Source organism: Rhinolophus ferrumequinum, chromosome 2 (genome assembly GCF_004115265.2).
Source record: "Rhinolophus ferrumequinum isolate MPI-CBG mRhiFer1 chromosome 2, mRhiFer1_v1.p, whole genome shotgun sequence".
Lineage (NCBI taxonomy): Eukaryota > Metazoa > Chordata > Mammalia > Chiroptera > Rhinolophidae > Rhinolophus > Rhinolophus ferrumequinum.
In genome coordinates this window covers 7,775,175-7,847,263 of record NC_046285.1, presented here as the reverse complement: position 1 = coordinate 7,847,263, position 72,089 = coordinate 7,775,175, and the positions used below count along the sequence as shown (strand labels likewise).

Below are 72,089 nucleotides of genomic sequence, written 5' to 3'. Positions count from 1 at the left end.
GGCATGCCAAGGCCACATGCTGCTTGTTTGGGATTTGTGAACCTTTGAGAGATTTTAGAACAGGCCTTGGTATGAGCCAGGACAGGCCATTTGTATGAGAAAGCCACTGGAAGCAGCTTGGGTGGGCCTGTAAGTTGGGTGGGGTGAGGTCTCAGGGCTCTACTTCCACCAGAGTGGAGCCATTGTGTTAGCCAGGTTGATGGAGAGTCGTATATGTCAGCTGCCTAAGTCTGCACTCTGGAGTGGGGTGGGCTCAACAAAGAAATTATGGTTCCCACCAGTTCTTCCGTCTGGAAGAAAGCTGCCCCTCCATCCGTTGCCTGAAGCCAGAAAATTCAGTTCCTCCCTGTATGTCCCTGGCGCCCCTCTATCTGCCACCCCAGTGCTGGAGCCCAGAGAGAGTAAGTCTGTCAGCTAGTAAGTCCATATGTGAGCCCTTTAAGAAAAATGCCTGGGACCCCAGCCGCTCTCTGTCTTACTCAGCCACAATCTCCTCTGGTTTTCACAGCCAGAAGTTATGGGGACTTCTCTTCCCAGCACTGGGACCCTTAGCTGGGCAGCCTGCTATGGGGCTGGGACCCCTTGCTCCTCAGCAGGTACCTCTGCAGCTGAGATACTCCTCTCGAGTTTTAACCACCACACGTGGGTTTGAGTACAAGCCTATTCAGTATCTCCACTTCTCCCACCAGTCTCCACGTGGCTTCTTCTGTATGTCCTTACTTGTAGGACTTCTGTTCAGCTGGACTTCAGGTGATTCTCAGATTTGTTATTTTAAGTCTTCCTAATTGAGACTCATGTTCACAGCAGCTCCCTCCACAAAGAAGGGCAGATGACAAAATCTCTTTGGAGGTTTGTGGGTATATAGGTGTGGCAGGAGTGAGGGATGATTTTTGCTGAATGTCCTCTATGCATCAAGCACATTAAATAATCACACAGGTCTCATTTTGTAACATGAAATTGTATGTTTGGAAAGCATATCAAACCTCACAATTATAGTTAAAATTCTTAATTTTAGTTTCTCAGCTCTGACTGCTGGTTGCTTGTAGTAAAATGACAGAATAGGAAGCCATGGGGACTTTCTTATAGATCAATAGAAAGATGTAGTTATAGGATCTTTGAGCTGATAGGGACTTTAGAGCGCATCTAATCCAATCCCTTAATCTTATGGAGGAGGAAACCGAGTCTCAAGGAGGTTAAGCAATTTGCTCACAGTTCCACAGTCATTAAGTTGTGGGTTCATGGTACTTCTGGACCATTTCCATGAATTCCGTGTTACTTCTGTGGTATGCAGATAGGCTTTCTTAGGGCTGGTATCTTTGCATGAGGTAGATACTCTTATTTGGTTTTATTTTGTTTTTAGGTATCCACCTTTTCTTTCAGTGCCACCTTGTTCCATTTCCTCTGTTCACATCTGGATCTTTCCAAGTATCTTGCTGTAGCTGTGCTGGGCTTAGGGATTCTGGAAAACTAAATCAGAAGTTTGACATTATGAGGCGCAAGTGAAAGTAAATTAGGTCTTATTGAAATGTACACCAGGAAGCTCACCCACAAAATTCATGGAAAGACTAAGCCTGAACATAAAAGTCTTCCCATGTGTTTCACAATGCATTCTTTTGTGCCTGCATTACCTGTTAAATTTTTATAAGCATTTTTATTCAAGCCAGAGCTAGAAGAATGAAAAGTTTATGGAAGGATCAAAGCATTTATTCCTCAATTTCCTTGAGCTGTAGTATGAATCTCTTGACACTGGTGAATCTGTTCATAGAAACATGTGTTTGTGAGAGAAAAAGAAATCACCCAGTATATAGTCAGTGAAACACTCATTCTTTGTGTGTGTATGTGTGTGTGTGTGCCAGGGGATGATAAATTATTATTTCTACAAACTCATTTTCTTTGGGCTGACTATGGGATATTACTCAATAAGCTACCTTGAATTCATTATGAAAATTTCTCCTGGGTTCTTTAACAACTATGTTTTGTAATTTTTACTTCAATAACTATACATATGGAAGATATCTTAAGATAGCTCCTTAAGATATTTGTTACGATACATGAAAACCTCCCTGGATTACACCTTCCATTTTCATAAAGTTCTTTTCTCGATGATAGCTATACTCATAGGTGTGTTTGTGCTGTTATAAGGTTATGTGTTTCTACTTTTATATTATATAATAGGAGGGCTACCCTCTAAAACGTGTATGGGTATATTTAGAGCTGGTTTTGGTTGACATAAATTAATTAGAATTGTAAATTATTACATAACTTCCATTTTTCATTGGGAGCTGTAGTTAAAATGCTGTCACTGGCTAATTACCAGGCTCAATTCTGCCTTGTCAGTGAGGCTAGTCCATAAAGAACTTGATGCTTTCATTCCTGAAACAAACAAAAACAGCTTTGGAACTGTCAAGAAATAACAGCAGCTCTTGAAGGCTAATCATTACCAGCTTTTGTCATGTGGTTGTAATTGTTGCATGAATTCTGCTTCAATCAGAGAAAAATATGCTTAAGTGCCAGTAAAAGTTTTTACACTGCTTTGAAATTTTGCAATTTATGGCTTTGTGCAGATCTGCCTGTGTTACTAGGCAACACCGTATGTGTCATTCTCTCAAATTATTCCTTAATCCCCAGCATTGCTACGAACTCTAGCTAAAAAACATCACCACCAACAACAAAACCATAATAAACTTTTATAACATGGGGTTAAGTCTGAGGACAAAAGTGAAATGGAAGTTGAGATACTGAAAAGAAGAGAAATATAAAATACACTGGATGGAAAACAATAGGAATATTTAGAGTTTAATGATATTCACCTCAGCGGTGGGGGGAAGTGGTCCCAAGTAGATTTAATGATCATGTAGTTTTCTGATTGACCATTACGCAGGCCAGGTTTTTGGCAGTTAAGCAATCATATTTGTGATGCTGTTTCTAATTAAGATATTCAATGGCCAGGGAAGTGTGGTATTGTTGCTTGCTTGCTGTGCATCATATGCATTTGAGAGACGATAAAGCCTGAAAGAGATATAAAGGCTTTCTCTCTCCATCCTTAAATACTGCCTGAGATTGTGCATTGCTGCACAGACCAAGTCTTAGAATCTATTATACGTGAAGTCTGAGCATTGTCACTTAACAGGCAAGAAATTGCAGCTTGTTCCTTAAAGCAATACCAAATTAAATGGCAAGGTCATAGTCATAGTCACTTCAGAGAGGTCTGATGACTCAGAACGGTATTAGAGAAACCCTGGAATCAGAGTGGGAGCAGCCGTAGCAACCTTGGTTTGTGGTTGGGAAGTGCTTTCTGGTTTGAATGCTTTTAGTGTTTTAGTTTCTTTTATTATTGTTCTCAAGCAGCCTAAATGGTATTTCACAGTCACCATGTCAAAAGTAACAGAAGTCAAGTTTCGAGCAGAAGCTCTCCTAGGTTCATTGTAGTACAACTCTCGTATAGGAAGTGCTTCCTAAGTGGCATGTGGCTTACATACATAAGAAGTGGGAATTTCCGTTCACACTCCGGCTGAACTTTGACCTTCTGACTGGATCCCCACCTTGAACTTTGAGAAGCATGGCTAAAGCAGGGTTGGGTTCAGCCCTGCCACAGGCCCTTTGCTTTGCAGACTCTGTGTCTCTGGAGCTGGGGGTCGTGACTCCTGGGGGCAAGTGGAAGGCCTCACTGAAGAGCTAACAAGGACAGACTGCTACTGAGCTGGGTTCTGCTTATTAGAGCAGCTCCCCACGGAACTACTACTACGCTTTTTCCTAATTACCTGCTTCCCCTTCTCCTCTTTCCCAGATCCCCTGGGGTGTGACTTGTCATTTTCTCTAATTGCCTTTTCTTATTATCAGGGTTGACCTATGGTGTGATTTTTAAGAGTCCTCAAAACATCTTCTGCTCCAAAGTTCTCTGCCCTCTGTCTGATATTTAGGACTTGATATTCCACTTCTGAAGTTCCTTCCTTGGGAAGCATTGTCCTGTGTTAAAGCAGAAAGCCCTCAGGACAGCTCAGGCCACCTGCCAGGGCCTTGGTGTCATCGTCTGTAAAGTGAGACAGTTGCAGAAGATCATGTCCGGTGACGTTTTCTTCCCTAAAATTGATAACACATGATACTTTATTAGAACCTCCTGAAGGAACTGAAACCCACCTACATAAGGGGCAGAAGGAGAAAAATGTATACAACCAAGGAATTTGGGAAGTAAGAGATTAGCCAAGAAGGTTGTGAAAAGAACATACAGTTCAAGGGAACAAAAATTAATATTTAACTTCAGTAAAAGTAATCACCTGCCACGAGTACTTTTTTAAATGTGAGGTGATATTAACAACATCAATACTTTTTATGCTTCCATGTGGCAAATGGAGAAAATGATTACTTGGAATGTGTACTTCTAAGTATTAGTTAAATCATGATTTGTATTTTAAAATAAAAATAATCTTGTTTCAAAATTTTTAAATAACCAGAATATGAGAACTTCTTAAAAACTAAGTCCAATGATGTATTAAATAGATATAAGGGGAAAAACGTTGAGAAAGTGTTTCCACTTAAAAATTCATTGGATGAACCCCAAGAGTGTGCCTTTGTGAGTGGATGTCCACATAGCTCATGGGGCCCTTCCATACACAAAGCACTGGGTAGTCCCCGGCAAGTAGGGACAGCAGGAAGTGACATATCAGATTTACAGCAAAACATGAGGATTGATGGGGCATGAATCCTGAATAAATCAAATTCTGAGACCTTCCATTCCATGAGAAATTTTTCTGCTTTCCACCACTAGGACTGGTACCACTGTTCGAGAGCCACTGGACTGTCAGTAACAGGGTGAACGATTCTTTATCTCAGTAGTGTGTGCACTGGAATTTCTCTAAGGAAATACCCCGGCAATCTGCTTGGGGGAGAAGATGAGTCTCTGCCGCAGGTATGGTTGATATGCAGCAGCGGGGGAAGCTCATGAGATAAATGGCCAGGCTGTTGTATGTGAGAAAATAAGAGAAATTGGGTTTGCTTCCCCAAGGGAGGTGGTGATCAAAGAGGAAAGGGTGCAGAGAAGGAAAGAGATTATGTGTGAGATGGAGTGAAAGTGGGGACTGCGTGCAGTCTAGGGAGAAATGTCTAGGGATGGAGGACTTCTTGAATCAAGAATATCCCTTCATGCCTATGAATGTGGTGTGTGTGTGTGTGTGTGTGTGTGTGTGTGTGTGTGTGTGTGTGTGTTTGTAGGTGTGAATGGAGGAGCTGTTTCACACCTGTGACACGAGGAATAGGGGTATCCTACAACCTGTATGGAATAGTGAGATGATCTCTAAACTGAACTTGGAGAAGTAGAGGGTGAGAGTGAAACTGTGGAAATGTAACTTTCTCAGGTGTAAGAGATCTTGGGCTTTCTCAGGGAGTCTGAGTCCATCTCATTTACGTTTCAGTGGACCCAGAGGTCCTCACTGACATCACAAATATGCTGCTACTCCTGTCATGTAATACCATGGGATGACCCTCATCCATCGTACTGGACACCTTCTCATCCCTGTGTTTATTGAATTGGTGGTATAATGCTCTTGGCTTTTATAGAAGAACATACTAAACCAACGATGTAAGAATCAGGCCTGAATGAAAAATACTGCTGAAAAAGGATCCATTATGTGACTCTGCGTCTCCATCCACATTCCTCTGTGAAAAATTCCTTTAGGAATTGAGTGTCAAGAAGACTCTGCTCTATTTGGGAGCCTGGTCTGCTGTTGGTTTGATAAAAAGAACTGGAGATGTGGTGATGTTCGTCTTTTCATCACAGCTGCAAGAAGATCGTACCCCAATATTTTTCTTAGTCACAACTCTTTTAGTCTGCAGCATCCCAGATTTTCCTTTTTTCTTTCTATGGACCTTGTTTTTGATTTCTATTATACTACCATGTTGAATGTGCTCTTCACTGGAAGCTGCTCAAATCTTCTATGGAAATATTTAGAGTAAAAATAAAATACACCTTTGATTTTGTTCAAAAATTTTTCATTAAATCGCATCAAATGCTGAAAATACTATAGAGCATCCTGGAGGCACTGCCAGCTGCACCACCATGCCCGTGTGTTTCATTTCTGCATTTAGTGTCTTCTCTGAGGATTAGCTGCTCAGTGGGACCCACACCTTCATCTCGTCTCCCATGGAAGCAGGGGTGCAGTCATTTAGCTTCACGTCATGATACCAGCTGCCTTTGTTCCTAACAAACATGAGTGAATACAATTTCTTGCATTAGCTTAATAGATTTGCCTACTTGGTCCCAGAAATGCCAGTTCTTTTTCATGCAATTTTTCCAGGAACTAGATTATTTGGATAAAGTTCACATGCAATGCAATCTGAGAAAGGGAGTGGGAGCACAGAAAAGCCAGAGGGAGGAAGAGGCACTTTATGGATCATAAAAATCAGGAGACCAGCACTTTCTGGAACTACCACCATGTGTGGCCACTAATTCACACCGCTGACATGGTGCTCTTCCCCTCCTTCTTGACTGCAGGGATTCTAAACCTCGGAAACAGTGACATTTCCTCGTTATGTGGGGCTGTCCTGAGCATTGTACTAGGTTTAGCAACATCCCTGGCCTCCACCTACTGGATACCAGTAGTACTCTCCTCCCCCAGGTTGTGACAACCGAAAATGTCTCCAGACATTGCCAAATATCACCGGGGGATGGTGGGGAGGAGGGAATTGTGCTCAGCTGAGAATCACTGATATACCTCTATGGCCAACTTTCCAATCATGGTAGCCTTCAGCACTACTTTCTGATTCATCTTGACTGTGGGATGTTTCACCATGGTCATTCTCTCGGCCATGGCTGAATCACCTTGTTTTGTAATGTTTTCTGTGCAACCACTTCTTTCTATCTGTTCTGCAGCCAGAAACAAAAGATGAAGTTGTGAGCATGTTTTGCCTATTCTGTCACAACTCTCTTCTTACTTCTCATTGTCTTGCATCCATTGTCACCAGCATCCATTTTCTGGTGATTAGCAATCATGCTGCTAGAACCGTCCTCAGGACACATGGCTCTGATCTTATCACCTTTATCCTCCTGGTCTCTGGGCAGAGTTGAAATAAATCACACTTTTTTTTCATTACTCCAGGTATATTCTTCATCTAACTTTATGGCCAAATTTTAACTGTATACTTTCAAAGGAAATTTGCCTCAGAATATAATGTAGTTTCTCCACCATATTTTTTCAAAAGAATATCATTTCATTAGGTTGTATGAAGGTAAAATTTGACCTGAAAATTAATTTATGAATTTCCTTCCCTCTTTCATTTCGTAAATGCTATCTAAATTCTTGGCTGCAGAAAAACCAGAGTATTGAACTAATTACTGTGACAGCAGTCGTAGCCCGTTTATTTGCTAGATCTAATACAAGCTTTTCCAGAAGCAAATTACAACAAATATAAAATTCAGTGCTGTGCTGTGTGAGGTCAATTAGTACTTTCTATTAAAGAGCCCAACTTTCAAGGACAAAGATTATTGAAATTCTAGCTTGAAACCCAGTAAGTATGAGTTTAAGGAAAAGTAAAATATTCTCATGTTGATTTTGAACAACTAGACAGACAGTATTTTGGAAGTACCTACGTGATTCATATTTTGTGATGCTGTTTTTCTTACAGGGGGCAAGATGGCTTAGCAAATAAGATCAGAAATTGTGGGGTCAGAATGCTTGGGTTCAAATTTCAGCTCTAGCATTTGCTGGTCAAGTTACCTTGGACCAATCTTCTAAAATCTAGAAGTCTCTTTTTGTCTCATAGGATGATAATAGAACTAACAAGATTGGTCATTGTGAGGATTAAATATTACAGTCCATATAACAGAGAAGTGTGTGACTGTTCTGTAATAAGAATTGAATAAATGGTAGCTATAATGATTTTGGTGAAGATTGGATTTTAGTGGATAATTTTGACAGGAAACCTACCCTCAATTGGCATAAGGAAAAAAGAGAAGTCTGGAGGGTAGTGCTAGCTCCTGGCACAGAAAGTCAATTCTCAAACAGTGTCGTAAGGACTTGGTCCCTCTCCATTTCTTGGTCCAGGATTTTACTATGTCGGCTTCATATGTTGGCTTTTTTTTATGTTCCCTGTGAAAACTTCAGGAAATTCTAGCTTCTCCCTTTGGAGCAACTAAATGACTACAACCATTCCCCATATCCACTTAGATTCCATATAATGAGAAAGAACAAGCATGTTTTTCCTGGTGGTTCCTGGCAAAATCAGAGAATTCACCTTAATTGGGTCCATTTAGTTTATGTGCCCATCCCATTGCAGTCACTGGAATGTGATGGACCAGTTTGCTTAGGTCTTCTCACATCCCCTGCTGGATGTGTTGGCAATGAGGAGAGCGCCGTACCCAGTCTCTGCACTAAATGTGGGAACGGGTAGACACCCAAATGGAAATAAAGGGGCTATTTCTAGAAGGAGATGGAACAGATAGGGGACTCAAGGAACAGCTATAATGATGATATCATCAGTAAAAGGTTTTTTTGTTTTTTTTCCCCCCTCTACTGTCCACTTGCTACGTGAATGAATGAGAATGGCAGTTACTTATTTGTAATGGCCTCAGATTATTTGCTTAGAGATTCTTCTTTTCTTTCTTCGTGTGTGTGCATGTGTGTGTGTGTGTGTGTGTGTGTGTGTGTGTGTGTGTGTGTTATTGTTGTTGTTGTTATTGCATGACTCCAATGATTAAAGTTCAGGTGCAGCTTTAGAGAATTGCCCTCATATCCTTTGACTAATATACTTTGCTTTGTGTCCATTCAATACTACTTAGACACTTCTTTAACAGCAATAGCTAGGAGAACGCCACCAGTCAAAATGGATCCACATCTGGGGGTTCTTCCATCACACAGTGCCTGCTAACTCACAGCACATCTGCTCAGGAGTCTGCATATATGATGCTCTCTTGTCTGTGATAAACTCTATGAGGGCTTCTGCCTGTTGGTTAACACCACCCAGCCTGCTGTCTAGCTGCCATTTTGGAGAATTGAAGTTTATTTTGCCAAAATTATCATGTAGCAACTGTGTGTGCCCATGTGGCATAGGGGAACTTCATTAGGCTCGAAAAAGAAGTTCCGTGAGCTATATTCCAACTCATTGGGAGGTTCAGCAAGTATTTCTAGTGCTCATTTTGCTTTTTGAAAGAAGCTTTTAAAGACATGGGACGAATCAAGAAAGGAGCCCAGGGGCATATATGGCTCATCATCATTTTGAATTTGAAGCAAAGTTATCATAGTATTAAACTGGCTTTTAATAGTTACAAAATTAACATCATTTATTCATCAAATTTATCTCTTGTGCACATAGATAAATATTTTCCTATCATGCTGCCTGAAGTACAAATCTTGGTTTTAAAGTCTTAGAAGATATATGATTCTAAACCACTCATATATATATATATATATATATATATATATATATATATATATATACAAAGCTTCTTTACATATGAGTGATTTAGAATGAAATATTAAGCTAAATTCTCTCATTCTAAGTTATTGTCTTTAACAAAAAGAGAATAATCTAATTCTGGCTTTTTCTGATTGTGAAAATTCATTTTTTAGACCCCAATTACCTCATTTCTCAAGTAAAGGGTGGCCTCGTCGAACAAAGGCCTTTTCCACAGGATTTGGGCAGGGTATGTTGCTGTGTTGTCAGGCTCTGTAAGAACTAGAGAACATCCAGGTCACAGAGCAGAGGAGGGTCCAGGCAGCTGCAGACCATGTATTTGAGCTCTCAGGTGGTGCAGGGTGCTCATTTCCTCTCTTTACTTACTATTTCATGGCCCGAATCAGATTTGTTACAATTTCTTGGGCAAGAAAAGAGTGTTTTACCAGTGTGCCACCTCAGCCAGAGATCTCAGTTTACAATAACTTACAGTAGTAGGGACTGTAGTACTCTTAGTCCCATCCAACTATAGGTCCTCCTATATCATCACTCCTCTTCTCCTCTAACACACACACACTACTGGAAGTCCTGGTCTTCACCCTCTCATAATAAGGCACATGAAAGAGAGACAGTCCCTATGACTTCTTATTAAGATATGGACCAAGATAGTTTGGGATCTAAATTGGTATCATTCCTGATGGGTGGCCAATGGGTGATGTGCTGGCCACTTCAGAAGGGAAATTCTTATTGATCAAGAGGGAGGAATACATGTAGATCTCAGCTATAGATATTATATTTTGTCCCTTCATTAGAGACATGGATGCTGGTTTCAAATGTGAGGTGGGCAGGGATATAGCTGGACATCCGACATAAATAGAATGAAGGACTCAAACAACACTAGGACTTTCTTGACTTTACTGTTAACTTCACTCTCACTAGTACCTGTTTGAAAAATCCTTAGGAAAGAAAAAAAGATTGGTTCATTTTAAAAGATTGGTTCATTGGACCAATTAACTGTTGCCTGGGGATAGGGTTACGTAGGAAAATGGTAGTCCTAGGGTGAGGTGGTGAATTCACATGATAATGGACACTGCACACAAGGATCCACTACAAAAATATATTAGACAAGAGTGGATGTAGTTACAGATGTCATATTTTAACTGACTCAATCAAAATTTTAAATTTGGAAAATCTGACTCTGATCATTAGTTCCAATATTCCACCTCTTCCATTTCCTTATTCTCTTTCTATTCATTCTTCATTCTCATCAAAGTCTCCAGTATGGCTCTACAGAGGACCTTTTCTCTCTCAACATGCACTTAAAATATATAAATAAGATACATTTGAGTCTTGCCCCATATCATTTTGTTTATAGCTTACTGCCCCCCCTAATATTTAGGTTCCCTCTTCTTCTGGTTGGTCGGGTCCGGTGGCTCCAACATGGCCCTGGGACCCTAAACATCTGTATGAAGCTCTCTTTTGAGGTTTGCATCCTGCCCGTTGAGGCAGTGTGTGGCTACTGTCCACAGCCTCTTTGTATCTCAGCTCCTCCTGATTTACTTTCTTCTCTACCCTCAGGGATCTCACCTTTCATACCACTATCCAAAATTCTCTGGAACTTGTTTTCTTCACTCACCACTTTTGTGACCTGTCTGAGTCTGTTTTTTCCTCCCTGTTTCCTCAGGTTAGCATGTATTTTTTGGGGGAAAAAAAAAGCCTCAGTATACTGAGTTATGAAACTGAGAATCTGTGGTATCAAACCTCTGTGAGCCTTTCCATGCCTTAGAAATCAAGCTACTTCTCACGTGGCTCCTTCATAGTGCGCATAGCAGGTGATTGAAATGTTTGGCACATGTTCTAAGCTATATGTTACACAACTCTAATTCCCCAGCACAGAGTAGGTATATAATACAAAATGTACAGACTCCATGAATCAATGAATCATCGACTGAAAAGACAAATCTTTGACAGGGAATACAAGAATTGGAATGTATGTTAGGAAATACATATTGCCCTTGAGTTCTGTTGGGCGCCCAGATCTGTGTGGTAAATATTCCTTTCTGCATAAATTAAAAAAATATTCCAAAAAATAAGGAGTCCACCTAACCTGTAAATATGTTCATGAAGAATAAATTATGGCATCCCATCCTATAATTTTAGTAAGTAGACTATCAGCTTCAATATTAAGTTGATCTCACTGAAAAAACAACATTAATCATTGAAGTTATAAACTAACTTCATAGTTAAAATGTTTTAGAAGGATATTTAATGATGTAGCAATCTACTATGCTATGACATTAAGTGAAAAATCTGTATACAAAGTACTCTATACGTTGTGACTCCAATATCATTATTTATATATGTACATGTATATAATGAATACAAAAACAGTAGAAGAAAATGCACCCAAGTGTCAAAAAATGATAATTTTTGAGTGAAAGATCTAAATATGACTTCTTTTTTATGCTTTCCTATATCTTCTAAATTTCATACAATGAACATCTATATAATTAGAAAAATCCTCTTATTAAAAATATGTAATAATAATTTATTATTTTAGTGTTATAAGGAAGGATTTTTTCTCTTTGTTGTGTGAAAAACTTTGGAAAATTGAAAATGATATATTTATTCCATGTTGTGCACTGGAATAAAACGTATTATTTCAATGGTAGAATATGAAATCTATAACCAACAGTATTAAACCATCAGTTGTATCAACATTTACATGGAAATAAGTTTGTACTTATTCACAATCATCTTGTTTTAAAAATAAATCAGTATCTATATTTTTAACAAAAATATGTTTATTAAAATAGGTGTATAATAGGTTTTAGCATCTTATAAAACTTGGCAGTCATTTCTTATATGTGTCTTTGTGTGTGTGTGTGCATGTGCATGTATTTTTTTATTAGTTTCAGGTGTATAAAACAATGTAATAGACATTTACACCCCTCACAAAGTGGTAACCCCCTCCCCCAAACTATTTTCCCTCTGACATCGTATATAGCTGTTACAATTCCATTGACTATATTTCCTATGCTGTACGCTGTACTCCATATCCTGTGACTATACATATATATATGTGTAAAATTATAGTTGACACAATGGAGTATTACTCGGCCATAAAGAAGAAGGAAATCTTTCCATTTGCAACGATATGGATGGACCTAGAAAATATTATGCTAAGTGAAATAAGTCAGTCGGAGAAAGACAAATGCCATATGATCTCACTTATATGGTGAAATCTAAACCGAATAAATGAGCAAACTGAACAGAAATAGTCTCAGGGATATAGAGGAAAAACTGATAGTTGCTAGTTGGGAGGAGGGTGGGGATGAGGGAGAAGGGGAGGGGATTAGAAAGCACAAATTGGTAGCCACAGGATTGCCACGGGGATATGAAAGACAGTTTGGGGAATATAATCAATAATGTAAAGATTTTGTAGGGGGTCAGATGGGCACATGTCTTATTAGGGAGACCACTTCATGGACAGTGTAGCTGCCTGAGCACTGCGCTGTACACCTGAAGCTGAAGCTGAATAATCAGTACCTATTTTGAGTATTGAAGATTAAGTTACAATAAAATTATTTTATTTTAATGCAAATATAACTTTACCAGATTTTAATCAAGTAACAACAGTTTAGAGATATAGATATACATATACATATATAGGTAGAATATATACTTTTTTATAATAGTAAGGCATACTTTATGACATATAATCTTTTTACCGCAAATATATATACTTCTCACATGTGAAATGAAACTAATATGACTAGGAAGACACTACTACCTGGGACCAAATAGTTTCACTTTAATACTTGGCTTTAGAAACATCATTATACAAATAAGCCATTTAGCTGGCTTGTTTTGGCAGTGTGAACCAATAAGACACTCGTTGAACTGCACAAGTTTCTGACACTTGACAGACACTGCTTAGCAAGTCTTTGCACAAAATATGGAGTAGCCTGTACAAGTGGACCACAGTTGCTAATAGCTAAATAAGCACAAAAGCTGTATGGCCCTTTGGAAACTGGGGAAAATTATCTTGAGCTCTGATCTTGTCTTGCTCCTCTAAATGTTTAACATATTCTAAATACCTTTAGGTGGAAATCAAAAATAACAGAACAAGAGGACTGGGGAGATGGCATTTCTACTAGTAAAATTTTCCAAATCAACACATTTGACCAGTTTCTGACATTGTTCTTTGAGCAACCAGCCTCTATCTAACGCAAAATGTGGCAAAATGTTGCGTTGCTTTGTTTTGTTGCAAAGGAAAAGAAAAGCTTTTGTTCAGAGGTTAGAAGTCAATGCAGTCAGGCAGTCCACTCCCTTAAATTTCCGAAAGGTAGCTGATGCCTATTTGGTAGTGAAGTGCGGTTGAGGAATGTTTCTCTTGCCCCTTTTTTCAGAAGATCACTTCACAGACAGACTTCAAGTGCATTACTCAACCTCAACACACAGGGCAGGCTTCTTGGTGGAGGAGCTTCCATTATCTGAAGGGCGGTAGGAAAGCGTGCTCATTTTTGTTGATAGGCTCGAGTGGGATTTGGCCTTTGGGGGGATGTACTTCAGAAGCTGGAGAAAATACTTTTTAAATTTTTTCCCGAGGAAGCCATAGAAGAGAGGATTAAGGCAATTATTAAAGTAAGCTATGCAAATAGTGATGGGCATGGCAGTGTCAACAATATCTGTAATTTTACAGTCATGTATGACGCCCAGCTGAATCAGCACATCCAGGAAAGTGAATATCTGGTGGGGGACCCAGGAAAAGAAAAAGAAAAGCACGATTGCCACAATGATCTTGAAAATATCATCATTTCTTGGCTTGTTCTTCTGAATCTCATAAGCCTTCTTTAGGGTCTTCCAAATAAGAGTATAACTTGTAAGAATGATCAGAAAAGGAAACAAGAAACCCAGTATGTTCTTGGTTAGGCCCAGCCCAGCAGGGAGGGTTGAATTTTGCATTTCGTAATGGAAAGCACAAACTGTGATATTGGTGTTCTCGATGAAAAATACATTTCGATGGATTATAGTTGGTAAACTGGCCAAGCCAGCCAGTAGCCAAATAACGATGCAGGTGACTTTGGCTACAAGCATTGTGCGCCGGAGGCGGGACTTCATTGGGTGAACGATGGCCACGTAGCGATCAATGCTGAGGCACGTGAGCAGAAATACACTAGCGTAGAGGTTGAAATTGACGCTGGCTGACGCGATTTTGCAGAGGTAATTGCCAAAGGGCCAGCGGTATTCCATAGCGGTGTAGACCGCCCACAGTGGCAAAGTCAGTAAAAAGCATAAGTCAGCCAGGGCTAAATTCAGAAGAAAAATACTGGCCACTGTCTTCAGTTTCATGTAAAAGTAAATGACAATAACCACCAAGCTGTTTCCAAATATCCCCACCACAAAGATGATACTGTATAAAGTAGGGATCATGACAAATATGTAATTGTGCCTTCCAGCTTTGGGACAGTCATCTTGGATTCTTTTGATACCATCTTCAGCGGAAGAGTTGAGGATCATTTTGATCTCCTGGGTTAATTAGTCTCAGACACAAATGCACCTGAAGAAAAAGAAAATGGAAAGGTAATGAAACAAATGAACTTCTAGTTATAAACAAAGTTTTATTTCTCAATCATAAATTCAGTAACTCAACTTTAGTCGTAGGGGAAAAAAATTAGATCACATTTTTCTGGAGAAAAACTGTGACCTGATAAAGTTTAGATTACACATTTAAATTAATTTTTAGAACACATTGTTTTTCTAGGAAGTGATAATATCCTCCCAATAGAAGTGCGGGCCTATATGAATAAACTTATCTAGGTCCTTTGCGTTTTTTTTTTTTTTTTAGAAGTAAATCCTAGCTTCCAAACTGATTTTAAAAACATAATCTAAATCTCAGAAAACACTACTGCATTAAATTATTCAGAAAGACTTGAAATTTTCCTGAGGTAAGCAAGGCTAAGTAATTAATTTGTCTTTAACCTCAGAAGGGTGACACATCTGCATCTTGTTTTTTAAACCATTTATCTCATCTCCCAGTCTTTACTTAGGTATGAAAATTATTCGCATCCTGCCTTCAGTGGTCAGAATCGCTATCTCGAGGTGACTGAGGAATTGGTTATTGGGGGAACTGACTTGAGAGGGGATAGAAGGAGGGCTCGGGACTCTGGGGAATAGCACTTTCCATGGATTTCCAGGCTGCTTGCTACAGGCCGTCACCACTGACTCTAACTTCCAACTCAGTCTAGCAAAAGGGTCTGAACTTCCTAACTTTTGTGCCTGCCAAGTATTTCTGGAGTTAACTTTAAGGTTAACCATTTGTATAACAAGGATGTCAAGTGAATAGATTAGGTCAGAATTATCAACAAATCATGTTTTTTTGTGGGGGCTCGAGATAGCAACAGTTCTTTAGAATTGTAGGAAGAATCAGAAGCTTAGGAATGAGCTCCATAAAAACAAATGCAAATATTTGCTCCAATATCTTACATAATCAACAAACTATTCATTGATGTGATTTAAAAACATCAACAGATTCTGCCCTAGACAAGGGTTCCTGAGAGAATCCTCGGGAAGGAGACTGCAGATGCCGTGAGGGAAGCATCATAGGACATGGCATCAGCACTCTCTGGGCAAGGCCAGCCCGGGGCACAGGCGCGGTTGGCATAGGCCAGCCCGGGGCAGTGGTGCCAGGTGAAGGTCCTACTGCTACTGCAGGAGTGGGGACCTAGCGAGCATGGCTGTACATTCTCTTTACAGCAACGCGTCCTGGGCGAGAGGACCAGGTGTGACACTACTCGCCTGCCCAGGACAGCAGTGTTTGCATCCGGGAGGGCTGGATGAACACACTGACCTAAGGTAGGGTCCACCTGGGTGCAAAGTGCTGCTGTGAAAGAGATGAGACTCAAGGAGGCAGGTTTTAAGAGGTAACTGGGAAGAGAGGTTCTTAAGTGGCTACTTTGCCTCCCCTGCAGAGGCAGTTATTCTCTCCATCTGTGCTTTGGGGAGTCTCATTAACAAGTCTCCTTTGCACTCAGCTTTATATAATCGAATCCCTTTCTTCTCTTCTCATTCATGGGGACATTAGCATCTGCAAACAGGCAAATATCCCATCCTCTGAGAAGCCTTCCTGACTGTTCTGGGCAATTGGCTGTTCCATTTTCTGAGCTGCTTTGGCACTTTGGATGCAGGTTTTGAGGCTGTATTGTGATGGTCTGTTGGCATATCTGTCTTCTCCGCTGGTTGGTCAGCTGCTTGAGGGTAGGGCCTGTTTACCAGTGTGGGCCCTGGCACGTCCCATGGGGCATATGATAAATGTCTGATAAATAAGACAGTGAGTGGAGAAATGAATGAATGAATAGCATATAACTTAAAAGCTAACAATATAGACTATTGAGACTAATTTCTATGGGTAATGAAATCAATTTCCATTCTGCTCAAAGAACCTCAGAAGATACTCCAAGTCAACTGGGCCTCAAATTGGATGAGAAACCCAAACCCAAACCAAACCAAACCAGACAAAAAATAAGCCCTGACACTTTAAGAAATCTGTGGTTTACAAATCAGAAGATGAAAAGAAGGAATAATTTGACAGAAACTAGGGCTAGGATCTCACGGAGGTATGACCTATTTTCTTCTCATCCAGATGGATTTCCCTACACTTTGCTGATTTTTCAGTACATTTTATTATAATTACTGAAATTATGCCAAATTAGAAGTATAACTTCATTTCAGTAAATAAATATTTTCTATTAAAAATTGCTTCATAAAAGGTTTATTGGCTAGCAGTCATTTATACCTTAATGTGGATTCATTTACTTATTTTCTCTGCTAACATCTAGTTCAGATAAGTTGGATTTTGCCTAGGAAAAAATTAAAAATGTCAAGGTTAAAGAATCTCAAAGATTAAAACAGCCTGGGTGAACTCCATAAGGAAAAACTAGGGCAGAGGTAAATATTTGTTTCAGTTTGGGCACAAGGGCACTAAAAGATTGGAAAGAATAAATTTGATGCGTTAGGATCCCTCCGGTGTCCTGAGCTTGGATTCAGGGAGGAAATACCCTCCCCGCAGCCCCTCCCCACACCCTTCTTTCCTCTCGTGACCCTCCTTTGAGAGCACACAACTAAGGTTGGGGTCATTAATCCTATATCTAAAGTAGGTAGGATTTTATTGACAGGCGGAAACTGTAACCATCATTTATGAAAAGAATTTCTATGGGAAAACGTTTGCATTTAAAAGGACCAATTTAGAAACAAAGTTTGGGACTGCAGTTTCTTCACAGACTTGAGGTCAGCCTCTCTTTCAGTTGCCATCAGTCCAGACTGACTAATGTTGAACATGTAAAGGTTGCTCTGAACAGCTAAGAGAGCATCCCTGGAAATTTCAGTGACGCATATTTTATTTTAATGGCTATGTCACTTGAGAAACTCTGGACATAGTACGGACTATACTAATCCTAAGAACATTTTACATAAATGTTTATATAAGTAATTGCCAAGACTTCCTACCTAATAAGGAAACAAATTTCCTCATACTTGAGGGTAGAGGAAAGGGGGAGAAGAATTTTAAGTGATGGAAACAGCGGGGGCAGGGGGAGTGCAGAGAAGCAGAAATGCAAATAGTGCATTCTGTGAGTAGTCATCCACTCATCATCCTGTATTCACTGAACACCTACTGTGTGCTGGGCGCAGGGATGCATAGTGAATAAAGTCATACACCTTCTCTTCCATTTGAGTCTAGCTGGGGGTACAGGAGCCTTAAAGACAGAATTATCTCCAGTGTGTTGAATACTTTACCATACAAGAGGCCTGTGGAATGTTCTATGTAACCATTGACCCAGCCTGGTAGTGGTGGTGTAGGGGGTGATGATGGGTACTTCCCTAAGAAGCTGGCATTTGGCTTTGGAGGGTGTGTGGAAAACAGAGTGGTTAGAACTTAAAGGCAACCAACCAGCTGGTCAGCCAAGGCGAAGTAGAGATGTGTCATCACTTGTCCCTTCTTACAAATGTCTGCAGCATCATCTATGGGAAACTGTTCCTGTAAACTTACAGACACTGCACCAGTGTCTGGGCTGGGGTGTGGGGTCTGAAGGTGCACTGGATGGGAGGAGAACAGACCCTACTGGTGTGTAAGAAATAAGAAATGTCGTTCTCTGGTATGCACTCGTTTTGGCTTTCTTTTGTTTTTAGTGTGAACATTTATAATGATTGCCCTTTTTTTTTTCTTTTTACCTTTGCCACCCCACCCCCTTCACCCATTTCTCCCACTGATAGGCTTCCCTAGGAAACCTGGTTCTCAGGAAGGAGGGAAAATTGAACTTGGGATTGGCAGCCACCTTACATGGATGACACATGAATGGGAAAAAGCAGGGTTCTTTTTTCTTTGAAAGGATGCCATTTTGGTGAAGAGCTGAAGGACAAAATGATGTGTTCTACTAGGAACCAAACTTGTGAGTCCCAGAAAGCAGCTCCATTTTAGTTTCATCCTGTTTCTTCTTCCCAGTATATAAGTAGGTAGGATACTGATGAAAAAAACTCCAGTGTCTCCACCTCTCCTTCTGTCTGGGTCTCACCATAGCCTTCACCCAGGATTTGTGGCTTACGTGAATTCTACAGCACCATTTTCTCTTGAGGGAAAGAAGATGGGATTTGGAGTCAAAAGACTTGTCATGGAATCTTCCTGTGCCACTTACAAATCTGTGTGGCTCTGGGTCAGTCACCCCATTTCTCTGAACATGAGCCTCCTTTTCTGTAAGAAATGGGAACAATGACCTTATTGCACATGACTGTTGTAGGAATTAAATGAGATAACGTGAAAGCACTGGGCATATCTTTCAAACAGTAAGTGTCTCATAGATGTGCTTTATTTGAATCTTTGCTGTTGGTAATCTCCTCCTCTTGCCATTAAAAGGCTAAAAATACTAAGCTATTGTTCTTCCCAAGTATGAGTAAAAAATAATTGTAAGCAGCTGAATAAATTTGCCATGAGTCAGGTGGGAACTTCCAGGCCGCTGCAAACACAAGGCTGGCTCGTGATGGCCTCACGTGAATCTACCGCCTGGTCCCCTGGAGTCACCTGTACGCCTTGACAGCTTCTCGGGTTCTTAAAAACAAGCGTCAGAAAGAAGATTTTTTTCTTTCTTTTTTAATTCTAAGAATATTTGTCCAAGACTTTTGATTAGAATATTAATACCCTCTTAAGATTTTACGTAATAAAATTGTTCATTTCAAGAGTCTTTTTAAGTGTCTGCACTCTAAAGAAAAAAAAATACCCCATAGTTTCCTATTATAATAAAGAGAGAACTAAAAGACCAACAATTATATTTTAGAATAATCTTCTATCAAAGTATCTTTCTCAAATATCAAAAAGAGTAGGCCAGTGTTTGTACATCATTTGCTTGTAAGGCTGGACAGCTCAATAAAACATCCTATTGAAAAGTCATTCTCTTTATTTCTCTGAGTATATACTTCAGACTTTAGAAAGCAACTGCTTCTGCTCCTGTGTGTTCCCCCGCAGTAGCGAATGCAGCATTCTGTAGGGAACAACTGTTAGTCAGCATCCATTTGTGAGCTCACTGAGACATAGAAGGAGCACTAAAATTTTAGGGTTTCTACGTGTTCTTTTTCAAATCTACTTGTTCTTATTTCTAAACCTCCTGTTCTTATTTTATGGGATCTATTTCTACCCTTTTCTCCTTAAACAGTTTGAACATCTGTATGTTAAGGGTCCCTGTCTAATTGCTTTACTATTTGTAGTTCCTTAAGGTATAAGCTCTATTTGTTTACTTGGTAGAGGCTCTTTCTTGGTATTTGCCCTCATCTTAGGAGTTGTAATCTTTGACTCTGAGGTCATCTGTAATGGGAAATAATTTCCTTAGGAGGCCTTAATGTCTGGATGGTGGTGGGCTCTGAAAGTTCTGCTTGGGCATGCAAACACTCACTTGATCTGGAAAAGTTTTTAATGCCAGTTCCAGCCTAGTTTCCAATCCCATACTTTGTCTGCAGATACTACGGATTAAACTCTTCACACGTTCTTAAATTTTGGCTCGTCTACATTAGTTTTCTAGTATTTGGTCACAATAGGCAGTACTTTTCAGTTCCTGGCTTTAACCAAGAAACCTAGCTTCAGTTGCCCTCAGTACATAAGCCTTGTGGTCTTGACTTCCATCCTCGCAGTCATTAGAGCTTTATCTCAGTTAGGGTTTCCGGGTGGGAATTCCCACCGGTTCTCAGGATTGTTTTTGCTTTCTCGTTCCCGAATCCCGAGATATAAACTGTTTTCTGTTCTCCACGATGAATCGTGTCTACAAAGTGATGGCCGATACTACCAACCACCTGGGTTCAAGGAGCCGATTTTCCCGATTTCCTGACCACCTTTTCTTGGGATTCGGGAACAGAAAAGTGAAAAACGTTCCCGAGAGTGGGTGGGAATTCCCGCCTGGAAACCCTAATCTCAGCTGTGTATCTGGTGCTGGTTCTTCTCTGGCTCATAGAGTTTCCATTTAGGGCCATGAACTGATATTTCCTGTGTTTAGAGAAAGAAGGGGGATGTCCATGACTGCATAGTCCATTGTCTTCGCCTTGACTGGAAGTTGCCCTGCACATTCTTTGGAGATAGTACTTAGTAAGTTCCTAAGATAGTAAGTTCCTTGGGCCCAATAAACTTTGGAGTATAGTATTGTTCCTCTTCCTGTCCCTCATCGCCATCATGCCTTTTGATGTGACATCCGAGTCTTTCCGGGTGGCACTCTCCTCCATGCTGGCAGCCACGAAGAAGGGAACATGGCAGGGAGCCCGCATATAGCACAAGTGACCGGAACTGTTTTCAAGTCAGATGGACAGGAGAATGTCAGGCTCTTGGTTGGCAATCCTAGCCACACTTCCTTAGAGGTGATTTTTTTTCATCTCTGAGATTCCTGGATGATTATTTCTCTTAATACAAAACATTTTATTAAAATGATGAATGCCATACTAATTAAGTATTTAAGTGTCAATCTCCTCAGACCTAAAGAATGGCTGCATGCTATGTCTCAGTTTGCGGCCCTCTTCCCAAGTCCATATTACCCACGGTGGCCTGCCCTCGCAAGAAATGAAAACAGCATGAGCTGCTTTCTTATTTCTGCACACACCAATTGTCACCGACTGTGGTGATGGTGGAGAAGTGTTGTGACATCCTCAGCTGCTCCCCCATCACCTTGCTTCATTCAAAATAGCCCAAGAACTTAAGGAATTCAACTTTATGAAAGGATCTTCAGAAGTTCTTTTCAAGTTAGGGTACACATTTCAAGGAAAGTAAAATGTTAATTCTAAATTTTAGCTTCTTGGAAATTATTCAATCCTCTAATATCTAATAATGTGACATTAAACTATAATGAAATCCATCTCCACTCCAGAAGCTCCTACTTATCATAAATTATGGTTTAAACAACTCATTTGTGCTGAACGACTGTCTTCATTCCTATATTTCCCTTTATACTTTTCCATCCTAAGCTCTTGGCTGTTTGTGTTGTATGATTTCTTTCTTTAAATTTCAAAAGGAAAAGAGAAACAGGTAGGGGTGAAAGATGTGTGATTACGTCTAATCATGCGCTTAAAAATCTTCCTTCGATGTGTTAGTATTAGTAGAAAATATTCTAGTTATGTTAAATATAGAGCCATTCTAATGAGCCTAGACAGAGTAGGGCTCCAGAGATTAGGAGGAAAAGATGATAAAATCTAACTTGGAAGAAAGTTTATGTAGAAATGAACCCCTGTCCTAGTATATTCCCAAATTCTTCAAACTTATGGACTCATAGAATTTCCTTGAGGGAATCATAAACGCATTTCAAAGGATCAGCATCTTAGACATCAAGGGGAATGAAACATCATTTTTAATAATATGGCACTTGGAGACTCTTCACAAGCTTTTCTTTTACAGCTGATAGAAAAGGTGGGCCCCTCGGTCAACCATAGTTGCTTTATTCAACTAGGGAGGCCACTCCAATTTGCTTCTTTGAGACTAAGTCAGCAGCAGAAACTGCTCATCTCATTTCAATTTCCATTTTACGGGGCATGAGGAAAGTTATTGGGCAGGAAAGGAAGCACTAATTAATTTATACCCTTAAGAAATTATGATACTATTATAGAATTTATATGTATTATACATTTTATGTTAGAGATTATTGGCCACATAGCAATTTATTTCAGATTAAAGTTTTTAACATTATACAAATCACATCACCATAAATTTCAAATGAAGCTGGAAGAATTAAATATTCAATATATTGTATATGTTTCCCCAATTTTCCCAATGTCCTGATTGCAGTAGGTCTTCAAATGATAGTTTACTAATTAGTCCTGCACAATGTGTAAGGAGACTAGTTTTAATTTTGGCTTTCCCACTCACTAGCTAGGTGACCCTGAACTAGTCACTTAGCTTCTCTAGACCTCTCCATCATCAGGGCACTGGTACACGTGTAAAGAAATCTCCTGAAACACTGACATTTCATAATCTTTCTTTTAAATAGGAATACATTTTTTGAAGACAAAGGCAATAATGGCTTGACAAGTACAAGTGACCTGATAAATCAGCTAATTATTACCAATATAAATACTACTAATGCCAAATGATATAACATTCCATAATTAACTATAAGAATGCTTTTTATTAAAAATAAAATGAACATAATTTTATTTTTTAATGAAGATGAATAAAGAAACTCCATATAAGATAATTATATTACAGTGACAGTGGGTTTTTTTCCCCTCCCTTTAAAAAAAAAATATCTATTCAAAGGAATGTTTCCCCAGCACAACATTTGGATAACTGGTTGTGACCCAAGGTTAATGAGGTCAAGGTTACAGGTTTGGGCCCTAGCTAGACTAGCTGGTTTCATTCATTTATGGCCAAAGACTCTGAGCTTCTCAGGCATCCCCTTTGTTGTTAATTGGCAATACCAGGTAAAAGGTTAAGGACATTGGTTCATGGCTGTAAATCAAAATTAAAAGCATACCCTGAAGTTAGGCACTCAAAATTACATCATCCTATGAAAAAGGTGGGACGATGTGTTATTGTTAAAATAACTCATACAAAATGAACCTACTCTCAGATGCTTTGTGGGAAATCCAACTTTAAAGTTCAGGAATTAGTTAAGGTGGTTCAGCTGACCAGATAAAAACAGATGTGAAGGGAGAGAATTATAAAAGAACCTCACAGTAATATTTATTAATAGAATAACATTTTGAAGTATTATATTAGTCAATGTTTTGAAGAACTAAATGGACTTTTGTCCTGAGACATTGAATTCCATAAGGGTAATTGTGGGGACAGAGCCAGGAGTGCAGTTTCCAGGCTCTCGCCCTCACTGGGGTAGTAAATGGCCATCAACTGTGATTGGATGGCCATTAGCTGTGGCTAGTTGGCCGTCAGCTGTAACCAGTGAGCCATTGGCCATTAATATAACTGCCGTGGCTACTCTAGCAGATGATAGGGGGCCAGCAAGAAGATGGTGGCTGAGCTAGCAAGAGCAGATTGCAGTTAGCACGGCGGGTTGCAGTTAGCAAGTGGGATTGGTTGGCAGAGACAAGTGGACGGCGGGTTGCAGATCGTGTGGCTCCTGCTTCCTGTGTCTCCATCCCAGCCGCCAGCGAGACTATAATGGTATGACCCCCCTATCTGTGGCTCCGTGGGTGTTCCTTTTTGGCCTCACCATGTCCTGCGTTCTTATGTGGGGAGTGGGACCAGAGACCCGCATGACACCCTGCATGACAGTAATTTTATTTGATTTATTCATAGTTACATTTTTTCAAACAGTTTTGTAGGTATTATACTTTTTTTTTTAACATTAAAGTGCTGTTAAAATGGAGAGACAGCAGAACAGACTGACAGAGAAAGCACTGAACTAGAGTCCTGCTGAAAAGTCTTTTCTCTCACTAACCAGCAGCATAATCATATGCAAGGAACTTAATCTCTTACTTTATTATCCTTTAAATATTACAAAATATTTAGAGTGGGAATACCAAAACCTGTTCTCATAGACTGTTAAAGGTAAAAAGTAATGTCTTTGGAATACATAAAAAAGCACTTTGAAAATAAATTTAGTAAAAGAAAGCTCAGAATTTCAAAAGACTAATTGAAATTTTTTCATTCAGAAGTTTAGTAGAAATTTTTTTTAATCGGGGTATAAATGACATAGAACTTACATTAATTCAGGTGTACAAAATAATCATTTGATATTTGTATATATTGTGAAATAATCACCACAATAAGTCTAGCTGCCATCCGTCACCATACATACATAAACATTCTTATTAGGAGAATGTTTAATGTCTACTTTCTTAGCAACACTCAAATATGCAATACAGTATTATAAACTGTAGTCACCATGCGGTCCATTACATCCCCATGACTTGTGTATTTTATAGCTGTTTGTACCCTTTGACCCACCCATTTTGCCTGTCCCCAGCTCCCGCCTCTGGCAACCACCAGTCTGTTCTCTGTATCTACAAAAAGCAGACATATTTTCCTTAGTATAATCTAAAATGCTTTTATTTCAAGAATTATGATGAGGCACTTGATTAATGATGAAAGAAAGGCAAAATGGTAGATACTGTATAGGTTCTACATTTAATACTTGTGACAGCAAATGTTTGGGTACAAAGTGGGGTCCTCAGGCTAAATCTGGCCAACAGATATATTTTCTTTGCCCCTCAAAATATTTACAGCTTTGGGGATTTGAATCCTCTACAGTTCACTACTCCCCAGCACTCACTATTTTCTGATGCTTTAGGTCAGTGCTGTTCAAAAGAAATGTACTATGAGCACATATGTAATTTCAATTTCCCTAGTAGCTACATTAAAAAGTAAAAACCAGGTGAAATTAGTTGTGATACTATATGTCATTTAACACTACATATCCAAAATATTGTCATTTCAACATGTAGTCAATAGAAAATTATTTGTTACTTTATATTCTTTTTTTTGTGTACCAAGTCTTCCAAATCCAGAGTCTAATAGATGTTTCCAGCACGTCTCAGTTGAATCTAGCCACACTTCAAGTGCTCCATCACCACCGAGGGCCACAGCATTAGTGTTCTTTTGCTTACGTCACCTACCGTGTGGCAATGGTTCTGAAAATGTGGTCTCTGAAACAGCAGTACTAGTGTCACCTGGGAATTCCTCAGGAATGCAAATCTCGGGCCCCACCCTAGACCTACTGAATCAGAAACTCTGTGAGTGGGTGCAGCCATCTGAGTTTTAATGAGCCCTCCAGGTGACTGTAATGTACACTGAAGTGTTAAAATCACTGCCCATCAGCATCTTAATTTGCAACTATGGGTTATATGCAGTGTGACAATTAAGTTCGAGAACTTGTTACAACAGTGATGCTAACCTTTTTTGATATCAGAGGGATTATTCATCATGAATTTGTACCAACTGGACAAACAATTAATCAAATTTACTATTTGGAAGTGCTGAAAAGGCTGTGTGGAAAAGTTAGATGACCTGAACTTTTCGCCAATAATTCATGGCTCTTGCATCAGGACAATGCACCAGCTCACAAGGCACTGTCTGTAAGGGACATTTTAGCCAGTAAACAAATAACTGTACTGGAACACCCACCCTACTCAGCAGATCTGGGCCCCAATGACTTCTTTCTTTATTCAAACATAAAGGAAATACTGAAAGGAAGACATTTTGATGACATTCAGGACATCAAGCGTAATACGATGACAGCTGTGATGGCTATTCCAGAAAAAGAGTTCCAAAATTGCTTTGAAGGGTGGACTAGTCACTGGCATCAGTGTATAGCTTCCCAAGGGAGTACGTTGAAGGTGACATGAGGTATGTAGCACTTTTTCTAGGATGAGTTCACGAACTTAATTCTCAGACCTCATATACTGATGATTATGACTAACAGGCAAAACCAAATCCAACAAAAAACACAAGTGCCCTCAGCTATAAACATTTTATAAAATGTTTTCATTTGGCTCTTCTGAGGCCTCAAAACCTAAGTTCAGCTTGAGATTACTCAGTAAACCGTATATTTCTTTTAAACATTCAGGATAAGTGTTGTGGGGAGACCCACAGGATATTACCTAGTAAAATATTTGCACCAACTCATAGGTGTCTGGAATTTCTTTAACTAAAGTGGGGTGGGCGAGACCCACCTCCATGCATCCATTGGAATGAAGATCTACCTGGGGGAGGGTACACACTGACTCATGTGAGAGCCAGAGTTAAAAGACTCAAGAGCGTGGTTATGGGAACCAAAAGGTCTGACCCAGCTACAGGCATAGCTCAGAGATATTGTGGACTCAGTTCCAGACCATCACTATTAAGGAAGTATCACAACAAAGTGAGTTGTTACCTTTCTGCTGGTGGAGGGTCTTGCCTTCAGTTTGTGAAAAATGTAACACTTGTGAAGCCAAATAAAGTGCAGTGCAATAAAACAAGGCATGCCATACATGATTCACCTCTTATAAACTGTGCAGCTTCTCACTTAACCTGTGATTCATTTTCTTCATCTGGAACTGATGATAATGACAATGAAGTTTATGGTAATGATGAAGTAAAAAGTACCTGTCTAGTCTGGCTCACAGCGTTGTTCGAAACACCAAGTGAGATCATGTATGTGGAGATGCTATAAGATCATGTAGGTGTGAGAGTTCCGTTAGTGTTATTAAATTCACACTATGTTGTAAATGACTAACTTTCTCGCTGCAAGCAAATTTGGATAAGACAGACTGGGAAACTGTGTGCGGTGCCGGAAATGGGAGAAGATGAAGCACCAAAAACAAGTGAAAAGGCTCAGAGAGGGGCTGACTGACACTGCTGGAAAGCTACTTGGACAAGACAGTTTTGCCAGCTCTACTCATTCTCTTGAACACCTATATAATTTAAGAAATTAAATTACAATAGTACCACACCACTGATTGTAATTTTAAAAGTTTAGGCCATTCTATCTACTATTATTTACCACTCCATTTTCTATGTGGGGTGTTGTGTTTTCTAATTAAATGAGCCTGTGATAAGAGGCAGGGATGCTGGACCAATAAAAGGTAAACAACACTTTGCCAACTGAAAAATACACTCAGATACCTGTGACTGCTGCTTCCTGTAGAAACTTCATTAGCAATAAATGAGTTACCAGATGTCATACATCAGGTTTGAAAATAAAATATATTCCCAGTATTTGTAGGTAGTCTGAGCAGGAGGAAAAAAGGAACTCTTTCCAAGAGAGCTACCTAAGATAATGTAGCGCTTTTGCCTTTGGTTGTTGTTTCTCTTCTAAAGGTAAAATAAAATGCATCCCTTGGTTTGGAAAGTGGAAATGTAGCATTTCTGCATAGGAGGGTGATGTAGTGATGTGGCACATTATTCATACAGAAGCAACTCGCTAAGAGCAAGGAGGAGAATATTCTGGAACATTGCGTGCCACACCAAGACCATCATCTCCTCTTATTTTTAATTTTGCTATAGCAATTTCTCCTTTTCACGCCTTCACTTTCAGGAAGCGACTTCTGCTTTTATTACCAACAATAAAACATTGTTCAGGTAGGAACTGTCAACATCGACTCTACTCCTCCTGAACTTCCTGGAACAACCTGTTAGTGCTTCACTTCCTCATGAGATATTAAAACTCTGCTCTTGTTTGTCCAGCTAGCTAAGTCTACTCTGTTCTTGTCCTCAAAGTTACAAGCTTCCAATCCTAAAGCAATTTTGGTTACGAAAGAAACGCCACAGTAGGACATAGGGCAGCACCATTTCACTTGAGCCAGCAGAAATTTCAGAGGATAAGCTGGTATGATTACCATCTCTAACATCCTTTAGTTTTTATAAACAAATATGTTTGGCTGAAGAAGGCCCATGTTCCACTGCAATTTCAAATTCTCCTGTTAGTTCCAACTGAAGACCATGGCTATTTGAAAGTGTTTATTTTTTTTTTCTTGCCAATTTATTTTTGTTCTTATCTCCTTGTAAGACAGGTGAAGCTTATAAATAAAATTAAGTGGGTCAAAGTGAATTGTCAGTCATGCCTCCTCTTGGAGAAATATTTGCATAGAAGTTTTTTACACACAAATCCTCCAAATCAATTAGAAATTCATTCCTGGATCATCAACAACTCATCAGATGCTGGGGATGCAAGAGCCACTGCCCTTTGGCCTTCACATAAAGGAAACAGAGCATCCTTGAAATGATTAGCTATGTCAGTGGGGAAAATGTCAACTTAAACTTTTCAGCTGTGTAACTTCAGCACAAAGTGACACATAGGTGTTCAAATAAGCTTATTTAATGTCCAGTTGTTTTATACTCTTCTTTGTTTTAGCTGATATCTGATTTACAGAGCACTTATAATAGTGGCTTAATATTAGCATTAGTAACATGTATGATTAACTAAATGCTGACTATGAGCCAAGCATTGTGATAATTTGTTTTATATCTATAAGAGCCCTGTGTCCCTCCAAAATTCATAGGTTGAAGCCTTAATTGTACGAGGTCAAACAACTAAGTTTGCGAAAAGTGCTACATACCGCATGGCCGAATATCAGTACCATCACCTTCGAAGTCCTCCCCTTGGGTAGCTATACAGCAATGCCAGCGCCTAGTCCACCCTTCAAAGCAATTGTGGAACTCTTTTTCTGGCATGGCTATCAGAGCTGTCATCGTATTACCCTTGATGTCCTGAATGTCATCAAAATGTCTTCCTTTCAATATTTCCTTTATCTTCAGGTCAAGAAAGAAGTCATTGGGGGCCAGATCAGGTGAGTAGGGAGGGTGTTCCAATACAGTGATTTGTTTACTGGCTGAAAACTCCCTCACAGACAGAGCCGTGTGAGCTGGTGCATTGTCATGATGGAAGAGCCATGAATTGTTGGCGAAAAATTCAGGTTGTCTGACTTTTTCACGCAGCCTTTTCAGCACTACCAAATAGTAAACTTGGTTCACTGTCCAGTTGGTACAAATTCATAATGAATGATCCCTCTGATATCAAAAAAGATTAGCAACATCATTGCAACAAGTTTGCAAACTTAATTGTCAGACCTCCTAGTTGGCAATAGGGCCTTCAAAGAGGTAATTAAGGTTAAATAAGGTCACAAGGTTGGGGCACTAATCTAATATTATTGGTGTCCTTATAAGAGGCAGACACACCAGGAATGTGCTGGCTCAGAGGAAAAGCCATGTGAAGGACAGCGATAGGTGACCATCTACAAGGGAAGAATTGAGATTTCACCAGAAACCAGTGATGCCAACACCTTGATCTTGAACTTCCAGCCTCCAGCAGTGTGAGGAATAAATTTCTGTCGTTTAAGCCACCCAGTCTGTGGTATTTTGCTATGGCAGCCTGAGCAGACGAATAGGACGCCTCCGAGGGAAGGCACCATTGTTCCCCTTCTTCAGATGAGGAAACAGGCTTAGAAGGCAGGTCCTTACATTTTTGACATTCTAAAGTTTCAAGGCTCAGTTTCTTTATTTTTTTTTTTTTCCGGTAAGGTCATTTCTTCATATTGTAACTCAGTGCTTCTCAATAGGGGTAGTTTTGCCCTTCAGGGACATTTGACGATGTCTGGAGACATTTTTGGTTCTCACAACAGTGAGAGCAGGAGGAGGGAGGTGTTGCTAGACCAGAGACAATGCATTTAACCATCTTACAAAGCAGAGGGCAGGACTCCACAACAAAGACTTCTACAGCCTAAGATGTTAATAGTAGTGCTGTGGAGAAACCCTGCTCTAGTCTCTACTTTCTCCCCACAATTCTTGATAATCTGTAGTTCATGTCTTTTATGGAATAAGTTAACTGTATGCTGTATTTTATTGGTGACTTGTTTCAGGTATTATATTCATATCTTCCCAAGGAAATTATACATCCCTCAAAAAATAAAATCCTGTCAAGTAACCTGTCCAAGGTCACGTGTGTACTTAGTAGGAGTTCTGAAATTGCAAGTTGACTAAATATCTGTTGTGTCAGATCATTCTAGATTTTACCCTCTCTAGGCATTTTCCAGAGCTCTAGTATTCTGCATAAGTACACTGGAAGAGAGAATTTGAGCTTGGAGTCATTATAAGGTCTTTAAGGGATTTGATGGCTGTGATAGTGGCCCCAAGGTTATCTCTGGAGGGAGGAAGCCACCAAGTCTGGAAGTCAAACCCTGCCCTCTGGTGGTGTGACTGCCTTTTGGTGGTGTGCCAGGAACCAGGGCCAGAGGGAGTCAGTCTGCACAGTTAGGGTCTGAACTGACTGTGCAATATCTGAGTGTAAATTCAGCTTTGCTTTCACATGAAGCATTTTTTTTCTCTGTGGAACAACACATTAAATGTAGCCAGTCATCAAGGTTCTCATTAGAATGAAGCCAAGTAGAGAAACGTGAGAAAGAGACAGGATAAACATATCAAGTTACAAACGATAATTTCTGCAAGCTTGGCAACCAAGAATTTCAGTTACTCAGTTTGAGTCTCTGTTACTTGCATCCTCTACCCAACTGCTTTAAAGATCTATAAAGACATCAAATAGTTGTTTTTGTAGCCAAAGAAGAACATTTCTGGAAAAAGGGTCTCTAAAGGAGCAATATTAATAGAGTTCTCTGACCAAAATTGGAATTGTTAATTGCTTCTGACTAGGTCTAGAAGAAAAGACCATTGTGTTTGAAATACCAGCTAAATCTGAGGAAATTATACTTTCCCTTTTCTTCCCATTAAGAGCTCTCTTCTCTTACTAGGATCCTAAACACCAGTGTACTTCTTATCACAAAGTGCAGCCTTTTCTGTATACTGATGCCAAATGGGTAACATTTTACTGAGGCATTTGAAGTTGTGATAGGCCACTCCATGGGAGACAAACAAGGTCATTTAGAAGGCCTTTTTATTGAGGATATCAGAGCTTTCAAAAGATTCAGGCAGCCTTTCCTGGTAATTGGTCAAACAGAAATAAAGAAAAAGCCCATAAACTACAAAAACAAGCTATCAGATGGAACCACTCAGACTTTGGAGTGAAAGACATGGTGAATGCTGACATCAGATTTTAATATATAAAACCAAAAGCAATGAGTAAGAAAGCAACATAATTTAAGAAGTGGAAAAATAGAAATTAGTCGATTGCAGGATTTACCAGGGGTGAGGAAAACACTTAGAACAAACACTATTCTAGAACTTGGGGCAGAGGACTTGGGCTTTTTCTTTGCCCCTCTAGATATTGAGGCCTTAGGCAAATCATCACACCTTTACTGGACTTCGATCTGACAGACAGGAATGGTGCCCTAAAGCCTCTACCTGCCCTTGGAAGAATGTTATAAGTTTATATATTTAAAGTAATTTCCTTAAAAGAGAGTATATTATACTCATTCAATATGAATAGGAAAGATACAATAAAAACAAGTTTAATAATCTATATAAGTATGTATTCAGCACTTAGAATCTTAAAAGGGAACATTAATTGAATTAATGTTAACAGAGTCTGTTGGCTGGCAGGCATTATAGGAAACAAACCAACCATGAGCTTTGAAGTCACAAAGGTCTGTTAAGATCCTGGATCCACCATCAACTAATCTTCTAACTGGCTAATCTACTCACCCTCTTTGAGCATTAGCCTCCTTCTTTAAAATGGGACAAAAACTCATTGTATACTGTTAACATGAGGGTTAAATAAAACATGGGGGAAAAAGGTTGCCGTATGTTACATACTCGATAAATATATTATCTAGTATTACTATCATTATACATAATCCCAATACAAATTCATATGTCCCTAGCCAAATACTACGTCAATTACCCCATAAAATTTTACTTGTCACGTTATTATACATGGCCAAGAAGCAGACTGGAATGATGTTAGGAGCCCTGACAACGGGTGCTATAATTTGTTATTAATCCCGTAAAACAATAGAACGGACCCACGAAGGATCCATTTTTAAGAAGTGGGAGTATGAACATCTAAAGCACAGATGACTTGAAGATTACTTTAAGTTGGAGAACGAAAAACTATATTATAGACCTTTGCTAGGGGAATCATACCTCAACTAATTAAATGGCAGAACTGTCCTTCACAATGCAGGAGTCAGAGAAAAACATGTCTTTGCCAACAGCTCCCCTAGTATTCATATAAGTCTCTTCCTTGAATTATTTGAGTTAACATGTGGTAATTGTTGATCTTTAATATGATTTCATGAGATTCACTTTTTAATAATTATACAACACTGTACTGCTTCTGGTAATAGCATTTTTGGTATTACTTTATTACTATACAAAATAATGGAAAAACAAATTAGGCTAAATATTTTTGTACTCAGAATAGAGCAGGCAGATTTGTGAAGTTCATTAGAACTTTGTGAGAATAATATAATATGCTAATAATTTTGAGTATCATGATATTAAGAGGTTACAATTCAGAGAAAATATGTTTAGAATCAGTCTATTTCAGTAGGCATAGTTGTTGTATATGTGTCAACGCTCAGCTTAAAGCCGTTGTCTAGATAAATTACATGGTTTCTTTATGTTACACCAACAAATTAAGATGTTCTCTTTACATAAAATGTCATTCTGCAACTATGGACTTTCAATTTAGGTTTGGAGAATAGCTTTGTCTCAATGTGGATCAGGAAGTCACAGAAGTTTCTGCTATAGAAGGAAATTTATGGGTCAAATTTATTGCTTTAGTTTAGTAAAATACGGAAAAATATATGTAAGTTTTTAGTCCCTGTAAACATACGCAATTACTATATTGTAAATGATGTTTTGGTTGTCAGGTTATCCAAGAAAAGACTATTGTAACCTATAATGTCACTGAACTATTATTCTCTATTGTATTTTGCTTTTATTGAAGCCACTTAAGTCAGAGATTCATAACATTTTATTGCTGGAATGGTCCTTAGAAATTCCGTACTCCAGGGTTCACATAGTCAATTAGTCACAGGGCCTGGGAGTGACAGAGATGGGTGCAGAAGGCCTGGTGGTACATGGAAGACCCTTCCCCTTTCTCAGAGGAGGCAGATGTGTGCGAGTCACTCAGCTACAGCTAAATGGGCCACGTGTGATCAGAGGGAGATACAGGCTGATTTTTTAAAATAGACTGAAAATTACAAATTTTATGTGAAATATTTTGGTTGAAATGTTTTCAACCAATGCAAATGCAAATGCAAAAACAAAACAAAACAACAAAAAAGCAACACTATGTTGAACTAAACAGAACTCTTCCACAGATCAAATCTAATTCAAGAGTTGCCAATTTACAACTTAGGATGCAGGCCAAACACTTAATTTTACAACTGAGAAAACAGTCTCTAAGCTCCTGCAACATACTGCAGACCTGAATTGCACTGTTTCATACTACACTAAATACTTGAAATATACCTCGGTTAGACATCCACTCCATCCATTTTAATAACACCCCACGACTGAAGAGTTCGAGGTAGAGGGAGAACAGAGATGTGATGGGATGAGGTGATTACCCAGCCCTGCTCTCACGCAGCCCGGCTTCCCCCGCTGGGTGTCCTGACACTGGCCGAGCCAGCCTGAGGTCTGTCTCAGAATGGCAGTCTGGACAGCACCTCCCTGCGTCATTGTTCCTGCCGCAGCTTATTTTTCTCTTGTTTGGGTATCCTTACATATTATTTTAACATTTATTCAAACATATCATTCAGTGCCCCAAAGATTTTCAACAGTGAAAGGGACCGATGCTATTTCATAGAACCACACTGACCTGACCAATGGCCCTGGCGATATAACTGCTGATGAGGTTACATTTTAAATTATGTTTAGTAAATGCTAAAAAAAAGTATTTATTTTTGAAAGCTTTGTTGTCAAGTAAAGTGTTTCTAAGGTGAACTGTGATGCTCTAAGCATGAAATTATCTAAACATTTATGTCACAAGGCTACATTTGTGTTTTTAATACTAACGTTTTCTAAATGCAGTCACTGCAGGTTTAGGAGAACACAAAGGAAATACATAAAGAAAAGATGTCTGCTGTTGATTAGGTGGATACATTGACTGAGGGGGTTATGCAGTATTAATTCTGGATGAATAGGGATTATTTCTGATAAACACTTGGCTAGCATATACATGTCTTAGGACTCTAACCCTAATAAAACTTCTTGGACAAAAAAGTTGACTTTTCAGCTTTGTTGGAAAAGTGGTTTCATTCTCATGAGCATATTTTGAATTCTGTAAAAGAACAGGTACATTTTGGTTAATTGCTTGGTTAGCTGGAAGAACACAGCTCATGACTTTGTACCTAGTACATTGGATGGGAAGGGTGGAGAACTGCAAAAGTTCTAAGTTCCATTTTAATTTAATTTTATGTGAAGAGAGAAAATTTTATGCTTTTCAAATTACAGTAGTCCCCCCTTGTCCACTACTTTTCTCCCATTGTTTCAGTTACCCATGGTCAACTGTGGTCCACAAATATTAAATTTCCCCAAACATCGACATCAGCTGCTCCTGGCATTGACATCATCATGGCTTGATGATCCGGGATCACCTAAAGCAGACGATCCTCCTTCTGACATATCATCAGAAGGTCAATAGTAGTCTACTGCCATGTCACAACGCCTCTGGCATTCATCTACTTCTTTGCACCATGTGGGCATTTTCTCATCTCACATCATCACAGGAAGAGTGAGTACAGTAGGATATTTTGAGAGACACCACATTTACATAAGGTTTATTATAGTATACTGTTATACTTGTTCTACTTTATTATTAGTTATTGTTAATCTCTTACTATGCCTAATTTATAAATTAAACTTCACCATAGGTATTTATGTACAGGAAAAAACACAGTATATATAAGATTTGGTACTATCCACGGTTTCAGGCATCCACTGCGGGTCTTGGAACATAAACCCCATGGATAAGGGGGGACTGCTGTATAGAGTTTTTAAGGTGAGACAAAACAAAAATGGAAAATGGTGTTCTGATAATGTAAACTTCCTTATAACTCAGAAGATAACATGAGGACCGTTAGTAGCTCCTTTACTGAGGAGACTACAACAGAATGAAGGAGTGTCAGTCCATGGAAGATGGTGGAGTCTGCTCCATGAGCCAGGGACAGGCCAGGGATGATGATCAGAGGGAGATGGGAAGGGGAGGACGACCAGCGGGGGATGGGAAGGGGAGGACGACCAGCGGGGGATGGGAAGGGGAGGACGACCAGCGGGGGATGGAAAGGGGAGGACGACCAGCGGGGGATGGGAAGGGGAGGACGACCAGCGGGGGATGAGAAGGGGAGGACGACCAGCGGGGGATGGGAAGGGGAGGACGACCAGCGGGGGATGGGAAGGGGAGGACGACCAGCGGGGGATGGGAAGGGGAGGACGACCAGCGGGGGATGGGAAGGGGAGGACGACCAGCGGGAGATGGGAAGGGGGGGACGACCAGTGGGAGATGGGAAGGGAGGGACGACCAGAGGAGATGGGAAGGGGAGGACGACCAGTGGGAGATGGGAAGGGGAGGACGACCAGTGGGAGATGGGAAGGGGGGGACGACCAGAGGGAGATGGGAAGGGGGGGACGACCAGTGGGAGATGGGAAGGGGGGGACGACCAGAGGGAGATGGGAAGGGGGGGACGACCAGTGGGAGATGGGAAGGGGGGGACGACCAGTGGGAGATGGGAAGGGGGGGACGACCAGTGGGAGATGGGAAGGGGAGGACGACCAGAGGGAGATGGGAAGGGGAGGACGACCAGTGGGAGATGGGAAGGGGGGGACGACCAGTGGGAGATGGGAAGGGGAGGACGACCAGTGGGAGATGGGAAGGGGATGATGATCAGAGGGAGATGGGAAGAGGAGGACGACCAGCGGGAGATGGGAAGGGGAGGACGACCAGCGGGGGATGGGAAGGGCCTGAGGAACTCTGTTGTCTTCAGCTGGTATCCCCCCTTCTTAAGTAGAGTATTTACTTGGGACTTTTGGTATTAAGCAAGTATTAAGTGTTAGGCTGCTGGGATCAAACCCAGGATGCAGGCAAGAATATTGTGGAGTCAGTGGAAGGAATAAGGTCTTAGTATCTGAAGTCTTGATTTGGGTTTTCATCTCAGTCATTGTAGTTTTCACCTCTAGAATCCTAATTTCAGTCTTTTTTATGTTTTCCATGTCACTACTTAACATGGTCAAACTTTCCTCTAGCTTTTTGAACATAAGGAATACAGTTATAATTACCATTTAATGTCCTTATGTACTAGTTCTATCATTTGGGTCTGTTCCCACTGATTCATTTTTTTCCCCACTCTCTTTATATATTGCACTTTCCTGGTTTGTTGCATGCCTGGTAATATTTGAATGGATGCTAAACGCTGTGAATCTTGCCTTGTTGGGTATTGAAAGTTTCTGTATTCCTATAAAAATTCTCCAGCTTTGTTTTGGGAAGCAGTTAAATTATTTGAAGTTTGATCCCTTCAGATCTGGCTTTTAGGCTTTGTATGGCGGGACCAGAGCAGTATTAGTCTAGGCCTGATTTTTTTCCCATTCCTGAGGCAAAACCCTTCTGAGTATGCTATCTGATGCCCCATGAACTCTGAGGTTTTTCCACGCTGGATGGTGGGAAGAGAAACTGTTTTCTGGCTTTGGATGATCTCTGGGGATTGTTCCCTGTAATCTTTTTGGGTGATGGCTCATTCACTTGCACTGAAACTCAAAGGGCCCCTTTACAGATCTCTGGGCTCCTTCTTTGTAAAATTCTCTACACTCTGGTACTCTTCCCTATGATGTCTAGCTCCTTGACTCTCTGGATGCCCAGCTTCATCTCCTCAACTCAGGGAGATTTAGGATCTCCTTCTGGATTCCCCATCCATGTGCTATGCTGCAGACTCCCTCTAGGCAGTGAGCTGGGCAGTCATACGGCTCACTCCGTTTGCTTCCCATCCCTCAGAGATCACTGCCCTTTGTTGTTGATATCTATATCTGTCTATGTCTACGTCTATATCTGTCTATGTCTACGTCTATATCTCTCTAGCTCTCTGTCTCCAATTTTTTAATTGTTTTAGGTGAGACATTAAATCCCTTTTACTGCATCTTGGCTGGAAGCAGAAGTCTCTGGTTTGATTTTTGACCCCACATCTTGTGTACTATTTGATTTTGGAAGAATTACTCAGCCTCATCCTCTTCTTTGCCCATTTATGAAATGGGGATAATAATACAGTGATTGATCAATAGAATCATAGAGAGGAGCAAGTTATAGTCTATAAGAATCGGCAACGGAGTGTCCATACACTGAGAGTGGACTTAAGAAAAAATCACCCGAGTGGGATGGTCCTCTCCCCTGAGCAGGAATCACCTGAGTCCTTCTCTCTTGCCCACACTAGCCTTATTTGTTGTCCTCACCCCAACTAATGACCCTGCCCTTTTCCTGGTGAACCTGCTGGTGAAAGGACCATAGGCCAAAAGGCAACCTGTCTCCTCCCAGAACCCACGGGGTACAAACCAAAGTTACCTGAAACCTTTTGCCAAAGCTACACTACCACATGATTGTGGTACCATCAATGCAGTCTATGTAATTTGTGGTTAAAAATCGATTACTTTTTCTTATTTACACTTTTTTAAAATAATCCTTTTCACTGAACAGTGAAGCAGAATGCATGGAAGTAGTAATTGAGAACATCTGCCCACCATTATAAATATATGGACCTCATTCAGCTTATAATCAGTACATTAACATGTGAAAATAGTGATTTTCTTTTTAAAGGAAAGCTATCTTTCTTCTGACATATTAAAATTCCAACTTACTAAAGTAGTAACTGGAGTGAGAAAATAATAAAATTGTATGGCTTTTTTATTGCATGTTTATTTAGGCCAAACCAGTATGAGGCAGCTAGATTAATTACTTTTATACTGTTAAGTACTGTACAGTTAATTATTTCATCTAAGTTGTGTCTGAGCCAAACCTGTGAATTACTGTGCATGCAGGGCAATGATGATAATTTATGTACTTCCTCCATCCTACGGCTTGTTAATATATTATATTTGATTTGAAACTAGATGTTAAAAGTTTGCAAGAGGCTTTTAAAGACTACCTCGTGACATAAGATCTAAAATTATGTATTTCAAAATTAAGGTTGACAACATGCTACGATAGGAAGTTATTTAGATGATGGAATTATAATAGATTTTGTCTGAAAAATATACTTTCCCACGCTTTACTCTAACAGGTTGACTCTTATGGTTTTAGCTTATGCTTTTTATTCTGCCGGATTTTCCAATGTGGATGTTATTTAGGACCTTAGTTTTTCAACATGCACAAAAGCAGATCCTACCCACTCTCCCCATACACCTAATCAGACATTTAATTGTGGTTCCAAGTGTCCAGTCACTTCTAATGCTTGGAGGGGTGCTCACAACCACCATGAATTGAGCAAGCTAAGCAGGTGACACTGAAGCCACTTTTACAACGTCAGATCAACTTCACAGAACTTAAATAACACGTTCCCAGCAATATTTGCGCATCAAGTGAAAGAGAGCTTTGAAAATATTTTATAAATCCAAAAATTAAATTTTAAGAGATGCCGTTAATGTTAAAAAAAAAAAAAAAGATGAAAATCAGTAAGAACAAAAACTATAAAAGTTCGTGCATGGATCCAATAGTTTGCCCCTCGTGCGGCCTGGAGAGCCGCCCCAGTCACTGAGCCCACTCCAGTGGCGTGTGGCTGCCCAGGGAGAGACTTGGGAACAGGACAGACCGTGGCTGTGTGAGTGTCTCCTGCATTTTCAAGGGCAGCCCTTGGAGTTTGGAGAAAGAAAGTTCTGGTAAGGTAACACTGTGTCCCCAGGAAAATAATTCACAGAACACAAGTATCTGCCAGCTCCAATCAGGTAATAAGTGAACTGGACGTTCATCTTTTAAGGGAAACTCAATACAGATCCAGATTACTTGCTGGAATTTTGGGGGGAAGTTCCTTGCTTCTTTTAGGGGAATCAGAGAGAATCAAAAAGGATGGGAAGTAGTCTACCTTCCCTGTAGCTCATCCCTACCATCTCTGTTTGTATGAAATATGTGGATTTTGCCATGTGAGTCGTTTTAACGAACAACTGTTTTTTCTCCTTAAAATGCAGGCACTTGCCTCACAATTTCCTTTCCTTGCAGAGGCTTTCAAACTGTTCAACCACTAGAGGTCTGTATTACCTATTTTAAAAAGTCATACCCAACTGGCTGAGACTTTCAGCAATCAATTTCAATACAAATTTCTATATTTCAAGATTTCAAATCTCTTTGAGACATAACACCAGGGATTAAAAATCACAACACTTTAGGAAATGAAGGAGCAAAACTAACAGAAACTCTTCCATGGAAGGGAACCGAGTCTCCATGCTAACTCTTGCTAAGTGGCCAGCTGACACAACTCATACTCTGCAACTCAGAAGTCAATGATCAGCCACAAATCAGAGGAACGAAATTTATTTTCTTTAGAATAGTTCATCCCAATGTATTTTAAGATGCTTTAAATTTTAAAGCCTTTATTTTCCTATTGCAACAAAAAAAGTTAAAGTAATTGAATTAATTCTCAGTTTAGTTCATTTCGAACACCAATTTTACAACTTTTGTGTTTCTAATAAGATTTTTTTGTATCAGTCATCCAAGATTAAATTAAAAATTACTGTTCTTTCAGGATGACTTTATAAGGCTCTGCTGCAATTGTATAAACTGATGCACGAGGCTGGGCCTGGCTGGTTAAAGCTCTAATAGAAAGAAATGATGATTGCTAATGGTACCCTCTATAAATCGGATCTCCTACATTTTCACTGTGCTGCATGTTCGCCCTGGGATTTTCCTTAGAATAGTCCATTTGGGTCGGCCCTCTGCCAGCAGCAGTGCAGGCTTGGAGCCCTCCAGAAATCTAAAAAACGAGGCAAGCCATTTACAGGACACCTGACTAGTCATGATGAAACCTCTCCAAAGCCTTACAGAGAAGGACTCCTAAAACATCACGCACTCAAAAATTCACATATTTAAATGGCATGGTTGGAAATATTGCAGACATAAAAGCTGTAATTTACTGAGTGTTGCACCAGGGGTTTGGGATTCTGATGCTAGATTTTCAGATTCTAATTATGCCTGCATTTGGAGTAAGTGGCTACATTTGTTGCCAGGCAAGGTGTCATGCTAAGAGGCTCTCCTCTTTTAAAAGGCATGATTGCATCATGTTCCTGGCCTGTAACGCCTCCAGAAATATAAGCAGGTCTAGTGTGGCATCTCTCTTAGTCTGTCACTTTATTAAAACAACAATTTGCAAGTGTTATTTAGCAGATCAGCTGGGTGCATTTCAAAGGCTAATATTTAACAGAGGGGGGAAAATAACCCATCCCAATCCTTTTAAAAAGTGTTTTCTATGTATTCACAGGCAAATTATCTAGTGTTTTATACAGATCTCAAATCTAGGATTCACGATAATTTTAGTAATGTCTTACCCTGCTTGTCTACATAACCCAAATGATCAATTCTACAGCAGAAGGAAACTAATTCACAGTGCAATCATTTGTACTTTAGACTACATTATTCAAAGTTAGTTACATTTTTCTTCATTTCCTGTTGCTTTTCTGTATATGGCTGGCGGCATATGAATTAACAATATTCTCACTGAAATGTGACAGAAAAATATCTACTTTACCCAATCCTGAACATACCTTTCAGAGCTCCTGACTGTTCTGTTATTCAAAACAAGGCTCGCTTATACTTGCATCTAATATCAGTATAAACATATAATCAAATATTAACAATGTTCACTTACATACATATACATATATTTAAAAAAATACTGATAGCGTAGCACTTAAAAACAGCAACAGGAAGGTCTCAGGCTCTGGAGAATTTGATGGGTTACATCTGGGAGAGAAATGATTACAACCAGGGCGTTGGAGTCCGTCCCAAATTCCAGTGCTGGTCCTGGCATTGGTTAGCAATGTGGGCCCTTAGACTCAGTCTGAAAAAATGAAGCCAATGAGGGAACCTAGCCTGCAGGGGGTTTTGTTGTTGTTTTGGTGCATTAAGTAAGAAAATGCAGCTGGAGTGCCTGACACAGTGCTTGATCCAGTAAATGTCCAATTAATAGATGTTTATTATTTTCTCTGATCCTTTGTGCGTACATTTACAAAACAGTAATGTAATACAATGGCAATAATCAGAGTTACCTCTAAGTGTTGTTTTGAGAAGTAAATAAGATAATATGCATAAAACAGTACCTGGCACTGGTTGCTTCCCAAACTTGTCTCCCAAAGTTTTCACCCATAAAACTAGACCAAAAGTTGGGAGAGTTTCAAGGATGATTCATTCCTGGATTTCAAATTTTTTATTTTCATTGTTTTTCGTAGTGAGAAGATGTGTTATTTAGATTACTTTAAGTCTCACTTAATTCTTTCTGATCTGGATGATGATTTAAATGTGTGACTCTACCAGATTAAGAAGATAAAATATTGCGTTGAAATAAGAGTCACCTAGAGACAGAAATTATTTTCAGGGCAGTTAAAAAACTGAAGTTAAAAATTTGATCAACCTTGGGGAATTAAAAGAAATAACATGATCGTGCTTAAAATGCTATTTTCACCCCTTTCATTACTCCACCCCTAGCAATTAAGGAAAGTTTGTTAGCCCTAAAATGCTGTATAGTATCTCTTTTCAGGAGAGATTTCTGTGGCAGAGGGATTTGAAGGAAGTTGTGATTAACTAGCTTTTTATTAGTGTCAGAATTCTGGTTCAATTTCAGGCATTATTTTAACTCAACTTGTCTTTCCAATATTATTGGGATTTAGAAATAGAATTGTTGTATTTTGCAACGGCACTAAGAGAACAAAGACCAACTACTGACATACAACTAAAAATGTTTTACTAAGAGGAGAAGGACTAGACTTGGCAGTTTGGTCTTTGCGCAGCAATTTCCAAGGACACCCTGGAGTTACAAAAGAGGTACATGCTTCTGAAATTAGAGGCACTTGCCTGGACAGAAGTCGGAGTCAATGCTAACCAACTTTCATGTTTTTGTGTGAGATAAGGAAAACCTCTCATTTAAAGTTATCTATTGTATATTCTCAGAATGTTCTAGCTCCTTGCAAGGTTGATTTTATGGGATGTCAGTGACATGAGGGGTACTGGGAAATAAATTCTTATATAGTTCCAAATAAATGTTTGTGTCATGAACTAGCCCTAGGATCTGGAATTACATCAGAAGTTCTTCTGGGGTCATATTTCAGTTTAAAAGCCAGCCACCCACTGGCAGTGAAGGACTGAACCCCACGTCTTTCCGCCAAGTCAGCACAACCCGTTTTCAGGAGACTACTTATATACATACCCCACCTCTTTGGAAATCAAATCATCATTTCCACTTCCCAGTACATACCCTAAAACTCTTCCACATGTGCACAGGAAATGTACAAAAATGTTTACAGTAGCATTGTTAACCAGCCACTGGGTATCGTTTTTCTAGAATAAAGGAAGTTGCTTTTTTTTTATTATTATTCTCATTCTATTTATGGTCGCTTCTCGCTTCTTACTCTTCCAGAAGTCTCTAGTGGAGGCCTGTAAGGCAGTTAAAAAACCGGCCCATTTGGAGAACCATGCAATCACAGAGGCTTGTGTTTTCCATGGCCCCATCTGCTGAAATAGTAACTAAGGCTTTTGCCTAAGCTAGTAGGAGAAGAGCTTAGAGAATCAAATTATCAGGAGAGAAACTATCTGTCTTCATTTTCTTGTTCCCAACCTGCAAATACAAATTGTTAAATACGCCTGTTCCTTAATCCTCATTAGGAAATCTTGAAGAATAGCAGGCCAGAAAAAAGGCATGGGATTCTGAGAAACCACCACCACTGAAAAATAAAAGTCAGGGTTGTTCCTTCCCATTCAGATTATCTTCCATGTTTCGAGTTGGTTAAATTTGAAATTTTCCATTAAATAATTTTATTTCTAGTTATATGTGCATGGATGCCACATAAACAATCCTAACTATATCTTTTTGTTTAGAATTTTCTTTTTGTTGGACTTGAAGATAAAATAATTTAAATGGAATAACCAGTATATGAAATCGTTTTCCATTTGGTGGTATTCCTAGGATTTGTTTATTGGTATATTTGTCTCAGAATAAGAATTATTATTAAAAATAATCTAATGACACCATCGTGTACCCCCCAACTCTCTGTTACTAGAGGGGTTTTGTTCTAAGGCCCAGAGATGTGGGATTACAGGTCAGTGACAGGCAGTTTTCGGAAATATACCAAAGGCACCAAATAAATCAGCTGTGTGTCCAGGAGGAACTGACATCAAATGCAGGTTTCTAATTAGTTACAGCCATAGAACCAGCCATTAGGGATTGAATCATAGAGCTAAATTTCTAAAATATCCAATTTTGGAAATATTTCACTACATGTCAAAGCAGTTAAAGTCTTTATACCATGTAAGCTTTAAAATCCCATTTGCTTCCCCTCTCCCAGCATCCATTCTAAATGTCACTACTTTCTACCTGTTAGTGTGTCATATTTTCAATACTTGATCACTCTTTCTTAGTCATTCTTTCTAAGGGTACTGGCCTATTTGCTGTGCCTCGAATATGCTGCCTCGGGGCCTTTGCACTTGCTCTGCCCTCTGCCTAGAGCCATCTGCCCCAGAGATTCATAGAGTTCCTTCCTTTTTTTCTAAGGAGGCTTTCCCTAAACATCCTTTTAAAACTGTACCTTCTCCTCCCACTGCTTCCACGTTCTAGTCCGATTCTCCACATCTTACAACATTTTGTATATTTTACTTGATTGTTCTCTCTGTCTACATGGGCTAGAATATAAATTTGATGAGGCCTGCTTTTTTTGTCTGCCTGTTCACACTTGGTCCGTAGTGCTGAGAACAGTGTCTGGCATATACGTGTCCAAAAAAATACTTACTGAATGAATCACAGCAGAATCTGTTGCAAATTGCAGCCCTAAATAGGAATAAGTTGTATCTAATACGATTCTCATTGAGAAGGATTCTTGCTGTCATGACATTTCCTTGATATCCGTATTTTAGACTAGGAGAAAAGAAACTCTAGGATTACCCACACCCTTTCAAAAACAAAACTCTAGTCACGATAGTTGCAAACTGCAATGCCATCAGGATTTGGGCAGTTACATAACTGTGTGAAGCCCCCAGTGTAAGGCACTAAGGAGCGGTAGGGTCTGTGATAAATAGGAGACTTCATATACAACCCCACCTAAAGGCATTGAGATTTGAAAAGGAAATGTAAAAATAGGCCTGCTGGAGTAAACCTGTCTACCTGTGGTTTCCAAGGCCAGCTTCAGCTGTCACTTTATGGCCAGTAGGAACGTGAAGACATTTCCTAAGTGACACTGTTTTTTCTACCTCTTTTCAGCTATATACTCAGGCTTGACTATGTGTCAGAATCCACATCAGGACAGAAATACTCAACTGATCAAATCTAATTACATTTGCTTTCCAACTAAATTGTGTATCACCTTCCTCTCTTGTGAGAGATATGGACCCTCTTGGGTCCTCAGCAACTGATTATTGCAAACCTAATTGATTTACGACATTTCATTAATAAAGTTAACTAAAACTAATTATGCATATTGAATAAAAGTTTCCTTTGAAATGAATTATTCTATTTAGCTTAAGGGTTCTTAATCGTCAAAATGAATTGCTGAGGAGGATTACAGAATTACTTTCTCTTGGGATGTTTAGCTAAATATATATATAGATTCAACCAATATGGATTGTTTCTATGGATGGTGACACCATAGAAACTAAAAAAAGAAAAAAAATATTAAATATGAAAGTTAAAGATATCCAAACATCCTCCTAAGAAGATAGAAATCACAAAATTGGTTACACAGATCTTTTCGTGTTAAGATGTTAAACTAGGTCTGTTAAATTTGTCATATATCTTAAAGAAGCTCAAATAAATTTATTGACATTTATTGTTTCATTTATAGTATAACATTTTTTTCACTTAACTGGTGCATGTTGTATTTATCATTCTTTAATTCAGATGATATATTTTGTTTAATTTACCCATCTAATTAAACCTAATTTCTAGCAGAAATCCAGGGGGAGCCTACTAACCACTTCAGTTGCCCCAAAGCAAGCTGGTGCATTATGGTCCAGTACTTCTCACAGGGCCAGTTCCAATGTTCCCTCTTTGTTCAGTTGTGTATAGAGAAACATGTTCTTTGTAAGGTGAAGAGTAGCATTCATTAATGGTTTAGAGGTGAATAAAATATGGCTAGCCCATTCGTGTTACACACATCACATGAGAAGCTGTTGTCAGGGACTGGACTTTGCATTGCTGTCACACGGCCGAAGCAGGTTGGACTTCTTGCTTTGCCTTGTTAAGGAAGCCACTCAGGCGTTTTATCCTCCTGCTCGATATACAGACCACACTAGAGGGACCAGGAGGCAGCAAAACACCCACATGATTCTTCCTGTGACCTGGGAGCATCACTGAGGAGCCAAAGTTCAGGCTCAAGAGACAGATGTTCTGCACTGTTTACTTTCTGTGGTGGCCCGTGCTGGGTGCAGAGGTATTTTGGCTTTGCCTGGATGAGAGGAGGAAGGCTGCTCCCGATGGACTTTGGATGTGTGGTACGATATTGTTCCTGTTGTCCCAGGGCCCCATGGGTGACTTAGCACTTGTTTACATTCTGGAAAGATGCCAGAGACCTACATCCAGGTAACTGTTACCTTCTGCCAGGTATGCACTGTATTGGTACATTTCTAAGGTTAGCCTAGACCTTTCTGGAATTTAAAAAGTTACTCCTAAACATCTAAATCTTCTTAAAAGACTTAAAAGGAATGACTAGTAGTTGAAGGGAGAGGATGCCATCATTTTTGTTTGGTACTAGTCAAAAACTCTTCTGCCAACAAAACAGAGCCTGTAAATTTAGAGGCTAATTTTCTGAGCTCTTTTAATTATTTAAAATATTAATACTAATATAATTTAAATTAGAATCTCCTAAATAGTTATTTGCATTCTAAGCCTATCTACCTATATTATTCAAGCCTAGGAACAGTGTTTCTGTAGATAAACTGTGTGAATAATAGGTGATTTGGAGTAAATAGAAAAAAAAGCTATATTTTTGTTTATTGAAAAACCCCACAAATGTTCATTTTGCCTTCTCTAGGATTCATATTTGACAGTTCCAAATTGGGTCCAAACTTCTATTTGTGATTTCATTGAAAAATTATACTATTACATGAGTAAAAGGAATAATGGCGGGATATTTACATGTCTTTCTCACAGCTAGTTATGTAGCTATTTGAAATCTTTGATGCTTCAATGATTTAAAGACAAATTTGTTTTTAATTTTTTGCCTTGTGTAACACATGACTATTAGTCCAGGAACCAAATGTAATTGAACTGCAAGGTATACGTGACTGGAAAGTAACGGAGACTGAAGTTCTAATAATTAGATCAGATTAGTGGGGAACGGTGACTAAGAACTTTAGCATATCTATAACAAGGGGTGATTATATTAATTAAAATTAAAAACAAACTACTGTTATCTGTGACATGTATCATTTGAAAATAAAAATAAAGACTTCTGCTATCTTGTACATTCCCATAATAAAAGAAAAGAAGAAGAAGTGGTCTAAGATTTATTTTGCTTCGCTCTCCAATTGCCTAAATAAAACATAAATCAGTTTTGGTCACTACAAGTGACACATATCTATCATTGTAGGAAAACTAAAATCTTAGAGAATATAAAGAGTAAGGAAGAAATATTAGCCTATAAAAATGACCTTACATCTTTTCTAGTTTTTCTTACTCAGAGATGTCAATGATGAAGGTAAACAAGCCAACAGGCATATATTAGCTCAATATAACTGTTTGTACCTCTTTTCACAATTTTTAAGAAAACAAGAACCTCTAACTTTAGATGAGTACATAAAATACTTTAAAAAAATTTAAAGTCAAATTTATTGAAGTACACTTTATATACAGTAAAATTCACCCTTTTAAGGTGTATTATTTGATGAATTTTGACAAATGTATCCAGCTGTGTAATGACCACTACAGTCAATGTACAGAATATTTTCATCATCCCCCACAATTCCCTTATACCTCTTTTAGTCTATCTCCTCCTCCCAACCCCAGTCCTTGGCAGGCATTGAGTGATTTCTGTCTCAATACCGTGTTTCCCCGAAAATAAGACCTAGCCAGACAATCAGCTCTAATGCTTCTTTTGGAGCAAAAATTAATATAAGACCCGGTATTATATGATATGATATGATATGATATGATATGATATGATATGATATGATATGATATGATATTATCTGGTCTTATATTATAGTAAAATAAGACCAGGTCTTATATTAATTTTTGCTCCAAAAGACGCGTGAGAGCTGGTTGTCTGGCTAGGTCTTATTTTCAGGGAAACACAGTAGTTTCGCCTTTTCCAGAACGTCATATAAATAGAATCACAAAGTCTGTAGCACTTTCTGTCTGCTTCTTTCTCTTAGTGAGATCCTAGTTTGCTCCTTTTCATTGATGAGTGGTATTTCATTGTATGGATGGAGCATGGTTTCTTTTTCCACGTTCCTGTTGGTGGACATTTGGATTGTTTCCAGTTTTTGGTGATTATGAATAAAGCTGTTATAAACATTCACTTTCAGGTCTTTGTGTGAACATATATTTTTACGTTTCCTAGGTAAATACCTACAAGCAGCATAGGTGGGTTGTTAAGCATTTATTTAAGTTTATAAGAAATTGCCTGTTTCCCAACGTGGCTGTACCTGACAAAGGCATCTAAGAAGCTAACATAACTATACCAAAGTGTATGCAAATGAAGGAACCCAATTCTCAAGCAGCACAGATTTTTTATTTTTATTTTATAGCTAGTTTTAACTGGTTTGGTTAGCAGATTTTTTAAAAGCCCACAATGGATTATAAATAGTAAACTCGAAGGTCTTAGGGATATGTTGTTAGAAATTAGAAGCAGCCAAAAATGATACTCACTAATAGGACTATAATTATTGATTTAAAAAAAGGCAGGCACTTACAGGGAATTCTTCTGTCTCAAAAGTTCTGAGAAGTTCCCAAACATATCTGCATACTAGAAGCCCTTGAGAATCTCTTAAAAACATCGGAGGCCAGGCTATACCACAAATGAATAAACCACAAATCTGGGGTAGAACACAGACATCAGAATTTTTTGAAGCTTGGATGATGTCAGTGTGTAGTCAGGTTTGGAGCCACACGCTAGGAGCACAATGTGATGAAATGGAAGGAGCATGGACCTGGAGCCAGGAGACCTGGAACTGCCTACGGGCTCTGGGCAAGCCCCTGACTTCAGGGCTTGGGGTCCCCTTCTCTGTGACCGGAAGTTCCAGGTAGGCAAACTCCAAGATGATTCTGCAGAAAATTTAAGTGGTTCTAGATATCACCAGACCAATAACAGTCATGGTTAGGAGACTCCATTTCCCAAGGAATGATTGTGTTCTGAATGGTTTGTTGCAGATACCTCTTAAAAAGAATTTTGTTCACAGATTGACATTTTTGTTTTGTATATTTAGACAGTTATGGTATATCTGTTTTCTAGCCAATGGTATTTCTGTATGTTTTTAAAAACAATTCAAGCATATGGCGCAATTTGGCTTTTATTCTTTTTAATGTCCTTAATTCGGACAGTTTTCCACATTTTATAAGTAGATTTCAACCTAAATTCTTTTGGTCCTATAAAACAAGGTTTGAAATGCTATTTACACATTACTGGCTTCAATCAATAAGAGATCAGAGTTCTGTAGTCGTCAGTTAGGTAAAGGAACATTACAAAGTTCAGAAGTTCTTTCTGAAAACACCGTTTGTGTTTCAGTGTAGTGTCCACGGAGTGGGATGGGGCCTTGGAGACTATCTTACAGGAAACCAAAGGCAAAGTTGCTAGTTAGTGGCAGAATTGGTATAGCATCAGTTCTTTAACAAACATAAGTCCTTAAAAAAAAAAAAAAAAAAATCTTAGAATTAAGTGTGTTTTGCATATTCATCTGAAATTCAAGTTTGAAAAAGTTTAAAATTTTACAGAATGTTTTCTTCAGTGTTGTGCTATTTGTAAGCAAAATGTCATATTACTTTGCAAGTTTTGCTATAAATGTGTGAATGTTAGTCAGAAATTGAGGGTTTCCAAAATGTAGGTGGGCAGCAGACTCAAGAATCATAGCAGCAGGACGCCCCAGTTACTGTCCTGCTTCTCCCACGGTAAGGCTGGAGGGGTATTACGGACAAACAGCTCCTTCTATTCAGGACTCTTAGGACATAAAATAAAGCTTCCTGTCTCAGTGTCTTCCTAACAAGGACATATATTTTCATGCACTATATCTAGAGCTAGATTTTTGCTGAAAACACACATAGTCCAGCTTCCTAGGCTTTATGGCACCTCAAAAAAAAAAAAAAAAAAAAAAAAAAAAAAACACCTAAAAATTTCCAGTGACAGAACTCTGTGGAATGTTACTATTTTTGTCTCCAAGATTAAAGCAGTCCTAAATAGTTTCCTAACACCACTGTGGAGTGCCCTCCAGCAAGTGTTTCCTAACTTGCCAATGGAGCAAAGAATAAACTCACCTCAACTTTTGTCTACCCACCTACCACTTATCCTATCTTCTACTTTCATAAAATGCAATCACATGCATTCAGAAGGGGGCAAGCTACTTTTTTCATTCTCCCTGGAGGGATTAGAGAGTGTCTCCACTGTTAATTTGGGAAGCTGAGAGTTTATTCTTTGAGGTGAATTTTAATCAGGGAAAAAAAAAATTATTGCGAACTGGGTCAATCCTGGAGTAGTTTTATGAAAACTATCATACAATTGCATATGATGACAGCAGTTGGACAGATTGAGAGTCCCCAGCTGCCCCGTCAGGTTCTGAGTGGAATGCCCTGCTGTGGGACTCGGTGGGACTCTACCAGGGGGCAAGCCTGCATGGGGATAAAGGGGCACCTCTACCTCCAATTTCACAGTGCTGTTTTCCCTATATCATCCTGGAGTAAGGGAGATTTTTGTAAGAGTGAGATTGAAACATTTGGGTTTTCAGAAAATGAGTAGGTTAAGTTTTAAGGTTTCTGTGTTTCTGGAAGTAAGTGCCGGGGCCCCACAAAGGCCAAGCGTCCCATGTCACGGCTGATGAAAGAGCACAGTCACTTCCCTCCTAAAGGCCTATGCTGCACAGTGTGAAGCACTGCTCAGAGTAGTCCCCCACGGCCAGAAGGAGGGCCTGTCACTGGCACTGCACTGCTCTCACATCGGTCAGCACAGACACGGGCACATCTTGGTAATTCTGACATTGCTTACATTTAGTATCATAGAAATATATATGTGTTCTTAAGCCTTGTATTGGAAGGGATGGGATAAGACTGGAATTTCCTCCTTTTCTGCTCCTTCTGTTTCTGTCACTAGACAATGGTCTCTGTGGCTTTTGTGCTACCTCCGCTATTGACATATTACAGAAAACTACTGACAGATACGAGGTGTGATCACAAAATATGGTGCATGCTGCTGCCAAATGCCATGTAACGGAAAGGCAGGGATCTTCAATATGGGAAGTGACACGTCGAATCTTAGTAACAGTGTGTGACAAGTTTCAACTTGTTCAATGCAGTCAGTCGGGTGTGAACTACAATTGAGAGAAGAGGTCTTTTAAAGTGTGCTGTAAATCATCCTCTATCATGACAACGCTCCGTGTCACACATCGCTTCTGGTATATGGCAATTTCTGTCAAATAAAAACATTATGGTGTGCCCTCATCCACCTTATTCACTGGATGTGACACAGTGCGACTTCTGGCTCTTCCCCAAAGTCAGAATGATGCAGGACATCGAGGCAGCCACGACAGCGCAACTAAAGACACTCACAAAAGAGGACTTCCAGAACTGCTTCAGAAAGTGGCAAGAACGATGGGATAAGGGTTTTCGAAGTGAGGGGAAGTATTTGAAGGGTATTAATGGCAATGTATCTCTTACTGTAATAATTTTTTATTTTTTATTTAAACATTCACCGTATGTTTTGATCACACCTCATATAATGCTATAGGTATAAGACACTTACTTGGATGCAGACCTTCTGGGATGGCTTCAGTGACTTATTCAGATAGAAACCCAGCCATTTTAGACCAATTTATCATGTATGAAATCTGGAAAGAAAAAAAGATTAGTGTGATTCACTGAATATGGTCAGATTTTTATTTTTTAATTTACAGAGTAAGCATTAGCACTACATCTTATGAATATTTTCAGAAGGAATGAAATCATCTGAGCCCATCAAGGACATAGTTTTCCTTATATAGCATTAGGCTGCACTAAATGGCTCTGTCGTGGGATCTCACTCTCTTCCTGCTTCCAGCCAGCATCCTCCCCCATACACATGTAAACACATACTAGAGAAGGAAAAAAGAATATTTTGGGGTGAAATAGTACAATTTTATTCTGAGACACTAATGTAGACATAATTACTAAATAAATATAATAGATTTTTACTCATGAATCTATAATTAAGCTTTGATAAATGATTACTTTTAATACAATGTTTAGACAAGTGTTATTGAACCATAATTTTAAAAATATCATTTTAAATTATCTTTTCCTGTTTTTATATTTCATATAAGTAATACATGCATATGATATAAATGCCAAGTTACAGACGAGTATAATATAAAATCACATGTCTCCTAGCCCTAATTGTCACTCTGGATCCACTTCCCATGGATACTTCTTACTAATAGTTTCTTATGTATCCTTTTAGGACTTTAATAAAATGTATTGACTTGTATATATACATGTGTATATCCATGTTTTTTCATTTTACACATCATACTATTCTACTATTTGCTTTCTTTATTTTTAACTTAATAATGTGGCTAGCAGAACTTTTTACTTCACTATATATAAATCTACCTTATTCATTTTGATGACCATACAGTATTATATTTAATGCACTGATACATGATAAGTTATTTAACCAGCCCACCATTAATGGGCCTTAGGATTTTTTTGTGTTTTCTTCAGTTTCCCTTTTTGACTTCTTGAAAAAAAAATGCCTCAATGATATTTATACATATTCATTTTTGTACTTATATGAATATATCAGTAGAATAAGTTCCAAACATAATTATTGAAGCAAATTGTTTGTACCCTCTAAGTTTTTGAAAGATACTTAGAAAGTGTCCTCTATAAAAATTACACCAATTTACAATATGAAAAATATTTTATCAAATCTTAAATTATTTTCTCAGTTGGATAAGTAAAAAGTGTGTATTTTAAATTGCATTTCTCTGGTTATGAATGAGACTGAGCTTCTCTTTGCTACTTATTTTATACGGTTATTCTTCTACTAGTTTGCCCAGCTATGACTTTTGCTCATTTTTCAATTTGGTTGTTCATTATTTCTTATTTTAAAGAGCTCATGATATGTTAATGTAACTGTCATTTTACATATAACGTGTGGCAAATGGCTTTTCCAAGTTCCTGATTATTTTTCTACTTTGTTTATGGTGCATTTTACTACACAGCCATTTTTCTTTTCTTTTTTTTTTTCGTGTAGCCAAATTCGTCAATGTATTTCATTATGGATTTGTTTTGTTTTTTTGTTTGTTTGTTTGTTTTTTAAGTAAGAAATTTTTTAAAACTGAAGAGTTAATCAGGAAGATTGTATATAGGTTACTTTTTAAAAATAACGTACATCAACTTTACTAAAGCATTGTTATATAGAATTTTGACATTAGAAGGATCTATTTGTATTTCTATTTCTTGGTGATTTTGTTGTTATAGCAAAAGACGTTTCCCATAAGATGATTTCTCCTATAAAATACCACTGTGGTGTGAATTCTGTGGATGCTTGAAAGGCCCTAATGTACCTTAGGAGAAAAAAAACAAAATAGAGACAGGGTCAGATTTGTCAGTGTCATTCTCCAGAGAGTTAACAGTGGTTGTCTCAGATCTGAAATCTAGACTGAGTTAAAAGGAAAGTAATAGAAATTGCAAGACAAACAGAAAGTAAAAAGTATGAGTAACAGAGGTTCACTATTGGAAATCTTGAAAGCACATGGGAAAAAAAAGGAAAGAAAAAGTCACGTTTGATCTTAGCCTTGATCTTAATAACCCTCAAAAGCTTCTAAGATCTGTTACATATTTTTCCTAGTCTTTGTTATCTGTTCTACAAATATGTAGGCATTAAAAAAAAAAAATCTGTGATTTTACTCATGAATCAGTGCTAATATACCTAAATTATTTTCATTAGCACACCCAAGTAGTGCTTTAATGGTACTTTGATGAGAATCTACCAAATCCACACACACACTGGATCACACTCATGATTTCTATTTTACGCATTGCTTTATTCACTTGCGATTACCTTTCCTTATCATTAAATATTTTAAATATTTCTTATATTAAATATGCATGGCTTAACCTAATGGGAATTTAAAAGAATAGGAATAGATTTGTGTTTCTCTCCAAGATCCATTCTGTTAACTTGGTAAATCAAATGCCAGAACACATTCAAGAAATCATCATGTAGTAATCACATCAGATTCTTTTCCATTCCTGATAAAGTGGCAGCGATTAATTGTGTGAAGATTAAGGGCTGGGAGACATCATGGTATAATGTGTTTTATGTGAAGTGACATCATTTGATTGGAAAGAGATGATTAGAGCTGGGTTAATGGCACATTCTTGCTCCAGGAGCATACCACAGAGATTTAGATGCTTGGAAAATGCATCTGAATTGGATAACAAGATGAGTTTGGGTCAAATAGCGAAAAAAAGAGTATATGTAATGATAAAATTATAAATGTATGAAAATTATAAATGAATGATAAAATTATAAATGCATTTACTAAAGTAAATGCAGTGAAAATTTTTTAAAATTATGTAGAAAAATATCTGGTGCATCTATTGAGTCACAGCCACAAGTATTTGGGCATAGTGAGACCAGCAGGCCTCAGAAGGGCCCTAAGAGGGTCACTGGCATTTTGTAACTTATTAGCACTAACAAACACTGCCTGCCATAAGCGGTGAACACTGCTTCCTCTCCATTTTGGCGTAACCAGTAACATACAAATTAGACAATATACTGTTAGCTCTGCCTGTATATCTAAAGTTCTAGATCCAAGCAGCTGGTGAAATTCTGTCTCCCAGGGATGTCCCTCTATTACTGAGAAAACCGTAGCTGCTCAGTCGGGATGACGCACCTCTCCTCTCAAATATGCTCACTAGGAACCAATACTCACCTCAATCTTTTGAACAACATCAACGAGCCCAGTCAAAACAACAGACATTTGGCCGGGTCCAACTGACAGCTGTCAGAGAATCTAGGCACCCTGGGAGAATGTGTTCGGAGCCTGAATTGTTCGTGGAGTCACTGGCTGAAAATAAGTTTCCACTTGCTTGCACACCGACAGGTTAGTAACTACATTCAACTACAGTTTTGTAAACCATTGCTTGTAGATAACTAAGTGTTTACATTAAAAGCTGAAAGACTGATATGCAATTTGAGTTGGAATGCTGAACAGTTTATGTATGTAGGAAATGACTTGCTCAATTCGAGATAACTTTATTTTTATACCGTCAAAACGCCAAAAGGTTAAAAACAGTAAATTTTAGTGAAGTTATAGGGAAACATAGAGATATCAAACCTTAAGTTTTAAATAATGGTCTGCCCATTTTAGTATTTCCCAACTAAACAAGGAATTTCTAGAATTCTTCATTATTGTACCTACAGGTAAGATCATAGGCAAATGTTATAACTAAAATGGAGTAGATCTTGTTTTTTTCTATGAGAGAAACAGAACTTGATTTCAAATTATAACTTTATATCAATTTCCAAGTAATGAGCTGGCCTTATAAAGCAGGCAGCCTGGTATAGAGCGGACCTGGCGGGGTGGCAGCTAAGAGCGCAGGATCAGAATTCCCACCTTTAAGTCTTGACTCCACCAATCACTCCATTTGGGTGAGCTACTTGTCTCGTGTCCCAAGCCACAAAGTGACGAGAAAGCAGTGGCTATTTCATAGAGATGTTGTGAGGATTAAATATGTTTAAAGACTGAACACTCAGTTTGGCACATTACGTGTGCTGTTAGTTTTATTTAAAATGTTCATTAACAAACAAGAAAAGAACCTTTGGGTGATCATTCTGGACAAGGCATGGGTTTCGTGCTTCTCTGACTTGAATGTGCTTTTGAATTACCTGGGGGTCTTGTTACCATGCAGACTCTTATTCAGTGGATCCAGGTGGGGTCTGAGAGTCTGCATTTTTAACAAGCCCCTAGGTTATGTCGTGGTGCTCATCTGTGGGCCTTGACACCTTAGATAATTGTGGACTCCTAACTTGTGATACAGTGGTTCTCAATAGAAGAAATGGGGAAGGGGCAAAAAGGAAAGTGCAGACAATATGTATGGATTTAAAATTCCCCCCAGGTGATTGTAATATGGTTGCCTTACTTGTTTCCTAACATGTTAAGAACCACTGACTTAATAGTTCAACCTTTTATTCTTTTGCATTTCTCTTTTTCTTACTCTCTCCTCTACTTGCCCCTTACCATTACAGTTTTATACTGAAAAAAAAAGGTATTAATACTTAATTCCCCAATTAGTAAGACTAAAGCATCAATTTTAAGTCATTGTATTACAACAGGGTAATACCGTGTTTCCCGAAAAATAAGACCTAGCTGGACAGTTAGCTCTAATGCATCTTTTGGAGCAAAAATTAATATAAGACCCTTATATTATATTATATTATATTATATTATATTATATTATATTATATTATTTTATACCTAGTCTTATTTTACCCGGTCTTATATTAATTTTTGCTCCAAAAGATGCATTAGAGCTGATTGTCTGGCTAGGTGTTATTTTTGGGGAAACAGGGTATACTTAAATGAGACCAGAAAAGGGTTTCTAATGTTTGTCTTCTAAAATATAAGGATCTGAAAATGTATTTAATATTTCCCATAGCTCAAGCAGAAAACAGACAAAGAAACAAACAACAAACAGGCAAGCGAGTGACTTGCGAAGCCTTTAATAATAGAATATACGGATGCATGGGATGTGGTCCATGTTTCAAGGGAGTTACAATTCCATGGGCAGGAAAAATTGTGGTGCTTATCATGGAAGTAGCCAGAATCAGACAATGTGACCACGTCAGACACTCCCCTGGTGGACAGGTGGACAGAAAGAGAGTTGTTTCTACGTGGCTTCCCATCGCAGTGGCACTGAGATGCTTAGAAAGACCCATATCTAAACCTGTACTTAGCTTGACCAACATCTCTCTAGGGCAAAGATCATTTCTCTACTTTGGTGTGTCCTCAGGGCTTAATATCACTCAGATCTATAGTACTCCTCCTGTAAGTATCTTCTACCATTATTAATATATTTCACAGGTATAATTCTTCATCTTCCAAAGTAGATAAGACGAGCTTTGATTAATATAAAATGGGAAATATCTAAAGAAAACTTAGAGAGCAAATTAGCAATCATACACTCTCTTTAAGAGTATGTATAATTCTGCAATATTCTTGGAAATTTACCAAAGTACTTAAATCCATTGATCTAAATAAGATTTTAACATCATTTGGTGAAGAACAAAGCAGCTTATATATGTATAAAATGAACAAAAAAAATCCCATAAAATTTGACTCAAGCTGAATGATTATTAATTCTATGATTTAAAATTGTAAGGATATCTAGAATTGGAACTTGGGATATGAAGGCACAATGAGACTATGAAACACAAAGCATGCCCATTTCTTACCCATTTTCAAAACTTGTAAATGTCACAAAATTAAACGGGAGACTAGCAACACAATTTAAAGTGTTCTTGGTTATAAGAAGGAAACTCTAACAGTAACTGGTAGACTCTAGACATTTATTTCTACTTAAGACATTTAGATGACGCACCCAGGTTACGAACCAAACAAACAAAACAAAAAACAACTCTTCTAAATTGAGCTATAAGAATAATGTAAAATAATGCAGTCATACAGTATTTACAGTATATAGTGAATTCTTTGTTTTGGAAGACAATTTTGGTTTTCATGTTCAAGGGAATTTTTTTTCCCCTGTGATCATCTGCTACGAAGGGAAAGAATCAAAATCAAATAGCAACCAGAGCTGAGAGCAAGATTCACTTGTCATTTCCATGACTGTTCTAAATATATACTTTGTTTTTTTATTTCCAATTGTCAATTTGTCATTAATTAACCACTAGCTAATGACACAACACATCTGGCAAATTCATAGTTCTTTTGGTTTTTTTTTTTTTTTTTGCTGAGATTGAAAACATATTTTAGAGCTTTAATAGGATAATGGAACTCACTTGTCAAATCAGTTCAATATTACCTTAAATGCCTGTAGATACTCTTTGATTTAAGATGGCTTTATATATTAAGCCATTAAAAAGTTGATTTTCTATAGAAAAAATTCATATCATAAATAAAATAAAAATTTAAAGTGAACTAAATTTACACTGGGAATGCAACAAAATTTACTTTTGCTTATGGGAGTTTTAGTATATTGTTTTAATAAACACCTACATGAAAAGAAACACGAACCATGAAATCCAACGTCGTTAGGCAATTTTGAAAGAGAAAGCATAGGACTTTATTGAAGAAAAATCATAGCACTTTTCAGTGGCAACAGGTTTAAAAACTGATTTGTCCAGCATTAGAGAACATGGAGAAAAGTGTTGCTCACCGGCCTTGGGCACTTTGTCATATTTTATTGCTCTGGTTTTGTATTTATTTATTGCCACAGCATGTCTTCAAGACAGCTTTTTCATCTTCACAACATTTGGATTTACTTCAAACTTCTAGATAAAATTCCTAATTTCCTAGCCTATTTGGGAGGCTGTCTGGCATCCGCCCATGCCTTTTGCCAGACTGAGCGGCAAAAGGACTAGGTAAACGAATGGGTGTGGAAAGGAAGACTCTTGAGCTTGGTCCTTGTAACAAATTTGAAAGCAAAATACAGCAACTCTCAGGCAACTGCTTCAAAATGACACTGTGACAGCACAGAAAAAACTACAGGAGACAAGCATCATGCATTTACGCTATGAGTTTCAAACTGCTTCTCAGCTAAGTGTTTTACCTGGCCTTTGGTAAGATCAAATATTCTTTCATTATTTTTCCTCTAGCATAAGGTAAATAATTAGTCATTTAGTCACAGTAATAACAACAACAGTATAGGCAGTAGCAAAAAAAAAAAAAAAAAAGGCAACCTCAAAATCATATACAATTCTTACCTCAAACTAAAAAAAACACCAGAACAAGAAACCTGAACAATCCACAATTCTGTTCTTTTCTGAACACTGAACCGGGGTTTGAGAGTAACAGGAAAGATTTCAGCTCAGATCTCGGGATATGGAGCATTGTCGTAGCAACGGTGACAGAAAGACACTTTCTAAATCTCAAAGATGAGTCTTCTTTGGCATCAGTGAAACCAGTGGAAGAAAACCAGTTTTCTTCTGAGTTGGATGATGGAGCAGCTGATTTAGTTTAAGGTCAAACCAGAAATCAAGGCCTCAAGATGGGCTCAAAAACCGATGAAGTCAGGAAACCACGGCAGAGAGAGTACACAATAGACTTGACACTAATAATCATGAAATTTTAGCAAATGTTGAGACCTAGCAACTTGGGGCCACTCCTGTGGCCTCAAGCCAAGTTATAGGAACTGCCAGTCATAATTTGGGGGATGGACAATTGGAGCCAGCCCTGGAAAACCTACTGATTTTCCAGAGCCGGTAATTTACCAGGAGAGTTATTTTTACAGTTCTGCAAATACCAAACATGGACTAAAAGAGCAATTATTTTAGACTTTTGTTTCCAAGCAATAACTAAGAAACAAAAGGAATCAAAGAATGTTATCATTGGAGGGACATTATGGACAGGGCCTTGAGGTTCAGAGTTGTGAAATAGCTCTCTGAATAGCATACAGCAGTTAAGTGGAGTTGCTGGTGCTTCCTGGCGCTTGGACTAAGGGGGGATTATCCACCAGGCCTTTAGAGGTAGGGAAACAAGGAGACAAGGGAAGCAGGCAGTTTCCTTTTTAGAGAAGATTTGTAAGGGGGCTGCAGCTTATGCGAAGGGGAATAAAGGCGTGGGGACCCAGGTCGCTCAGGGGGTAACTGCCAAGAGAAGCATGATGGGGATGAGGTCCCTTCAGGAGGAGGTACAGTTGCTCTACAGACTTATACCACAGAACAGCAGGGTGCCAGATTTCTTGCCTCCTCCACTGTTACTTTCTCTTCCCCAGATGACACTAGAAATGAATGTAGCCAAGTACCTAAAGTGATCCCAGGAGAGAGTGACCACCTAGACTTTCTCCAAAAGAGAGGGCTCCTGGGGGCCGCTAGTGGGTTTTGAGACTTAATGGGGCCATCAGCAAACCAAGATATGGTAAAGAAGTGCCAGATGGATTCAATAGTCAGGTCTGTGGCTGCCCACAGACACACGGGCAGGGAACGCGTTGGGTAAGACTTGCAGAGGTACCCTGGAGACCTTAGGAGGCAGACACTGCGGAGTGCTTGGGGTGGGCATTTAACAGAATTGGAGAATTGGGTGCTAGACAGAGGTGGAGTGGAGGGAAGGAGCCAGCAGGAGTTTTCCCTAAAATCCTGACTCCGTTACAAATCAGGCACTGGCCAAGGCTGTGGGGGTTAAGATGCGGAGATGCCCCGGATTTCTCCTTTCCTCAATTTGATGAATCAAAGGACATCTGGGAACACCTGAAGGTGGAGGAGTTTGCCCCAGGTCTTGGCGGCGTCCGGTGCCAGAGACTCAAGGGTATGGTTTGCGGGGAGGGAGATGAGCGGGGCAGTGGCATCGCCTGGAAAGCGGACGGGGAGTGTGGGGACCACTGTAACTTCGCCTTAAAAGTAGCACAACTTTGGAACGGACGTTAGTCAGAGTCCTACCCGCTTTCCATTCAGGTCGCGCGGTTAAAAGACAAGAGTTAGTTAGCTAAAAGCCTGGGAAAGAAAGTTCACTTGGTTTCATCCCATTTCTACAGATTTCTTGCTTGTACTTGAAAGAGTTTGGTAAAATCGTAATGAAATTTGGGAAGCACGTGGCAAACAAGCGCAGTACCCTCCCAACCCGGACGCTTCACCTGATTTTGGGAAGGAAGGCCAGCCCCGGGTGCTCGCTCTGGCCGTGGATTCCGGGAGGCTCCCAGCACAGCGCCCGCAGTGAGGACACCGTGACATGAAACTGACCACCCCGCCCCGCGGCCCCCAAGCTCCCAAGCCTGGCGAGCCCCCAAGTCCGCGTCCACTCACCCGCGCCCGCGGCGCTGCGCCCGCTTTGGGCAGCGAGCCGGCGGCGCTGGTGCGGGGCTTGGGCGCGCCGCCTCCGCGCCCGGGTCACTGGTGCTGCTCCCCACGATCGCCGCCGCGGGCCGGGGAAGGCTGCTAGCCCTGCGCCAATCCAGGAGCCCTGTCGTCCACTGCCTGGGGCACAGGCTGACAGATGCTGAGTAAGTCCGCGACCAGGCAGCTCCGAATTTATAGGCTGGGGCGTTGCTGCACCCTGGGTTCCAGGGGCAAGGCTCTGTTTTGCATTCCCTCCTCCTCCGCCCCGCCCCAGGAGACCCTCTCGGCCCAACCCTCTTCCTCTCCAGATGCTGACGGAAGCGGGATAACGCCAGTCATCTCCAGTGTCAGGTCTGCGTCCACCTGGCCCGGAACCCCACATGGGGAGGTGTCCAGAAATGGAAGCAAGCTGGGGGTCCACGAGCAGCGGGTCAAGCCGAGATTAATGTTTCTCTACTTTTTTTTTTTAACTTGGAGAACTTTTAAGGCTGAATTAGATGACTTCTTTCTCTTTCTTGTAACTCAGACTTTGACATTACATTGTGGATCACAGAGCCATCCCATAGGTTAATTTCAGGGTTACAGGGTGAAAGGGTAGAATTCTTTCTTCCTATTGGACATGCTATCAGAATTGCGTTTTTTAAATAGAAAAATGGAAAAAAAGTTTAAAAACAAAATATGACCAAATATTTAGGCAGAATTAATATAAATTCTTCATAGACTCTTTCAAAAACAAAATATAAATTCTTCATTAACACACCCCAACTCATATTATCAGGCCAATACCAAATACCCTGATACCAAAACCAGATAAGCTATCAGGAGAAAAGAAAACTCCAGGCAAATATTTCTTATGAATATAGATAAGAATCCTCAACAAAATATTAGCAAATCAAATCCAGTAACATATAAAAAGGATTATACACCATGACCAAGTGAGACTTATCTCAGAAATGCAAGATTACCAAAAATCAATTGATGTACCATTTCAATAAAACAAAGGACAAAACCACAGGATCATATTAATAAATTGAAAAAAAATTGACAAAATTCAACACCCTTTCATGATAAAAGCACTCAACAAACTAGGAATAGACAGGAATGTGCTCAAACTGTAGTCTGTGTATGAAAAACTTATTACCATCATGCTTAATGGTGAAAGACAATATTTCTACGTCTAAGTTCGGGAACAAAACAAAGATGTCAGCTCTCCATGAGTGTGGAGTGCAGAAATTAGTGGAGGGGTTTGAATAGAATTTGGTGGTTGAGGAATGACTGAGGTTTTTCAGGAGGGGCATGATGTGTAGTATGGATCAAAGTATCAGACGCTGGAAGAAGGGTAGCAGTGGATCAGACGAGACGCAACCAGAGCCTGCACTACATTAGGACTAGAAACAGTGCCAAGACAGAATGGAGAACCTACATGTAATATAACTGGGGTAGTGGGGGGAGATGCATTGAGCTGGCTATGATAGGCAGCTGATCAGGTTTATTTATTTAAAGACTATGCACAGATGATGGAGAGAGAGATGGCCTTGTAGAAAAGTCAAAAGTGGGTGACAACCAAATTCCAGAGTCTGTGGGTAAAATTAGGAAATGCTCCTGTGATTATTGTTTAGGATTCAGGAGAGCTTTATATTTTTAAATCTATTTAGTGCTATAACTCGTTAATCATAGTCATGTCTATACCAAATTCCAACTTGGTTTTAGAAATGATCATAATTTTTTAGGACTCGAAATTTCTTCGAGAGTCAGCTGTTTTTTTGTGAAACCTCTCAAGAGGGTGGGATTTGCTCCCAGGGATGTTATGTCATCAGAAACAAGCAGATGAGAAGGAAAAGTCTCCAAGAAATTCATGGCATTATTATTGTTGCGATGAGTAATGGTATGGTTTAAACACTTAACACTTAAGGTGAAACCCAGCTTTGCTGCTCCTTAGCCCCATGCACATACACAAGTTTACCAGCTCTGATAGGGATTTTTTAATATCTGGGATAATAATGTTCCCTAAAGTTTTGTCAGGGTTAATGGAAAGAGTGTATATAAAAACTTCCTATACTGTGCCTGGCACACGGTAAATGCTTTAATAAATGGCAGTCATTTTTAGTGAGTGAGAAGCTGGCAGTTTTGCATGTTGGTCAGGGATGTAATAGATTTTGATGCTTTAAAAAATATATAAACTTATTAATATATTTCTGATTAGTTTGTTTCTAGTATTTAAAAATTGAAATTTTGATGTAAATGAAGTCTACTGATACTGTGGACTGAGTAGGCTTTTTCCTTCCCTCTTTCCTCTCTTTATGTGCCATGTAAGGCAGGATGGAGTGAGCCGTCACCATGAAGCTGGAAGTGGGGACACAGAACCAAAGCAGGGCAGGCCATTGAAACGCCAGACGAGTGAAGGAGCAGGCCTCACTTCACCTGAGGCAGGGCTTGGCTACTGTCACGTCCTAGATCATCTGTGAATGATTCAACTCAGAATATCTGTCGGGAGTAAAAATTGAACAGGACAGGCGAAAGAAATGCAATGCCTCATGTGAAAAAAAAGTTTTCTCTTCCCAGTAATCAAAGTGTAATTTAAAACAAGGTGGAGGTTTCTACCTATAAAATTATCAATGATTAAAAACAAAGAATGATAACCACAGAATTCAATTTTTGTAAGGATATAGGAAAGACGATACTGTTGTAAATAGAAAAAAAAATGATACCATAAGACTGATGCATAGCCTCATCAGTCGGGAATTTATTTTAAATAATAATTATGGATATATGCAAAGATTTATGTACAGTGATGTTATTTACATTGTTATGCATAATAGCACTTAATTGGAAACAACCTTAATGATCCCCAAATAGAGGGTTGGTTAAATACATTATGATACATCTAGAATAGAACTTAGCCATTGAGAGTCACGTGGAAGTACATGTAATGATATGGATAATGTTCATGATATGCAAATTAGTGAAAATCAGCCTATGGAACACTATGTATATTGTTATTCAAATTATCTAAAACATACACACACATACACACTTGCAAACACATGGAAAAAAATTGGATGTATATTCACTAAAATGCATACAGTGGCTATTTCTGAATGTGGTAACTATGGGTATTTTTAAGTTATATTTTCTTTTTATGCTTGTCTATATTATCCAAATTTTATATAACAGTTACATCACTGTTAAGAAATTAGAATGAATAAAAAGGCCGGGAACTTAGCACAGGAACAGTTTGGAAAGCAAGGAAAATAAGGGGCAACTTCTGTGGATGGTTTTTGCTGACATTAAACTTGAAGCCCCGTTGCTTCCGCCCTGTGACTGGGCCTATAACTATGCTGTTTCTAAAAATAAAATGGAACGTGATTTTATGGGAAGAGATGCTAACGAGGAGCTGAGACCCTGAGTCCATTTTCCATTCTTTCAAGAAGCATCAGTGCAGCATGGCCAAGCTAGTTGACATCTAGATCTTTTCTGAAAATAAGGGTTTTCCAATATCCTGTTTACTAGTTGTGTGAACTTAGGCAAGTTATGTAACCTACTATGCTTTAGTTTACTCATCAGTAAAATGTGGGTACTAGGAGCACCTAATTCAATGTGAATGAGAATTAAATGAATTAATACATGTAAAGCAAATAGAACAATGCCTGGTCTGTAATTAGTGCTCGATAAATGTTAGCTTTTTATTATTATTATTGACACCAATAATTCTAAACATTATGTTGTCCAAATATTCAAATACAATCACTATTCTAAGAAATCCTAAAGGATCTATCTTACTTAATATACTTTACCAAAAGTGATATCCTGCTTTAGATGGTTTAACAGAAATATAAAGGGAGAGGTGACAGAGGACAAAGCAGCGTTGCCGAGCGTCCCCGGCCGGGCACGCAGACGGCCTCAGTAAGTACCACTGAGTGTTACCATGCTGTGTGCTGCAATGAGGGTTCGAGTCTCAGGTGGTTTAGTTCAATTGTCCCTACAGTAGTATACTGTCAGAAACTAATATGTAGCCTGAGTAAACAACTGCTTTACCCTTCTTATTTATTATCTTTTACAAATGTAACGTCTGTAAAAAAACCGAAGTTATAAACTTTATAGATCATTAATCAGACAATATTTCTACCATTTCTTATCACCTGCATTTATAAAGATGGAGAAAGAATATTTGTAACGTTCTGTAACTCACCACAGCATAAGGATATTATCCAATAAGCTGGTGAATGTGATAAAATTTCTAGAGGCTTGGAAGTATCTAAAAGAGGAAAAATATTATTCTAAGTTATATTTCGCTTTAATTATGAATAAAACATCTAAAAATATTTAAATGTTCATGAGGAAAGAGAAGAATAACAAGAATAAAGTTACTCTTAACTTTAGACATGAAGTCAGATATAATAAGTGAAGATGGATCAATTTAGGATTTAATTAATTTCACTTTCTAAAAAAAAAAAAAGCAGGATTACTATATTCACCAATAAAAATGTTGATAGATGATAGGACAGAATGAAAAAAAAACATACAAATAAAATTCCCAACAGGAGAGTTGTAATATATGAGCGTTTTAAATGTATGAACATTATTGTTAATAATCATTGAATAAAAACATCATACTCTGTACAAAGGAACTGAGTGATATCAATTTCTTTAATATTTAACTTTAAAAGAAGGAAGTTTTATATAATAAATGCTAAAAAAAAAAAAAAGTGGAGGTGCTGAGAAATAAAGTACCTAGAAAGAATCAGGTGGATGGCAAAGAGGATATCTTTTGACCCATATAAAGAATTCAATAGACTTTCAGATTAAAAATTCTAGAAAAATAGGTGACATTTGCAAATTTGTGTTTGAATTAACTGAGGAAAAATAAAGAGATTAGGCTGTCCCAATGTTAGTTAAATTCTCATTGTCTTCAGAATACAATCCCAATTTTTAAATTTTGATTCAATTTTGGTGAGTGGGCCCTTCTTTAGTGTCAGATAGTTTGTTTCCACAGTCATGCTAGCCGTCCTTGACTTACTACAGAGGTCATAATATCAGGCTGTCCCCTGGGCTGCTGCTTCTCTGACAGCCTGCACTGTGGACCACCCCTGCTGGCCCAGGGCACATCCTGTCCTGCTGAGTGAGCTGCCTGGTTTCCAGTCCCCCAGCAGGCTCTGCCCTAATCAGTGAAAGGCTTGTCTTTGGCAGAGGGGAGATGTTATAGCTTATTTGAGCTCCATTAGGTTAGAGACAACTCCTAAGGAATGAAGCTTCCTCCTGTCCATTTAGAATGTTTATCTTGACTGTCAGTCCAAATACTTTCTTACACATAAACAAATTATCTTTATAAAAGTAAAACTCGGTGGACTCACCTGCAGCCTCTGGATTACGAACAGCTGTCGTCTTGTCAGGATTTCGTCTGCATTAGTTTTCATGCTGGAGGCATTCACAAAGACAGCCTGGTTAATAGTCCATATTTGGCTGACTTGAAAATCACGTAATAACAAGGTTTGAGCAATTTTGTTGGGAGATGGAGTAAGAGTATTGAAGTAATACAATTGGCACTCATATACACCACTTGGGGTCTGGTGGTGGAGGGGTGGTTGGGCTGAAGGTATCTTCTGGGTAGCCAGTTTTTAAAATTAATTGCTCTCTTTTCTAGTATATCAACCAAAAGTTAATTTTATCTTTATCCTTATAGGATTATCTTGATTCATGACACTTTTTCACATGATTATTGGCATAATTTTAAATAGACACATTCAGGTTCTTTTGGCTGACTCTGCTTGTACTCACACTTTCTGTCTGGTTTGTATTCCATGATCTTTTCAGAGGAACACACGCTGCTAGTTGCTCATTAAATTGTTCTTGCCTAAGTACTTCCTGATCGATTCTATTATTATTTGTTCTTATGCTTTCTTAGTACTGATGTTAACTGGTAATTTCCTGCAACTCTCCTTTGGCACATCTTAAAGATTAGGATAGTTATTATTATAATTAGGTCCTTGAATCTTTCTGCATCCTATCCATCATTCTCTATTCTCTGCATTGTTTATGACTTGAAGATCTACAGGGTATAAATATATTATTCATATAAAACAAATATCTTATTGGGAGGATAATATTCTCAAATATTTCTTAGCAAAGAGATTTATATTTCACTAAAATATGCTTTGAACATATTAAAATAAGAAACAAAATTAGCAGATAAAAATCAAGCATTAACAACCAAATATGCTTTTATTGGAGAATTATTTGTTTTTTCCTGAATTAAACAAATGTATAAAAGCAAATTATTAAAATTAATGATTTAAAAATGCAAAGCACTATTTTATCCATATTATTTATTCATGAGCAACATGTTGTCTCTCTAATTTTTTTTACTATTTGATATTTTCAAATATTGCTTCTTATTGTAGTGTACGTATAAGCCAATTGTTGGCCTTTAGTCACAGGAGAGACACAGTTAATTAAGTAAAGCACCTATGATGACTACTGGGTTAGGCCTGGGGCATCCATAAGACACAGCCAGTTAATAGAAGATGTTGATAATCCAGTGAGGCAAGAGCAGGAGGGCTGTATGATGCTGTGTTTAAATACTAGAGATGTGCCCAAAGAATATAGAGAAGGCCAGCATTAACTCTGATAGTTACACATGGGGAAAGTGTCCATACCAGAGGAGGTCAGGACTTGAGGTTAGAGTATTCTGGACAAAGGTCACCACACGTACAGATGGCACTGTGACAGTGTGCCTTTTCCAATATGGGTAGGAGGGAAACGCAGTGTTTCTTGGTTCAGTCTTGATCTGTTCTGCTTGATCGGAATCCCCTTTTCTGCTGGTCTTATTCACTGCTGTACCGATAGTCTGGCATGGCACTGGCACATAGTACATGCTTGATAAATGTTTGTTGAGGGGATGAATGGATATGGTGAAGACAAGATTGTGAAAAGCCAGGTTTAAGTGTTGGGAATTATTTTGTGGGCAGTGAGAGTCACAGGGGTCAACGAGCAGGGAGTCCCATGATCCCCTTGGTTTTGGAGGAAGATGAAAAGTAATTCTGGTGGAAAGATAGATCCAAATAGGACCAGCCTGCAGTTACATTGAGTTAGACATTCCAGGAGATGAGCTAAAAATTTCAGGAGAGAGATGAAGAGAACTCAAAGCGGTGACTCTGTGGATAGGGCGACACGCTTCCACAATGCAGAGGAACGGGTTCATCAACCTGTCGGACAGGAAGGGTGAGGAAGACGTAGAGAGGAAATGACTGGATTTCTGGGTTGGGAGGCAGGTGGATGGCAGTGTTATTAATCAAAATCAATGATACAAAAAGAGAGCATATTTTAGAGGAAGAATGAGTTAATTTTGGATGTACTTAGCTTGCTTTCTTGAAGGGCGTCCAAGTAAAGCAACATCTGGGCTGGGATATGTAGTTGTTTGAGAGTCCTGAATATGGAGATATATGAATATAGCTTGAGACTATGGAAGGAGATGAGGTTTATAAGAAAGGATGTGACTAGAAAAGAGAGGGCAAAATGAAGATGAAATCTTGGGGAACACATTTCTAAGGGACACTCAACTGGGGAGAGTTAAACAAAAGAGCTAACATTGATTGGAGCACAAGATGTGAGATATGCCGTCTTAGATGTTCTGCATATGTTGTATCGTTTAGTCTCCACAACACCTCCAGAAGGACTTACTACAGAAGTAGGAGCTTTCCCAGAAATGGCATCCTGAAACCTTGCATTAAAACTCTTAGCTACATAACTATATTTAGGTAATTCCTATATATGCATGGGGACCTGCTCTGATGACATCATTTGTAGAACAATTGACTTGTTATAATGTTATAACCATCCCTCCGTCTTCTTTAGCCTTTAGATAGTCAGATAGCAGGTAAGTGGATTATTCTTGAGGGTGAAAAAAAAAACTCGCCAAAAATTTAGGGATGTTTGCATATAGTTGAAAAATAATGGAGACAGTTTATTAAATCCATACTGAAATCATTGTAATATTAACCACATCAGAAATCTCCATCTTTTCTTTTTTACTTTCAAAATACTTGAGGAATGTTGTAGAGAGAATCTAAGAATAGTGAGGGAGCATAAACAGTGGTGTTTAAAAACTGAATTCTACCTGCAGTTTGAATTTTGCTAAGGCCTCCGTGGTTCCCCAGCAGTTTAGAGACAATTACCTAAGCTGACAAGGAAATGACTTTCTTTTGGCTCGCCACCACCCCCACCACTGCCCCGCCTCTGCCAAGGAAACAATTCCTAAAATCTTCACCTCTCGATCCTTACTGTGTGCTAACCAGGAAGAGCAAAGAGGCTCCAGGGAAAGTCATTATAAAGGAAAAATGAACAAATGTAAAAACAATTAATGCATGTAGAAATATTTTAGGTCGTGAGAAAAGTATGTTGGGAAAAGGAGTTCAACAAAGGAAGAAAGCCTTAGTATAGCTTCAGAGCACATGTCATTTAAAAATAGAAAAAAAAGCTAAAGAAAATTGGCACAAAAAGATAATACTCAAATCCCCTTATTATTTAAACATTTCTCATTCACCATGATAAGTGACATCTCCAACATTCTTGCATATGAAAGAAAAAGAATGCCAATGTATAATGCAACTTTTCGAAATTTCAAGGAACAGAATTCAAATATTATATTAAGCCTAGATTATTATTTGAATAAATAACTTCACAGCTCAAATTCGGACTCTAATTCTCTGCCTGGATCTCTGTGTATATAACTTTCTTATCACTACCCTTAACCCTTACCGTGATAGGTCCCTGAGTCCAAAGTCACTCAGAATCCAATTTTATATATTTTTGACACACTGGTATTATTTTAATGATTATTTAATGATGTTTCCATACTATAATTCTTCTCTTCTGAGCTCAGACCATGCAGTTATATTTTCTGCCCCGTACCTTCTTCCAAAGATGGATGCTTGGGTATGTGTTCTGGGACAAATTACTTTCATCTGTACAGATACACATAAGATGCCTTTTCAAAAGAGGTTGCAGAAACAAAATGTTTTGGATGTTTCCTTCTAATTGATTATGTTCAGTGACTGCTCTAATTAAAGATTAGGGACCAAAGGAAGTTACTTTCAAGGATAAAGTTTCCTGGAAAGGAATTATCTGTCTAATTACCAAGAAGGCTCCTCATTGTAAAATTCAAAATATTCAAGTAAAAAAACCTCAGGTAATCATTAAAGAAAAAAACACATTTTCATTGTAAAATATCACACACATATAGAAAAATACGTAAAACAAACATACACAGTAGCAAGTAATTATAAAGCGGGCATCCATGTAAATACCATCTGTTATAGACTGAATTGTGTCCTCCCAGACTCTGTGTTGCAGCCCTAATTCCATTGGGACCGTAAGTGGAGGTGTGGCCGACAATGAGGTAATAAAGGTGGAGTGAGGTCAGAAGGGAGGGGCCTTAACCAGATAGGACTGGTGTTCTTATGACAAGCAGAAGAGGCACGTGAGAGCCCTGTGCACTCCCTGAGCGCACAGAGGAAAGGCTGTGTGATGGTGCAGTGAGAAGGCAGCCATCTAAAGCCAAGAAGAGAGGCCTGGATCAACCCTGATGGCACCTTTATGTTGGACTTACAGCTGCGGGAACTGAGAGAAAATAAACGTCTGTTGTTTAAGTCACCCAGACTGCGGTGTTTTGTTACGGCAGCACTAGCAGATGAATACGCCATCCAAGTCAAAAAAATAAAACATGGCCAGAATGTCAGACGCCCCCATTTGTCTCTGTTCTATCACATTCTCCTTAGAGGTCACCACTATGATGACTTTTATAATAATCATTTCCTTGCTTTTCTTTATACTTTCCCCACAGATGATGGTATCTCTAAACAATATAGATTTTAAACCTCAGGTTGATAGATCCATACTGTTAATGTATTTTTCTCCATCTTGCTGTTTTTGTTCAGCGTAATAATGGTAAGAATTTTCCATGTTGCTATGTATAACTCTAGTCTGTTCATTTTCATTATGATAGAGTATTTCATTTTGTATACATACCTGCCCCATGAATTCTATCGTGGGTAGACAGTTGGGTTGATGTTTTGTCTATATGGGTATCGTTGGAATGACCATCCCTGTACATAGCTCCACTTATATACACATTTCTCCAGGTATGCACCTGCAATGGAATAGCTGGGTCATAGGGTCTGTTATAATGATAATTTTCAACCATAAATTATTTTAGAAACATAATTTTATACCTCTACTCTTTGCTCCAAAACACAGGATCATACCTTTTTGCAGAGAAAAAGCCCAGGTATTTGAAGCATAACCTTTAAATTGTCCGTCTTCTAATAGCTTCATAACAACAAAGGGAATAAATTTAAATGTTTTTGGATTCTGGTTCTTCTTGTTGAGTTTGGCTAATAGGAGGCAAAGGCAGGAGATCTGAAGGTGAAGAGGTTGGAGTATTTCTTCCTGGCTCCCTTCCTGCTTTGGAATTGAGTCTCTAGCAGTAGTTCCACTCCTCCAGGTGTCTAGTTCCTTCTGGGAGGCTGGCTTCTTGGCTCCTGTTTTCACTGGGTTGCAGGACCATCGTTTCCTCCCCACTTGATCTCATTAGTCCTATGGGTGGTAATGGCTTCCCACTGTTGCTTGCCTCCAAGCATCTTACTGCACCTATTTGTTTCCTTATCCCTATCCACACTTCCATCAGGCTTGTGAAAGTCTCCACTGATCCTTCTGGGGTGAATTCTGTGTCTTACTGGGATCCTACCTGATACCTGGATCTTAAATTTCTATTAAATACAAATTGCAGGTATTGCTTCAAGTACAATGCCTATTGAAATTTTTTGAATAGTTGTCACATTTCATTTTATGTTTAATTAGAAAAGTGTTGCTAAAAATGAAAATACTGATCCAAATGTAAAAGGAGATATCAAAGACTAACTAGTATTGAATATTAGGTGATCTGTATGAAAGTGAATTGAAATACACAACATACGAATTAACCTAAGATCACAAGTTGGAGCCCATATGCCTTGCCTACAAGTTGGTGACTAGTCAAAGTATTCATGGTTTTCTAAATCTCTAGTATTTGAGGGTTTCTTATTTACCCCACTTACATAACTGCATTCAAGAGGCTCTTTTTAAAGCCCTACTAAGCTATTATCTGTGTTTTATCTGATTTCCTTTTGTCTTGGTCTCTGCAGAGAGTACATCATACTCATAAGAGTGTAACAAGGCTGAATCCCTGAAAGAACAATAAATTTCACCATTTCGACGGGTCATAGGTTCTACCTCTATTTCCCAACATTTAAACTTGGAAGAAGAAAACATTCACAACTTTGCAGAATTCCTGCTCTGTTGAGATCAGTGCAATGTGTAATCCTAGCTTAGCTTTTATAGGCTTTGTTGCTGGGTGTGCATTTCTAATCTACATTGAAGAAACACCAAAGTTTGCTAACCCATTTTTGTCTTGGACATTTTAATTTTATCAAATTCCAGCCCAAATGACAAA

At 38.8% G+C, this 72,089-nt stretch overlaps 1 protein-coding gene across 5 annotated transcripts; it reads right to left on the bottom strand.

Annotated features, from left to right (window-relative positions):
* Positions 1-13,728: 13,728 nt before the first annotated feature.
* Positions 13,729-66,060, bottom strand: AGTR1 (angiotensin II receptor type 1). Of its 5 annotated transcripts, XM_033091109.1 has the most exons (5): positions 65,956-66,060; positions 64,794-64,859; positions 51,350-51,434; positions 18,987-19,132; positions 13,729-14,947 (listed from the first exon to the last, which is right to left on the bottom strand). In XM_033091109.1, the coding sequence occupies exon 5, from the start codon at positions 14,905-14,907 to the stop codon at positions 13,828-13,830; it is 1,080 nt and encodes a 359-aa protein (XP_032947000.1). In that variant the 5' UTR covers positions 14,908-14,947; positions 18,987-19,132; positions 51,350-51,434; positions 64,794-64,859; positions 65,956-66,060; the 3' UTR covers positions 13,729-13,827. The 5 variants fall into 5 exon arrangements, with proteins under 5 accessions (XP_032947000.1, XP_032946979.1, XP_032946987.1 ...); XM_033091088.1 differs by lacking the exon at positions 18,987-19,132; XM_033091096.1 differs by lacking the exons at positions 18,987-19,132; positions 64,794-64,859 and having other exon boundaries at positions 65,956-66,048.
* Between the last annotated feature and the right edge of the window lie 6,029 nt (positions 66,061-72,089).

Bases quoted from the DNA above. Each gene is read 5' to 3' on its own strand.
- AGTR1 (XM_033091109.1), bottom strand. From the start codon at position 14,907: ATGATCCTCAACTCTTCCGCTGAAGATGGTATCAAAAGAATCCAAGAT.